General features: G+C 41.5%; 1 protein-coding gene across 6 annotated transcripts; it reads right to left on the bottom strand.

Moving 5' to 3' along the window:
• Nucleotides 1-25633: 25633 nt before the first annotated feature.
• Golgin84 (golgin A5) lies at nucleotides 25634-54780 on the bottom strand. Of its 6 annotated transcripts, none has more exons than XM_076204063.1 (15): nucleotides 54643-54659; nucleotides 54401-54514; nucleotides 51786-51962; nucleotides 44895-45120; nucleotides 44230-44347; nucleotides 42581-42835; nucleotides 42364-42455; nucleotides 39418-39536; nucleotides 38426-38566; nucleotides 37837-37942; nucleotides 36730-36908; nucleotides 35855-36059; nucleotides 34576-34674; nucleotides 29071-29220; nucleotides 25634-28824 (listed from the first exon to the last, which is right to left on the bottom strand). In XM_076204063.1, coding segments are annotated over exons 1-15 (2319 nt in total). In that variant the 5' UTR covers nucleotides 54645-54659; the 3' UTR covers nucleotides 25634-28488. The 6 variants fall into 6 exon arrangements, with proteins under 6 accessions (XP_076060178.1, XP_076060177.1, XP_076060179.1 ...); XM_076204062.1 differs by having other exon boundaries at nucleotides 25634-28830; XM_076204064.1 differs by lacking the exon at nucleotides 54401-54514 and having other exon boundaries at nucleotides 25634-28830; nucleotides 54643-54780.
• Nucleotides 54781-65000: the final 10220 nt, after the last annotated feature.

Here is a 65000-nt window from a genome sequence, read left to right on the forward strand (position 1 = left end):
AGTAAGCTGTCTACAAACACCTCGAACCTTACAATTATACACTCGAAGACGGGGACACGAACAGGTCATCCCGCTGGCTGTCTGAGGGTTCCCATTCCCGTACCAATTATATGCTTCCCAATTGTATGCTGGAATGGGAATCCCCACACAGCAAGCGGGATGACCTGTCCAAGTTTCCAACTTCGAGTGTATAATTGTAAAGTTCGAGCTGTTCGTAGACGGGTTCCTGAAGAAGACGGAGTCGGTCGAAACGTATAATAAGCAATAAAGGAGTTCCAGCCCATCTTGGCTTGTTCTTCCTCCACCCACATACTCGGTTATGAACTATGTTGGTAGGCCTTGATTGAGTATCACACAGCAGTCGTTGGTTCGATACGGAGCAATTTTGGTGAAAGCTCTCGATTCTCTGAGGGCACTTGGTACCAAAGAGGTAAAGAAACATCTTAAGTCGGCGTTCAGTGTCCATGTTCCATAGCCGAACAGAAAGACAGGGAGCACAAAAGACTTGATAACTCGAATCTTAGTCATCCTGCATGAACAACACCATATACTCTTGTTGGGTGAGTCCACAACACCATGGGCCATAGCATTCCTTTGAAGGTCTTCCTGAGATGAACCGCCACTGTTATTCACTACACAAAACCACGACATGTGAAACTTCTCAAGACCGTAGTGGTCTCACCACATGCATGGACAGGCCAAACTGTGACATCTAGTAAACCCCCAAAACCCCAGAATTTTGGTTTTGGCTTAAAAAAAAAAAAAAAAAAAAAAAAAAAAAAAAAAAAAAAAAAAAAAAAAAAAAAAAAAAAAAAAAAAAAAAAAAAAAAAAAAAAAAAAAAAAAAAAAAAAAAAAAAAAATGGGCTGGAGGAAGGGTGGAGAAGAACGAAATGGGGAGGGATTTGCCCTTGATTTGGAAGCCACTGTTGCACTCAATCCATCCTTCCCGTAAAGAGAAAGTAATCGAGATTTCCTCCCCCTTCCCTCCTCCCTACTTCCCTCTCCTTCCCCTTCCCTCCTCCCTTCTTCCCTCTCCTTCCCCTTCCCCTCTCCTCCTCCTCGTCCATTTTCTCCCTTCCATGCCAGCACCCTCGGCCGAAAAAACATCGGTTTTCGTAAGTTCACTAAAGGATCGAGGTGATTCCCTGTGGAGACTAAGAATGGGCCAATAAAGGAACACAGGAACTAACGATTGATACGAAGACCAAAGCTCCTTTTTCTCTGCTTAGGGCAGACTTTCTTAACCCCCTCCGACCCTAACACCCACGTAGTCCGGTCTGGGTAGTCTAGCACCTTCTAATTCTGGTTAACATCTGATTACCATAAGGATAAAGGAGAGTGAAGTGAAGCACTGACATGTATTTAGCATTTCCCAACACCCACTCAAATTTGTTTCAGCACCCCAGGATAAGAAACCCTGGTCTAGGAAGATTCCTACGGGTGAACAAATAACCAGGAATCAGGCAACAGCTGGAATAAATCCTCGGGTCGCTCAACGTGGAAACAGGAATGATGAAGATGAATGGATGGATGAATGGGCTTGAGCCTGGTGGTGGATGGGTTTCATTCAGCCGACTGGAAGAATTTGAAAGCAGCTTAAACAATAAGCTTAGTTGCTTATGGCGGTCTGTCTGTGATCGAACGACGAATGTGCTCCGGTGAAGTGTGATGTGTTGGTGTGAAGCTGGGTAGTGATGCTGATGTCTTTGGTTGGCGGCCTGTCTGTGATCGAACGACGACGGTGCTCCGGTGAAGTGTGATGTGATGGTTTGAAGCTGGGTAGTGATGCTGATGTCTTTGGTGGTGATACAAACGGAGGCGATTAAGGAGCCCAATTCTTGATAATGAGGACTGCAATTGTGAAAGGCATAAAGAGGCGGCCTCGGACAGTCTCGTAACCCCCCGCCCCCATCCCCCCCACCCCACAGGACGATGACACCTCGTGGGTTTTGTTCCTCTCTCTTCTCTCCAGACGCTGGAGACGAAATGGAAGTCTTTAACAGGTGAGATCTTGTTTCACCAAAGTCCACCTGTCAACTCCCTCTACCTCCCTTTCTACTTCCTCCCTCCTCCCTCCCTCCCTCCTCCCTCCCTCCCTTCCACGTAGGGGGCTGATCCGACCGAGTAAAGAAGGGAGGGAGAGGTGGGAGGGGAGGGGAGGGGACAGAAAAGACATCGAGTAAAGGAGAGTTAGCGAAGGAAGTAGAGGTGCAGAGGAAAGAGGTGTGGCAGAGGGAATGTCAAAGATATAACGAATGTCGAGAAAAACAATGGAAAGGAGGTATCGAGGTGCCGGGCGAGGGTCAGTATGTGTGTTAGAGGGGGTTTACACGGTTCGACAGACACGTGTTTAAAGTGATGTGTGTGAACGGGGTATTTGGGGTTTGACCAACGTGTTCGACAACCAAGTACCCCGTTCACACATCACTTTAAACACGTGTCTGTCGAACCGCGTTCGACGAACCGTTCGACCATGTAAAGCCCCTCTTAGACGAACACGAAGTGATAATAACTACAGGTGATGAACGGAAAAGGCGATTGGGGTGTTCAGCGAAGAGGAAGAGGCCAAGAGAGACAGATACAGATACAGAAACAGAGACATATAGACACAGAGACAGAGAGACAGAGACAATGACAGAAAGAGAGAGAAAAGGAGAAGGGGAGACAGACAGACCGACAGAAAGAAAGACAGACTTATTATTATTATTATTATTATAGGTTTATTCAACAATATTAAATACAATTAGACATACATATATACATTTTTTTTTTACAAAATTGGTAGTTGAAAAGGGAGAGCGAGAAGCAAAGCTTATGGGGAGTTGCTCTCCCTTAAGGAAAAAATTATTTTCATTTATTTATTTTTGTTACATGGTAGTATGGTACATACACATCTATACACATATATACACGATTGTAGGACAACTCGTCCACGGACACCCCGCCCACGGACAACCCGTCCACAAAACCGCAAAGCAGGACAACCCGTCCACAGACACCACCATGGGTGGTCAACTCGTCCACGGACAAGATTTCAAAAAACTTTTAGACAATTATTTTATTACCTTTTTTTAATGATATTTCATGTTATTTCATTAAAATTTGCTTTAGATGATATATTCTGGTAAGTAATAGATGTGTTTATAAATGTTATGGACATGCTTATTTTAACACCCTAGAATAGCTCCAACTATGATAAAAAAGAAATAATCACACCTGTATTCTGTATATATAAATATGTAAATAAAGTTTGATTGTTCTGCAAATTATGTTTATTATTATCAAAAAAAAGTCATTGGACGAGATGTCCATATTCCCGTGGACGAGCCGTCCCACCTCCCAGTCCCGCGGACGAGCCGTCCGCGAACTTAGAGGGAGAAAGACAGACACAGAAATAGACAGACAGAGACAATGACAGAGAGAGAGAGGGGGGAGAGACAGACAGAAAGACAGAGAGACTTAGAAAAACTTAGAGGGAGAAAGACAGACACAGAGATAGACAGACAGACAGACAGACATACAGACGGACAGACAGACGAACAGAAAGTCAGATATGAAAGGAAAAGGTGGGGAGGGTACAGAGAGCATATAAAAGAAGGCTATCGAGAAGGAACAAAAAAGGGCGTTGAAAGAAATACAGTACAGGCAAAGTAATGAAGGAAAATAATGAAAAAAATAGAGCGAAAAAGAGAGAGAGAGAGAGAAAGTAGTGATCGAAATCAACGGAGAAGCAGAATAAAGACGGAGAGACAACTTCGAAAAGGAAAGAACAATGGCAGTAGAGAAAGAATGAAACAGAGAATAAAATAAGAAAAAAGAGAGAAAGGTGAGGAGAGAGAGGAGAGAATGTAAATATAAGACGAGAGAGAAACCAGAGGAGTTGGAAGGAGATCTGTGAAAAGGGAAAGAGGACGACCAAACGAGACGAGAAACAAAGGGAAAAAACGAAGATAAAAAAGATAAGAAAAGTGAGAAGAGACAAGGAGAACGGAAATGGCGTTGTTCGGTCCTAGTTTCAGCCTCCTCCTTCTCCTCCTCCTCTTCTTCTTCTTCTTCTTCTTCTTTTTCTTCTCCTCATTTTCTTCTTCTTCTTCTTCTTCTTTTCCTCATTTTCTTCTTATTTTTCTTCTTCCTCTTCTTCTTCTTCTTCTTCTCCTTCTCCTTCTTCTTCTTCTTCTTCTTCTTCTTCCTCTTCTTCTTCTTTTCTTTTTTTCTTCTTCTTCTTCTTCTTCCTTTTCTTCTTCTTCTTCTTCTTCTTCTTCTTCATCTTCTTTTTCTTCTTCCTCTTCTTTTTCTTCTTCATTTTCTTCTTCTTCATCTTCTTTATCATCTTCTTCCTCCTCTTCTTCTTCGTCTTCTCCTTCCTCTTCTTTTTTTCTTCTTCTTCCTCCTCCTCTTCCTCGTCTTCTTCTTCTTACTCTTCTTCTTCATCTTCTTCTTTTCTTCTTCTTCTTCTTCTTCTTCCTCTTCTTCTTCTTCCTCTTCTTCTTCTTCTTCCTCTTCTTCTTCTTTTTCTCCTCCTCCTCTTCCTCCTCCTCCTCCTCCTCCTCCTCCTCCTCCTCCTCCTCCTCCTCCTTCTCCTCCTCCTCCTCCTCCTCCTACTACTCCATTTTTCTGTATCGATAAAGGGAGTCTCCCTTTGACCTCTCCCAGTAAGCCATGTGCCTTCTCCTAGCAACACCCTCCAGTGTTCGATGTACATGTACTCGCAATTTGTACTTTACCACTTATGATTTCCTGATGGCCAAGCTTTTTCCTTGAAATATTGGCTACAATACAATCAGCGTGTGTATATTATATATATATATATATATATATATATATATATATATATATATGCAAAAATTTCACAAGTCACACGTGATTCTCAAATATGCGGAGTCCACTAGGAAGAGGAAAAACACACGGAGTCCGAGCGCTTTAGTGATATATTCACATTACCAAGGAGTACAGAAAACTTTTCTGTACTCCTTGATAATGTGAATATATCACGAAAGCGCTCCGTGTGTGTTTTTCCTCTTCCTAGTGGACTCTGCACACACACACACACACACACACACACACACACATACACATATATATATATATATATATAATATATATATATATATATATATATGTATATAAGGAAGTATGTCGTATATGTAACCATGTATATTTTTTCTAACCTCATTGTCCATCTTCACTCCCAATCAGTTACATGCAGACCCACACGCATGCGTTTTGGGTAACGTCACCAAATCATTATTCCCGAAATAATATACAAAAACTTGAAGGTGGTTGGCGTCTTTTTTTCATAGACACAGCAATCCTCCGCGAGTAATCCAAGCACCAATAGAAGGCTCATCTTCACGTTCTGTGCTGTAGCGACAATGGTGGCAGCGATGGGAGAGTTGAAAGGGAAGGGAAAGGTTCGTGGCGTCGCTCCCATAAACTATCGAATAGCAATGGCGAAGGATCAAGGGCGCGTGAAAGGCGGTCAACTCCCGCATTTATCTAACTTTAAACATGAAATATTCAGCCGAGTCTGCCCTGAAGTGATATTGGTCAAGTCTGCCCGGGTGGCCTACCTCGTCGCCTTGATCCTTCATTCCTTCCTAGTGTACGTCGTTTTAATTTGTTTACTTTTTTTACTCAAAGGTTGATGATGATTCAGTTTAATGTCGTGAGATCCCCCCCCCCCCATCAATAGGCTAGGATGGTACCCCTTAGTGTTAGGGAATTCAGTTAACCATGCCCTCGGTCCAACTCGCTATCGATAGTGTTCGAACCGCCGTCAGTACATTCAGCAAGGACAGAGATCAAACTCCATAATACCGGTGATGTATTAAACATATTTTCTACAAATTCCTGAAGATATTAACTTAAGCTTATTCGTTTATATTCCTTATGCTAACAAGCTCTGGGAGAGATTGTGTTTGAATGTCATCAGAGAGAGCTAAAAAGCGTCTGACCTCGTGCGGGTTTTGAAGGTAAAGAGACCACGAAACTCTCGTGTTCATAAGAGAGAGACTTCTGTACCCTGATCCGCTTGGACTTCTAGTCATATACCTTTTTCATTGTAAAAGAGAGAGAAAAAGAAAGGAAAAAGAAATATATATATATATATATATACATTTATATATATATATATAGATATATATAGATATTATATCTATATATATATATGTATATATATATATATATATATATATATATATATATATATATATATATATATATATATACATAATTGAATACCAGCCCAATATAAACATTTCAAAGGGGCAATGGTCCCCGGATATAATGTCAGGACTTTTCAACACCAGCCTATTAAAAAGTCATTTGCCTCCTGTCCTCACATACGGAGTGAGTCGAGGGTAGAGACTTCTCCCAATGTTCCCCTTTGTCATGTCAAGGGTCCTACTTATGTAGCATTCACTTTTCCAATTTTGTACCTACTGAAGAGGATTGCAGTTTGCAATCGAATTATATAGATTCCCCGTCTCCAGTCTTTTTTATTCCAACAGTGGTTTTCACGTGGTATATATATATATATATATATATATATATATATATATATATATATATATATATATATATATATATATATACATACACATATATATATATATATACATACATAGAGAGAGAGAGAGAGAGAGAGGAGGGATTCCTGCAATATAATTCGCCTGGACTTGTATATGAGAAGGCTAAACACAGGACGCAACCGAAAGATTTGAACTTGTACCCAAAATGAAGACTCCGCATTGGTTCAGACACGACCCAGTCCCACCCACTGCCCCCCACCCCCCATCATTGCAGTGACGTCCCCTCACTGTGTAAATAAAATCGCCTGACGCCAGAGGAGAACAGTCCAAGTGTCTCCCTCCGTGTACCGAGGAAGGTAGAACAGAAACGGACACTTCAGATATTTCTCGTGCGTAAGCTTAATTCACCTCAAACAAGCGTTGTATAACTAAAGTTTCAATGATATATGCATCGGCGATGAAGCGCAAGGCAAAGTCAGTGCTAAACTACACCGAATGACTGGGAATTAAACTAATAATTGCTGCAGGCGTCGTCCCACACGCCACCGTGTCCTGAGAAAGCTCAGCACCCGCTCCAGGCATAACGCACAGCCACGCATACAAGCTGATCAATGTCTGTCTGTTTGTGCGCAGCCTATTTGAAGTTTCAACCCTTTCTGGGTTCTAAGACTGTCACTATGAGGGAGAACCTGTGGTGAACGCAGTTCCCCACATGTGCTTCTACGCAGTATTTCGGCTTATAATATCGCCGCTGCAGTAAGGGGCTAGACAATGATTGTAAATGTGGGGCACAGACAGCTGGCCTTCGGCCTCATATTACGTGTGTTTAGGTTAAGTCAATATTACGGCTGTACTACATGCATTTGTATCCGTAGGAAAGCACAATTCTGGGCTACGCCCGGCAACCCTGTCCCAGCCAGAGGGGCGCTACTTTTCGGTACGCCCCGCGGGTACTTAAGGCGTGTGTGAGGTCAGGTCACGGTCAGTATCCTTCTAAGATTCGGCCGGCCAACACGCGTGTGTAGTCGAGTGTCGTGTGAATAAAGTGCCAAACATAAACCGACTGTCATTCTCTCCACGGGGTAACTAGCCTAGTAACAGCCCCCTCTAGTTACAGACCCCTGTATGCATTCAGGTCGGGGCACAACACATGACTCACTGTCGAAATAAGGGTCCCGAGTAGAATAAGTAAATCGCGAGCCATTATTCCCCCCCAACACACCACACCCCACCCCACCCCTCTCCACCCCAACCCCTATTCCCCCCAACCCCACCCCAACCCCCTCCCCACCCCCGGCATTTGCCAGGGGACTGCACCAAAGCGAGATGGTCAGCGACTGTGTCCCTTCGCAACCTGAAGTTAATTAAGTATTCACGTTGCATGCCTGTGGGCACTGGAGCTCAATGAACAATGGCGGTGGCCTAAGATTTCGTGCTATTGTATGGGGTGCACTCTACCAATGAATTAATTTTTGACCGACCGCCTAGTGTGTATTTCTATGTAAGAAGACTTTACACACTCAAAACCAGGTATAAAAAAAGGAATGTATATATTCAATAACCAGTAACATGTATATTCGTTTTATAGTGAAAGCATTGACTGGCTGAAGACTACTGTCAACTGAAGGAGTGAATTATCGGAACCTTGGTTGCTTCCGGGTCACGTGACATTTGTTGGTGCGTTGTTACAGGTAACTGCGTTGGTCCTGGAGGTTCCTTAATGTATTCCTACTGACTGCTCTCTGAGAGGCACTGGTCTCTGCTTCCAGGGTCGTCAAGCCATTTGAATGAGTGGCTGAGGATTTATCCAATATTCCTATAAAAATGGGATCATAGTTAATACTACTGTAATAGAATACCTAAATCATCAATATCTGACCACAGCGTTAAAGAGATATAGACGATTTAAACTAGTTTTTTAGAAGCATGGATATTTTATATTTTAGATAAAACAGTGCTTATGTGGGTATGGGTCGCTATGGTTGATCTGGACCGGATTTTGTGTTGCTACAAAAAATAAATAAATAAATAAAAACAATAAAAGTTAAGCAGAGGGGGCCATCCCAGTACCCTCATCTCAATTCGGAGTAAACATATGGACTGTTAACCAGTCCCCCCTGAATCAGAAGTCTTGACTGGGAGAAGTATGGGGCCCTACAAGGTTTCCTATTAATAGGTCCTCAACACCATTTGTAAACACGACCACACGCTGGCATTTGTTTTTTCCGCTTTTGTAGGGAATACAAGCGCACCTATAGGGTGGTCGACGAATGGAATAAACTTAGTAACCATGTAGTAAGCGCTGAAACTATCAGTCGGTTTAAGAAACGATTAGACAACTTTATGGATGGGGATGACAGGTGGTGATGGATACGGAGCTGCCTAGTGTAGGCCTTATGGTCTCTTGCAGTCTCCTTCATTCTTATGTTCTTATGCACTATCCGTTCCACTGCTCAAAGTGGTGTCCCTTGGCTGAATATAATGTCTAGTATCAGCCAGGACGTATGCATGAGTCGTGAAATAGCAGCGAAAAAAAATGACAAATGCTTCTTCTTCTAACCGTGTGTGGGGAGTTGCTCATTCCAACACAACAAGAGAATGATAACCAGGATTGGAAGGATCAGTTGCAGTAATATATTGAGTGCTGTATTGCAAAGAAAGCATAGATGCATTAACAATAAATAATTTGAGCTAATTTTAGGATTAGACTAAATTTAATCAATAATCTGCACTGTGTACGAAGTTCTTGTACCGGTCAGTGATCAGGGCTCTTGATTTTTTTTTTTTTTTTTTTTTTTTTTTTAGCATGGCGTGTTGGAGGAACGTCATATTGGAGAAAGTGTCAATGACGAGGCTGAGTAGGTCTACCCAAACTCTCCTCATTGCCTCTGGATACCTCACAGATAGCCTTAGGAGATTCAGGATAGGACGATGTTATAACAATGTGTGTGTGTGTGTATGTGTATGTGTGTGTGTGTGTGTGTGTGTGTGTGTGTGTGTGTGTGTGTGTGTCTGTGTGTGTGTGTGTGTCTGTGTGTGTGTGTGTGTGTGTGTGTGTGTGTGTGTGTCTGTGTTTGTGTCTGTGCCTCTGTGTGTGTGTGTGTATGTATGTGTGTATGTGTGTGTGTGTGTGTGTGTGTGTGTGTGTGTGTGTGTGTGCACGTGTGCGTGTGCATGCATGTATGTGTATGTGCTCTTATATGTTTTCGTGAACGTGTGCTTGCTGTGTGTACGTGTGTTTGTGTACGATCGTGTGTGTGATTCTGAGTGTATACATCTGTGTATATTTGCTTGTAATGTGCCTGCAATTCGCTTGCCTTTGGCCATATATGTTAGTATGTTCATATACGTTCAGGACAATGCCTTTTCATATTATATTCTTCTGGAAATTTGAAAATATGTTTTAATGGTTCCTGTAGAGAGTTAAAAGTATTTGGGTCAACACGCCTCGCAAGCTCGCAATAAACATTTCAGGATATCATATTACATCAAATCGTACCCGAAGCTGAGGAACACAATAAAGACCATCAAGAATTACCATATTTATGGTTATAAGTCGACGATACAAATTCCCCTAATTGAGCTTGAAGGTCATTATTTCAAACATCAAAGTACGCTGCGTTACATTTCCTCTATGCAATCCACGAAGGATTAAAACTGTGGTAATGGGTCTATCAGACGTCTTTAGAACAGTAATTACTAGGCGCATTCACGCAGAAAGATTAAAGTACAATCCCGGCCCTTTATTAACGACACGAGCTTGGGCGCGGTCAAGTGGATGGTAGAATGTAAGAACGAGACCTGGAACTACCGCAGTCCTGTGAAATGAACGGCACGCACTGACAACGATTAAACACGGCGTTTAGTCGTTCTCCCGGACGTCAAGATCCACAAACCGAGAGTACCTTAGGGTTTTTATAATAGGTTAAGTTAGGTTAGGTTAGGTTAAATTATGTTAGGTTAGATTATGTTAGGTTAGATTATGTTAGGTTAGGCGAAATAATGATAGGCTAGGCTAGGTTGGGTTAGGTTAGGTTAGGTTAGGTTGGGTTACGTTAGGTTGGGTTACGTTAGGTTAGGTTAAATTAGGTTAGGTTAGGCTAGGTTAGGTTGGGTTAGTTTAGGTCAGGTTATTTTAGGTTGGGTTTGGTTAGGTTAGGTCGGGTTAGGTTAGGTTAGGTTGGTTAGGCTAGTTTATATTAGGTTTGGTTAGGTTAGCTTGGCTCAGCTTAGGTTGGGTTAGGTTAGGCCAAGTTAGATTAGATTAGGCTAGATTAAATTAGGTTAGCTTAGGTTAGTGTAGATTATGGTTAGATCAGGTTATGACAGGTTGCGTTACGCTACGTTAGGCTACGTTGCGTCGACATCTTCAAGGTGCAAAGATGCATATCATATATTACCCCTACAGTAACTATAAGTCAAATTAAACTGTATTGTTACATTTATAATGCATCAAATACATCCAATTAAATTATTCACAGTGTTCAAAACAAAGATTGGTGAATAAGAAAACTAAGGGATGACATAAATACAAATCTTATGTTAGGATATGATAGAAAATTCTTCTTAGCATAGAATGAAAAAGATTACCTTTGCAAGCTCGAAAATTTTATGTCTCATAAAAACTACGGTTACGAAAACTAAACATTGTATAGTATCTGCATAAGCAGAACTAAATCTATCATTGATGATAGATAGAGCTAATTCATCTGTATACTATGGATACGATCACTTCATATTTTTCTTTCATCCTACTTTGCAACCAGTCCCTGAACGCTCTCTTCTTCTCTTCTACTACCTTCTTCACTTCATCTCACCACTCACTACCCTTCTCTCTATTCCCTACTATCCTCCTTGTTTCACATGAAATATTTGGACACCTTGTCACTTCCTCCTTGAAACTCTACCATTCCTCTTCCACATCTACGCCCACTTAATCCTTCACCCCCTTCCACACTTCTTTCAGCCTCTCCTTGTGCTCATACTTCTTTTCCTTCTCATTTAAACAGTTTGCTCTAAAAATCTCTCTACCTTCTGTCCTTTTCCTCTTTCTCCACCTATCCTCCACTCTCAACTTATCTTCCACCAAAATATCTGATATCCCCCCCATTCTCTCCCTCAAAAACATGAACATCCAAAACTCTTCCTACTGTTTTCTTAGATACTACACAGTCTATTAATGCCTTATTAAACACCTTTCCACCCACCACCTTCTCCCATGTGTACTTATGCTTGGCTTTCTTCCTAAACACTGTGTTACTAGCTATCATCAACTCTCTTTTAAACACATCTCCACCATTAACTCTCCACAATAATTTTTACCAGGCACTCCACAATTCCCAACAACTCCATTGAGATTTCCCAATATCATTATATTGACATTCCTCCTAAAACTTTGTAAGCATTCATTTAAATTTGTCCAGAAAGGCTCCCTTTCCTCTACACTTTTCTCACTACCAGGCCGATATGCTCTTGCAAAGGCCCACATCTCGCTTCCCAGTTTCACCTTCATCCACATTAACCTTGAAGAAACCTCCTTCCACGCCACCACTTATCTTTCTCCTCACAAGTAGAGCCACCCCTTCTCTTCCTCTTCCTCACTCCCAACACCCTCTCCACTACACTCCCAAACTCAAAATCACCCCTCCTTTTCAACTTAGTTTCACTCAATACCAACACATCAATCTTCCTTCTCACAAACATTCTGCCTATCTCTTCCCTTTTACTTCCATCTGTACCACACCAATGAACAATAAAAGACCCAAACCTTAGGGCTCTGGGTAGAAAACTCCTCCTAAACCCTCTTATGCCTTGACCTATCACAGGAGTGTCCCCTTTGGGGCTACAGAGAGTAAGGTTTACACACACACACACACACACATACACACACACACACACACACACACACACACACACACACACACACACACATATATATGTATATATATATATATATATATATATATATATATATATATATACGGATGTATGCATGTATGTGTGCGTGTGTGTGTGTGTGTGCATGCGAGCTTGTGCCCGTGTGTATGTACGTACGTGTCTGCATGCATGTGTACGCACATGTATTTGTGAATATGTGTTTTTGTATGCGCGCCTGCGCATGGAAGTGTGTACATGAACATGCCTGTCTTCATTTCCTCGGAGTTGCGGATCCCCTTTGGCCTGTGCCGATGGGTTCATAAAGAAGTCCATTGGTACTTTCTTAGTGAAATTTCCTTGAGGATGTGTCCCTACGCGCCCGTGTAGTAGGAGTACCTGTCCCTTCTGGTGCCTCAAGACCGGGAAGGAGGTGACGGTCTTGTCTCTCCTGGCGTGCCGCTCGTGTGAGCGCCGATGTGGGCCCCAAAAGCACCTCTTTCCTCAGACGGGACCACCGGCTCCCCCTGAAGGTCTTGTGAGTCGTCTCAGCCGCCTCCAAAGCCCCGAAGAGCTCCGTCAGCTACTAGAGCGTCCGCTGTCGCTCTAACAACTGCAGCCTCTCTTTTCTACTGCCCCCTATCACCCTATCTGAATAGCTACACTATCCTACTTCCCCACTTCCTCTCCACAAGGTGTGTCTTACATAAACACCACCGCACGGGCTCGAACAAAGCCCGTGGGAGTGACACCTCATTCCCAAATCTAAAAAAAAAATACAAAAAACAAAAAAAAAAAAATGCGCCCCATCCCCCCCAGCCTCCGTGTGTCTGTCGCCAAACTTGAGCGGGAATTTCTTGTCGGTTCTCGCACCAACAAAACTCCAGCTCGACATTGAAGCTCCGCCCATTTTTCATGGAGGCTGCCAATGAGGAAGAACGTGGTAGAGAAAGAGAGAATCCACATGGGGGAAGACTAATCACATTCTTTTTTTCCTTTCCTTTTTATTCGCTGTTTATGCATGAAGGGGTCGAAAACGCTCCAACGGCCATTGCCGAGAGGCGATTGGTAAATCGTCTGTGATTTGGAAAAGTGAAAAAGCGGGATGCAACTTTGGATTTCAGAGAGTATTAAGAAAACGCGGAGTGCGTTCCAGAGAGGATTTTTGCTTCCAAAGAGCGAGGCAGAGTTTCCAAGGAGGTTAAAGAAAAAATTCTTGTAAAGCTTCGATGATCAAGAGAGCATTTTCTTTTTTACTCGAAAGTGTGAGAAATTTCATAAACTTTTTAAGTCAAGTTACATACACGACAAATTCTACTGCTGCCAAAAGGAAATGATTTTGCAGAAGTTATGTCAGAAACGGAAAACGTGTAAAACGAGTGGGTAATTGTGAAAAGAGTGTGATTCTGATTTTACGCCTTCACTTTTCTCAACTTCACCTTCATTGCATATTGTCCTTGATTTCAGTTTGACTTTATGACGAACCATGAGGGAGCAGAGGCCCAAACATTTGTGGACATAGCACATAAAGACATAAGAATGGGGGAGATTGCAAGAGACCATAAGGCCTACACTAGGCAGTTTCATGTCCATTACCTCCTGTCATCCCCATCTATAAAGTTACTTAATCTTCCAGCCTCCTTTGGTTTCACGTAAAGTGATTCAGCCAAGGGGATGTTTGTGAGTAAAACACTGTGAATGAACGCAGCGGAGGTAAATTTCTCTCTCTCTCTCTCTCTCTCTCTCTCTCTCTCTCTCTCTCTCTCTCTCTCTCTCTCTCTCTCTCTCTCTCTCTCTCCTCTCTCTCTCTCTTTTCTATACTTTTACAGGTACTAAATGACTCGTACAGTATCAAGGCAAATTTCACGCTCGAGGTAAAACCAGGCACTCGAGAACCTTTACACAAAGTGCTGAGATAACTCCATAGAATGGCCACAAAATGGCGGCATGTCCGGAGTTGTCCCAACTTCCTGTATAACGGGACTGTTGGTGCATCCGAATGCACAATAGCCCGATATATTTAGTGAACAATCACAAAAAGTTCCATAAATCAAGAGTAAGAACAAACAGCGCGAGCGAAAATAATTTGGCCACAAAATGGCTTCCGGGGGTCACGTAACTAATATCTATCGCATCGTCATGTCGCAACTCATTGCATAAAGGAACTTTGACAGGAATTATATATCCACTGAACTCCTCCCCAGTCCTCGTCAAGGAGGCAAACCCCGCCTGAACGAAATAGCGGGGCTTTGGCCCTAAAAGAAACTACAAAGCAAGCTGGACCAAGTGGAGAGATGATAAAGACACTCTAGCTCTCAGAGCGATAGAATTGAATTAGATTGAATTCTACAAAATAGATATGCGATCACACACGCGTGCACACACACACACATACACACACACACACACACACACACACACACGACTCGTGGAGCAGTGGTAGAGTTCCCGGCTGCCACTACGGCTGTCCGGATTCGAATCCCGCCCAGGGCTGAAATATTTTCAGTATCGTTACTCCAACTCTCGTTGGTGTTCGGAAGCATCGTAAATAATCTGAACATAGATCTATTGCTGATATATTCTATTGATGGAAATATATGCGTGGCGTCTTTAAACATTGGCGTTGTTTGTATTCTTGAGAGATAATTTTTTGAGGGGGAAGACGAAGGAATCGGCCACAGAATTCATGGCTGGGGGCAAGTCAGTAGAACCTTTCGAGGGTTGTTTTGGAGTGGAAAGAGGGACTGCATGGGCACTTGCCCGGGGCGAATGTCTTAGTGAAATAATGCGTCCCTGGCATACGCCCCAGTTAATAAAGATAATGGGGTGAGGAGGGAGGGGGATGGGGGAGGATTAGCAATCCTTCCGGCCCACAAGCATAAACCGCTTCGTATGGTCAATATTACCATTAACCCCTTTTGCTAACATTAAACTCTACACTTGTTCTGTCCGCCGCCAGACCATTGCGTTCGGTCAATGGCAAAACCCACAATCAACGAAACTGTCTGCAATATGCTACGGTACTCTTACTAATCGTAAAGCCGCGTTCACACTTGTTGCATTTCCACGTATCGTATCATCTTTGCGTACCACCTAGTGATACGATACGGTGCAACAGGGTATTGTACCCACTTGTTGCGTATCCGTATACAGCAGGCGGATACGCAACAAGTGTGGACCCGGCTTAAGAGGGTCACGTTGCCCACTGGCAGTTGTACGACCGAAGCTACAGATTATATTCCGAAACAAGAGATAAGAGAGATAGATAGATAGATAGATAGATAGAGAGAGAGAGAGAGAGAGGTAGAGGGAGAAGGAGAAGGAGAAAGAAAGAGAGAGAGGTGGGAGAGAGAGAGAAATATTTTTTGTTTATATAAATTTATTAAGTTCATAGAGCAACAAACTTAGTACAGTATGTACTTTCTATTGTACATAGTATGCGTGACGCGCAGGCCACGTTACTACATACAGTGAAGCCGTGGGGCAATAATAAGAACACAAGAAAAATGGAAACTGCAAGAAACGACTAGGCCCACATTAGGCAGTTCCATTACATCCTGTAATGGGAAATATATTGGTAATCAAGGTGAGGTAAGCTTTAGCATCCACCAAATTGCGGGTGTCAAATTAGGACAGTGCCTAGATTATTGTCAATTAAGAGAAAGTGACACACATGTATTAAGTTTTAGTTCTGGGACAATAGGTCTCTTACTGAGGTACATTCGTGGCAGTAATGGTGGGGACTGTTGGCGTTGGGACGGTCGTATAGCGTGCAGGTATAGTAGTGTGGTACGTCCCCCGCTTCAGAAACTTGCCACAGCGGTCTGTAACCCAGGTGAAGCTGTACAGTCACGATACTGTGTCTGCGAACGAAGAGTCCGTGTTTGCGTTACCTCGGGAGAGAGAGACAGAAGTGGTCGTAATGTTGTATTGATACGCTTTGTGCACGTTCTGCATTCATGCGGTGGAGAGTGGATAGAAGAGCGGCAGAGTGTATGATCTCCGTATAGCAGAGGGGAGAGAGAGTAAAAGTGAGTGTTAAGGGCCATTTACACGGTCGAACAGTTTGACAAGCCCGGTTTGTCAGGCAAGTGTTTGAAGTTATGTTTGACCGTGTGAATGGAGTATTTGGTCGTCAAACGCGTTTGTCGAACGTGTTTAACAACCAAATACCCTATTCACACGGTCAAACATCACTTCAAACACTTGTTTGTCAAACCGTTTGACCGTCTAAATGCCCCTTTAGAGAGTGTTAGTTTGTTTCAAAACAGTTGCAGCAGAGGGAGAAATGAAACAACGTTATTAAACTATATTCACTCCTGTACTCCATAGCCAAGGTCCCTGACTGACTCAGTAATGACCCCTTTGCTACCAAAGACGCCGACGGAGTAGTAGTCTGTGATGAGAGCCCAGAAGTACAATCAGGGATAAAGCTTGGGCCGCTCAGAGCACGGAAAGAATTTATTCAGGTAGGCTGAGATATAGATATGCGTGTATGTTTGTGTGCGTGTATGTTTGTGTGCGTGTGTGTGTGTGTGTGTGTGTGTGTGTGTGTGTGTGTGTGTGTGTGTGTGTTTCGTGATTCACCTTGGTCTTTGGATCACGTGTTGGACTCGTGATCGACCGCTCCCGGAAGAGAGCTCAGAGCTCGTATGACCGATCTATGGGTAATGCTGTGACCTTACACGCACACGCACCCCCAACTCCCCGCCCACGAGAGTTGGAGTAACGACTCGAAGCGCAGTGATACTGAAATAATTTCAGCCTTGGGCAGGATTCGAACCCGGACCGCCGTAGTAACAGTCAGGGACTCTACCAACCGCGCCACCAAGTGTGTGTGTGTGTGTGTGTGTGTGTGTGTGTGTGTGTGTGTGTGTGTGTGTGTGTGTGTGTGTGTGTGTGTGTGTGTGTGCATGCGTGCCTGTGTGTGGACAAGGGTGAGCAAATGGATGATAGCGTTGGGGAAATCAATTTCCCGGACGTCCAGCGAAAAGATTGACCGCAATGTCAATTTCCGCCCCCCCACCTCCCAACTCCCCCTGCCCTTCCCGTGTCCGGATGTTCCGTCCAGATACTGTCAATTCTTCGAGTGACAAAGTCAGCCTACTGTGGTGCACATTTCTCAAGAACTCCCTTGACAAGTTCCTCATAAGTGTCTTGGGTCTTGTATTGTAGGAATACATAAACAACGGAGACAGCAGTGTCTCCGAGAGGAACATGAATGACACACATCTTTGTGAGCTTAGGAGGAGCCGGGGCAAAAATTCCGGCCATCATCCAGAGGTCTGATCTCGCTAACAGTCGCGGAGACTGTACATTAGCTAAAGCAATAATGAGGTTGTCACTGTCTGGACCATTGTCATATATCACGAATAGTTGTAGTTCTGGTTCACCAACTGACGCCCATTCACCCGAGATAACAAGTTCCTGTAATGAAGCGGGGTCACGAAGTTGACAGGCGCGTTGGTGATGCCAAACGAGTCTTTTGCAATGTTCTTGGGATACGAAATGACTGAGTTCAAAATTAACCTGATTTATGATATAGAAAGTAAGCTGCACCATAGTCCTGATGGACAAAACACTTTAGCATGTTTAAGTACTTAAGCGACGGGTCACAGTGACTGAGTTCAAAATAAACCTGAATTACGATATAAAACGTAAGCTCTACCATTGTACTGGTGGGCGAGCACTTCAGCATGTTAAAGTATTGAGGTGACGGGTCACCCTGACTGAGTTCAAAATGAATCTGACTTACGATATAGAACTTAAGCTCCACAACATTTTTCATGGTCAAACACTTTCGCATGTTAAAGTACTGGGAATACGGGTCACCGTGACTGAGTTCAAAAAAGAACCTGACACGATATAGAACGTAAGCTCAACCACAGTCCTGGTAGGCAAAGCACTTTAGCGTATTAAATTAGTGAGTAGACGGGTCACCGTGACTGAATTCAAAATAAACCTTACGATATAGAACGTAAGCTTCATCACAGTCCTGGTGGGCAAAGCACTTTAGCATGCTAAAATACTGATATGACGGGTCACCGTGACTGAGTTCAAAATGAACCTGACATACGACATAGAACGTAAGCTCCGTCACAGTCTTGGTGGGCAAAGCACTTTAGCATGTTACCGTGACTGAGTTCAAAATGAACCTGACTTACGATATAGAACGTAAGCTGCACCACAGTCCTGGTGGGCAAAGCACTTTAGCATGTTAAATTACTGATATGACGGGTCACTGTGACTGAGTTCAAAATGAACCTGACTTACGATATAGAACATAAGCTGCACCACAGTCCTGGTGGGCAAAGCACTTTAGCATGTTAAAGTACTGAGACGACAGGTCACCGTGACTCGGTTCAAAATGAACCAGAACTATATCTTGTTAAAGTAGTGACTCGACGGTTCACCGTGACTGAGTTCTAAATGATCCTGACTTGGTTATAGAATGTAAGCTCGGCCACAGTCCCGGAAGGCAAAGCTTCTTAGGCTGCGTCTACACCAAGCGAATCGAATTGATTCATGAAAAATGAACACGATTCATGAATCGTGTTGATCCACCACACTAGTTCCAATGTAACCGTTTATTACGCCAGGCTAATCAATTGATTCGCCTGACGTAAACGGTTACATTGAAACTAGTGTGGCGAATCAACACTGAGTTCAAAATTAACCTGATTTACGATATAGAACGTTAGCTTCATCACTGTCCTGGTGAGCAAAGCACTTTAGCATGTTAAGGTAGTGAGGTTATGGGTCACTGTGACTGAGTTCAAAATGAACCTGATTTATAGTAAAGAACGTAAGTTCCACCACACTCCAGGGCTCCTGTGGTATCCAGTTGGACATCACTCAGGCCAATAGTACGGACGCCAGAGACCCAAAAGCGAAAAACAGGACAAAAAGCCTCCCCCCCCTCCCAACTTTGATGGATAAATCGGAGTAGGTGACCAAAATGACCCCCAAAAATCTACAAGTGGATTACCCATAGATTTTGCCCAAAATCGGAGGGTGACCAATTTTGTCCAAACTTAGCTCAGAAGTAGAGAGTAGGGCACAGTGCACGGCGAGGTAGACGTGAGTAACCTGGACCCAAGGTAAACTCAGTCATGGTGACTCGTCTACTCAGTACTTAATTATGCTAAAGTGCATTGGCTACCAGAACTGTACTGGAGCTTACGTTCTATATCGTAAATCAGGTTCAATTTGAACTCAGTAACGGTAACCCGTCATCTCAGTACTTGGCCACGAAAACTGTGGTGGAACTTAAATTCTGTATCGTATGTCAGGTTTATTTTGAACTCAGTCACGGTGACCCGTCACCTCAGTACTTTAGCATACTAAAGTGTTTGCCCACCAGTGTTGTTGTGGAGCTTACATGCTATATTGTAATTCATATCTATTTTCAACTCGGTCACCGTGACCTGTCTCACCTTAACATGCTAAAGTGCTTTCCCCACCAGGACTGTGGTACAGCTTACGTTCTACAACGTAAGTCCGGTTTATTTTGAGCTCAGTCATGGTGATCCGTCGATTCACTACTTTAACCTGCTAAAGTGCTTCGCCCACCAGGACTGGTGGACCATACTTTCTATATTGAAAGTCAGGTTCATTTTGATCTCAGTCACGGTGACCCATCGCTTCAGTACTTTGGCATGCTAAAGTACTTGGTCATCAGATCTGTGGTGGAGCTTACGTTTTATATCGTAAATCAAATTCATTTTGAACTCAGTCACAGTGACCCGTCGCCTTACTTCTTTAAAATGCTAAAGTACTTTGCCCACCATTACTGTTGAGGACTATTTTCTATATCGTAAGTCAAGTTCACTTTGATCTCAGTCACGATGACCAGTCGCACCACTATTTTAACATGCTAAAGTGTTTTGCCCACCATAACTGTGGTGCAGCTTACGTTCTATATTGTAAGTCAGGTTTATTTTGAACTCTGTCACGGTGAACCGTTGCGTTACTATTTTAACATGCTAAGGTGTTTTGCCCACCAAGACTGCGGTGGAACTTACGTTCTATATCTTAAGTAAGGTTTATTAAAACTCAGTCACGGTGACCCGTCAATTGGCTATTTTAACATTATAAAGTGCTTTGCCCACCAGGATTGTTGTGCAGCTTATTTTCTATATTGAAAGTCAGGTTTATTTTGAACTCAGTCACGATGACCCGTCAATTCACTACTTTAGCATGCTAAATTACTTTTCCCTCCAGGACTGTGGTGGAGCTTACGTTCTATATTGTATGTTAGGTTCATTTTGAACTCAGTCACGGTGACCCGTCGCCTCAATATTTTAACATGCTTAAGTGGTTTGCCCACCAGTACTATGGTAGCTTTCGTTCTATATCATGTCAGGTTCATTTTGAACTCAGTCATGGTGACCCGTTGACTCACTACTTTAACAAGCTAAAGTGCTTTGCCCACCAGGAGTGTGGTGCAGCATACGTTCTATATCTTAAGTCAAGGTCATTTTGAATTCAGTGACGGTGAGCCGTCGCCTCAATACTTTAACACGCTAAACTGCTTTGCCCACCCACCGGGTCTGAGGTAGAGCTTACATTCTATATCGTAATTCAGGTTCATTATGAACACAAAGGATTTACAAAGGATTACAAAGGCGGAGCATGCCGACAGGAGACCTTTTGATCCATATCTAGGTCGGATGCAAAAAAAAAAAAAAAAAAAAAAAAAATAAAAAAAAAAATCATATTAATAATAAATCAAAACTATAATAATGTAAAAATAACAAATAAAATACATAAATAAATGCATAGGTAACCCTTCTACTCAGTATTTTGACATGCTAAATTGCTTTGCCCACCAGGACTGTGGTGGAGATTAAGTTCTATATTGTAAGTCAAGTTAATTTAGAACTCAATCACGGTAACACGTCGCTTCATTATTTCAACATGCTAAGATGGACTGCCCATCGGGACTGTGGAGCTTGCATTCATGAATGAAATGGCCTTAAACTTTAGTCACCCCTTTAATTGTTTAATTTTCTGTATTAGTTTTCTATAACCAATGGAGCTACGACCCCATCGTTCGGCTTCACTTGTGGTTACTTCAGGACCATTTCCGGATACTTATCATCATCATTCTTATGTAATCCTGGGATCAAAGCACTTTAAACACTGAATAAGTGATTCTACCCCTGCAAACATCGATCCACGCCGCTACTGAATAGCCTAGTGGTGTCACTCTTAATCACTTCTGTCTTACTGCTTACACCTAACTAGTCCTATTTTTAATCCTAATTAGATTATGTCCTCCCTTTTTTAACACTTCACACCTTTCGCCCACCCAGAGTCACTTGTTACTGGTATTCGGGCCCCACGCTCCCTCGTGTGGTACCCTCCTTCGAATTCTTCCAGGTGACATTTGCCTTTAAACGGGGTGCAGACTTCAATCACATTCATCCCCATCCCCAAGCCCTAGCTTGATCTCAATATCAACCTATCCTTCGTTCCCCCTGCCTTCCATTTCACATACTTCAACCATTCCGGAGGACGTCTATTCCGCTGCGGACACTAAAGCGTCACTCTACTGTCTACCGCCGCGCCGCACCCTCTTCCTTGCCCTCTACCCGATGAAGGTTCAAGATATGTCGCGGCACTCCATTGACGGAAATATTGTTCCGCGAATTTACATCCGCCATAGCACCTTTAGCCTACTTACAGGTACATTTATTGTCTCGAGGTTTCACTCATATTTCCACACATGTACTGAAGCGGTTCCTTTTTTAACAGTAGGCGGTAGGGTCGGCTTTACCCTCGGATGTCGCCGCCATGTGTATCTAAATACGGCCATCATTGGAATCAGAATTGGAGGGGCGCCACCTCCAAGTCCTTGGGCCCAGTGTCATCGCGGTTACCTCGCCGTGCACTGTGGCCGACTTTCTTCTTGTTGGGTAAGTTTGGGCCAAATCGGTAACCTTCGTTTTTTCTATTTTGAGTCATTATGCTCACCTGCTTTGATTCACCCACCATCTCACCCACAGGTCGAGGGCGACCAGGGCTCATGTGTCTTCCATTTGAATTCCGCCCAGGCCAACAGTACGATCACCACAAGCCCAAAAGTGAAAAGTGGGTGAAAAGGCCCAAATTTGGAGGGGCGCCACCGTTACACCCTTGGGCCCAGGAGGCTCCTCGCATCTGCCAAGCCGTGAGCTGTGGCCGACCCTCCTCATGTGAGGTAAATTTGGGCCAAATCAGTGACCTTCGTTTTTTCGGGAAAATTAATTTATTTGTTCGATTTTGAGTCATTTTGGTCACCTGCTCAGATTCACCCACCATCTGACCCACAGGTCGAGGGCGTCTAGTGCCCCTGTACAGTCCACGTGGACACTGAGTCCAACAGTACGGGCGCCAAAGGCCCAAAAGTGAATTGTGGGTGAAAAGGCTCAAATTTGGAGGAGCGCCACTTCCACGCCCTTGGTCCAAGGCTTCTCGGGTCTATCTCGCCGTGCACTGTGTCCAGCTCTCTCACTGTAGGGTAAGTTTGGGTCAAATCGGACAACTTCGGATTTTCTGCAAAATTCATGAATTTTTTTCTATTATGAGTCATTTTGGTCACCTGCCCCACAAGTTGAGGGCATCCAGAGCTCCTGTGGAGTCCAGTTGGACACCACTGAGTCCAACAGTACGGGCGCCAAAGGCCCAAAAGTGAATAGTGGGTGAGAAGGCTCAAGTTTGGAGGAGCGCCACTTCCACGCCCTTGGTCCAAGGCTTCTCGCGTCTATCTCGCCGTGCACTGTGTCCAGCTCTCTCACTGTAGGGTAAGTTTGGGCCAAATCGGACAACTTCGGATTTTCTGCAAAATTCATGAGATTTCTATTACGAGTCATTTTGGTCACCTGCTCCTATTCATCCGCCATCTGCCCCACAAGTCGAGGGCATCCAGAACTCTTGTGGAGTCCAGTTGGACACCACTGAGGCCAACAGTATGGGCGCCAGAGGCCCAAAAGTGAATAGTGGATGAAAAGGTCCAAGTTTAAAGGGCGCCACCGCCACGCCCTTGGACCCAGGCTCCTCGCTTCTATTTCGCCATTCACTGTGTCCAACTCTTTCCCTGTGGTGTAAGTTTGGGCCAAATCGGACACCTGATTTCGGCAAAATTCATGGATTTACTCCTTTGAGATTTATGCGATTTTGAGTCAATATGGCCACCTGCACCAATTTGCCCACCATATGATGCACAGGTCTAGGGCGTCCATGGCCCCTTTGGAGTCCACTTGGACACACCTGAGGCCAATATTACGGGCACCAGAGGCCTAAAAGTGAATAGTGGGTGAAAAGGCCCAAGTTTAGAGGGGCGCCACCGCCACTTCCTTGGGACCAGGCTCTCGCGTCTATCTCGCCATGCGCTGAGTCCAACACTCTCCCTGAGGGGTAAATTTGGGCCAAATCGGATACCTTCCGATTTACGGCAAAATCCTTTGATTATTTTTTCGATTATGAGTCGTTTTCGTCACCTGCTCCGATTTACCCGCCATCTGACCCATAGGTCGAGGCGAGGATCTACCTATACGTGCACTGTGCCCGACTCTCTCCCTCTGGGCTAAGTTTGGGCTAAATCGGTCACCTGCCAATTTTGGCCAAAGTCCGTGTCATTTTGGTCACCTGCTAAGATTTACCAACCATTTCAGCCACGGGTGTAGAGGGGCCAGAGCTCCTGTGGGGTCCAGTTGGATACCGCTCAGGCCAACAATACGAGCGCCAGAGGTCCAAAAGCGAAGAACCGGAGAAAAGTCCCCCAAAATTGCAGGGGTGCCACAGCCACACCCTTGAGCACAGGCTCCTCGCATCTACCTCTACGTGCATTAAGCCCGACTCTCTCCCTCTGGGCTAGGTTTGGGCCAAATCGGTCACCTGCCGATTTTGACCCAAATCCGTGGGTATATCCCTTGGGTCTTTTTGTGTGTCATTATGGTCACCTGCTCAGATTTACCCACCATCTTAGCCACAGGTCGAGAGGGGCTAGGGCTCCTGTGGTGTCCAGTTGGATACCGCTCAGGCCAACAGTACGGGCGCCAGAGGTCCAAAAGCGAAGAACTGGAGAAAAGCCCCTCAAATTTGGAGGGGCGCCATCGCCACACCCTTGGGCCCAGGTTCCTGACATCTACCTCTACGTGCATTATGCCCGACTCTCTCCCTCTGGGCTAGGTTTGGGCCAAATCGGTCACCTGCCGATTTTGGCCCAAATCCGTGGGTATATCCCTTGGGTCTTTTTGTGTGTCATTATGGTCACCTGCTCAGATTTACCCACCATCTTAGCCACAGGTCGAGAGGGGCTAGGGCTCCTGTGGTGTCCAGTTGGATACCGCTCAGGCCAACAGTACGGGCGCCAGAGGTCCAAAAGCGAAGAACTGGAGAAAAGACCCTCAAATTTGGAGGGGCGCCATCGCCACACCCTTGGGCCCAGGTTCCTGACATCTACCTCTACGTGCATTATGCCCGACTCTCTCCCTCTGGGCTAGGTTTGGGCCAAATCGGTCACCTGCCGATTTTGGCCCAAATCCGTGGGTATATCCCTTGGGTCTTTTTGTGTGTCATTATGGTCACCTGCTCAGATTTACCCACCATCTTAGCCACAGGTCGAGAGGGGCTAGGGCTCCTGTGGTGTCCAGTTGGATACCGCTCAGGCCAACAGTACGGGCGCCAGAGGTCCAAAAGCGAAGAACTGGAGAAAAGCCCCTCAAATTTGGAGGGGCGCCATCGCCACACCCTTGGGCCCAGGTTCCTGACATCTACCTCTACGTGCATTATGCCCGACTCTCTCCCTCTGGGCTAGGTTTGGGCCAAATCGGTCACCTGCCGATTTTGGCCCAAATTTGGAGGTAGCCAACCAATGTATGCACCTTGGCTGGCTACCTGTTTGTGCACTGTAATAAATGTTCTTCTGCCAACTAAAACTTATGCTTGGTGCTGATCTTATGTATGTATTTTCTTGTTGATTTTCACAGTCAGATCTTTAATGTGTGGGCTGATGGACATGTTATATCACAAACATTACTTACTCTTACTCTGTTGGTGTTTGGGCCGCTTGCTGACCCCTCACCGTCGACACTATCTGCCTCCATTGATGTCGGTCTTGCGCACTTGTCATTCAGTTTTCCGTATTCTCCATCTCAGCACTTCTAAGGTCTTGTTTGATGTTATCCATCTGTCTTCTTATATCACAAACATTGGAATAGGAAAATAAAACACAATACATACCTGTACTTCAATTTTCTTTTATTTAAATGAAAGGTACTCTGTGTAATTTAAAATCTATCAGTGTCAAACATTCACTGCAGGCCTGTGATACTTTCTTCAACCTGCACAGTTTCCTGAAATGTGAAATAGGTAACCCTGGAAGAGAAAAATCCTCACCCCTTTCACACATTCCTTCCACTCCTTCCTGCTTTAACCACGAGAAAATTCCAACACATTACTTTTCTTAGCAAAATTATGTTATAAAAGGTGGGAAACCTGTGTGACAATGGACAGAAAGCGAGTTGTTTGAGATGGAAGTGTATAATTTCAGTGATTGTTTAATTTGAATGTGAATAAAGTACAGTGAAACCTCTCATTAACAGACGTTGAGTGACTGTGCTTGCGGTGTTTTTGCTGTGTTTTCGGTGTTTTGGAGTGGTTTTGGGTGGCATAGTGATTGCACGCACTAAACAACAGGACCAAAAACACCGAAAACACAGCAAAAACACCACAAACACAGCTAATTAACGTCCATTAATGTGAGGTCTCACTGTAATGACAGAAATTTGTCTCAAGTTTCAGTAAGTGGGAAACCAACAGCTTCACAGTGGCTGGTAATTGTCTTCAAGCCCCCCACAGATCTCTCTGGGAAGGTACTTTGTATCATCAGTTTTGTATTGGTGTGAGACTATCTCTATGACACTGGCTAATAGTAGTAGAAGGGGAGGGGAACAGTTGCTGGTTGTCAGCTTTTCCTGTGTGAAAAGGTGTAAGAAATACAACTGAAGTTCATAGTATCTTGGGACCAGTCAAGAGTATGAGTATCAGCCCCTTGAGGGGTTGATGGGTTTTGAAAATAGGTAGCCCTGCTATCCATCTACTGCAATTGTTACGAGTAGGGGAGTAACGTTAAAGAGGAATCATGAATGGGTGATAAAAAGCCTTGTATGTGGACAAAACTCTTCTAGTAGATTCAGGGAAATGCTTGCAGAGGATGGGGAGTTTAGCAAAGTATTCATATATTGGTTCCAATGACATTCTTTTATTTCTCCACACACTTCATAAGGCATCGCCTATCTTCTCCCCTTCCTTCACTGTGGTCATTTTCTTTATTTTCCACTTGCATACATCTTTTCCCATATATTTGCAGCTTTCCACATGCTCCATTCTCTAATGAACACTGAACATCCTTGTGCCCTCTATTCTTGGGTACTACTATAGTCTTACTTTTCTTCTTCAACAACTCTATATCTATTGGTACAGTATATTGATAGATGGGGCAAGTGAAGCTATAAAGGCTTGTAGTATAGATGATGAGTAAGTGAAAATGTGTCAGGGATATGGGGTAAGCTGGTGAAGAGTGTATAGATTACGTGATAATTTGTTCCAAAGAGGGTTGCACCAAAAATGAACTGGATAAGTACATACATACATATACCAAAGGCTTTTTTCCTCTTACATGGGAGGTAGCCAAAAAGACAAAAGCATAGAAACCACTCCCACCTATTCCATCCCCTACATACTCACTCCCCTCCCTCACATCTTGGCACCTCCTGAATGACAGGTCATGCCTGCATCCTGTCCACTGCCCTGGGTCAGAGGCAGTGTCACAAGACACAGCACATCCACAGCAAGGCCACTTCATTAATTTGGCGACCCCCCTCTCCGTCCCCTCATGCAGAAAAGGAGATGGGGAGAAATCCCTTTGGGCTGCGTCAATTTATTTCTCATACATACTCCCTCACCCCCCATCCCCCACCCCATCATGCATCACAGCATCATCCATACACAACCCTTCTCCATTCACCCCTATCTTCTGTCCTCTGTCCTTCCTCAACAGACATTCCTCTCATTCATAATGCCCCTTTTACACCATCCATCCATCTCATCCTAGGATGCCCCCTCATTTTCACTCCTTCCACTTCTGCCCTCCACACCTCTTTTACTAATCTTTCTTCACTCATTCTTTCCATGTGTCCAAACCATCCTAATACTCTTTCATCAACCCTATCTCCCAACTCCCTTTCCACCCCTGTTCTCCTCCTCACCTCCTCATTTCTCACTCTATCCAGCCTAGTAACCACTATCATACTTCTCAGACATTTCATCTCAAACACATTTAAACTCCTCTCTTCCTCTCTTATGTTCCATGTTTTTGCCCTGTAAAGTGCTGTTGGCACAATCACTCCTTCATATAACCTCCTCTTAGCATCCATTCCCAAATGTCTATTTCGCATTACACTTTTTAATCCACCAAGTCATTTACTCGCTTCTCTCAATCTACATTCTACCTCCACACCCACTCCTCCCTTTCCTGCCACATTCGCACCCAAGTATCTAAAATCATGTACTTCCTCCAGTCTCTCTCCTTTAATACTCAGTTCCAGCCTGCTGTCACTCTCTCCCTTTGTACATCTCATCACCTTTCTTTTCCCCACATTCATCTTCAGCTTTCTTCAGTTCTCTTTCATCCAAAACAGAACTGGGTAAGTAATGTAGATAAATTTTCTCATGATTAAAGTAGGAATGAGTAAAAAAAAGATGAGTGAGATGGGAGTTAAACATGTAAGGAGTTCTTACTCCCATATCTAAGCTACTTCACATTGAAGGAAATGGCATATGGCTTGGAACAACAAGTGCATTTTTGTAGCACCTTCAAAAATGTTTTCATCATAAAACCTCCACTATTCATTCATAAATAAATATATTTTCTCTTTTAATACATCAAATGAAGAAAAGGGATGATTAGGAATTAAAAAAGTCATAAAATATACATAGGAAATGGCTATAATCCAACACCACCAATTAAAAAGAAAAAATAGACATAATACTATACATGGGAAAGCACTGATAATTGAATATAAAAGTCTTTTATCACTATCCTTGATGTGGTGAATGAAGTTGAGTTCCTGAGGCTGCATGAAATTCTGATCCATGAATCTCTGGTGTATAAGTCAGAAGCACAATCATTACCCACAAATGTAACAAGCCCATGTACATAATAACAAATACTCGAGCAATAGGATATCTTCTCAAAAAGACACCCAAACGAATAGAGAATTTGTCCAAGGTTGTATAAGCCCTTTTGACTCGCAGAGAAATGCCTCCATCAAAGGGAGACTCAACAAGGAAGCTTGGGACACGATTACGAACTTCTTCTGTGTGGTAGGTAGGGCTGTGGTCTCTATTCAACATTTTCTGTGAATCTTGATACTGTTGCTGGAATGATAGAATGATTAACAGCTAGTGCAAATGGGTACAATATTCCTGATGTAGTTACTTGCAAACGTTTAAGTTACACAGCTAGAGCAAATGGGTACAATATTCCTGATGTAGTTACTTGCAAACATTGAAGTTACACTTTAGTTTTCATGTAACTAATTTTCTAAACTGACTTGCACCTTAATAATGCACAATCCGATTTACAATCTCAAATACTAAGGAGACAAAATTCATTACCTGTAGGCGTTCCATTTGTATTAGTAACGAGTTCTTTTCGGTGGTGATTGCTTCAATAGTAGTTTGCTTATGGACCAAAGATTCTGTTAAGGCATGAAGGCGAGTCTCCAGTTCATTCTGACTGCTGAAAGAACTTTGTTTATGTGCTATCTGCAAGAAAAATAAACAGTATCTACTGTAGTCTTCTTTAGTCCGTAAGTTCTACAATAGGAAAAATATAAATTTTATTTGCTGGTGCACAAAATGCGCTGGGACCAATGATAGGTACCTGCTTGTAGTGATCCTGCAAGAAGACCAAGGAGCTACCTATTTTCAAAACCCATGAACCACACTGAGGTGCTGACATTTACCATTCAGAATGTGCTCAGAATCTCTTTCTATCAACTTTAACTGTATTTCTTACAGCTTTCACATGGCTGGCAAGTGGCAACTGTTCCTCTCCTCCTACTACTTTCAGTCCCCCTCTGATACAACACAGACTAGAGTCCAAAGTTTCTTCATGGAGAGATCTGCGGGAAAGCCCAAGGACCATTGCCAGGCATTATGGGCTGCAGGTTTTCCACTAAGTGAAAGTTGGGGCAACAATCATTAAGATGAGTTTTTGGTGGCCCTACAAGATTGACAGCAAATTGTCCATTTTCAAAGACTGCCAACCTCCTCACCTCTATCAGGAGATACAACCTTGAGGGGCTGGCACTCAGTCTCTGGAGTGAGCCCATAATTTCTCTCTATCGATTTCAACTATATTTCTTGCATCTTTTCATGCATGGAGAGCATCAACTGATGACTGCTACTCTCCCCCTACCACTTTCAGGTGATGCTATAGAAACCATCCTACACTAACATAACACATACACTAATCCAAAGTCTGCTAACTTGTTTGCCCACCAGCTCGACTGCCATTGCTGCATGCCAGGTCTAATGAGTGCCAGGTTATCTGCCTACATTCTCGCCTACCACAGATATCTGTCTTCACATGTCTGCCAGATTGGCTGCCGCCATGACTGCCAGTTTGCCTACCAGGTCTGCCGTCTGCCATCGCTGACTGCCCGGTCTACTGACTGCCTATTCTCTAGCCTACCACAGGTATTAGTGGCCTACCACCACTACTAGATCATTTTGTGAACTAGAGCTGTGAGCGTCCCCACCTTGACCTACTCACACACTCAACAGAGATCACTAGGTCCTGCACCTCAATTTCCGTAAAGTTAGCGACTAGGAACATCAACTGTCAAGTCCATGACGCCCTGGATGGCCTAACATCCCATTAACCACAACCATTCTCAAGTGTCTATCTTTTCAGGAAATTTTGTAACCATGTTCCAATGCCACCGTACGACATGATCTCAGGATGCATTCCAGGGACGAGATCCCCTGAGCAGCTTCCTGAGATGCAACAACTTCTTTGACTTCATCCCGGTGGTAAACGAACCGCCACCTACTGGTACTCCTGTAGTCTGAGGGCCAGCACTACCCCCGCCTTCAAGTTCCGGCCCAGTCGTGAGGACAAATCTCTTGATGACTTCTTGTCGAGGCTACACACGACTTCACTTCCAGCCTCGACTTCCGTGGGAATGTGTTAGGAGTCATCCTCTTCCTTACTCACTCCTCACTTCTCTCCTCACCTTGTCTACCCACAACATTTGATCTCTGCCACTTGACTGCTGCCAGCTGCCACTTTATCTGCTAGATCATCTCCCACCACTGTCTGCCAACTGCCAGTTGAATGCCTACACTCTTGTTTATCATGGGTATCTGCCGTCACTGTCTGCCCAGCCATCTGCTGCCATTGTCTGCTAGATCTCCCTCCTGCCACTGTGACTGCCAGTTTGCCTACCAGGTCTGCTGTCACTGTCCGCCAGTTTGCCTACCAGGTCTGCCATCTGCCAGTTCACCTGCCCACCAACTCAACTGCCATCACTGACTGCCAGGTTATCTGCCTACATTCTCGCCTACCACAGGTATCTGCCATCACTGTCTGCTACCGTGACTGCCAGTTTGCCTACCAGGTCTGCCAGCTCGTCTGTTGTCGCTGACTGTCAGGTTGTCTGCTGACTGCCGATTTGACTCCCCACACTCGTGACTGCCACAGGTATCTGCCATCACTGTCTGCCAGGTCATCTGTTGATCACCTGCCAGTTCGCCTACCAGGTCTGCCATCTGCCATCGCTGACTGCCAGGTCTGCCGACAACCTAACACCCACTAACCACGACCATTCTCAAGTGTCTATCTTTTCAGGGAGATGTAACCACGCTCCAATGCCACCGTACGATGTCATCCATGATATACAGGAGAACTTCGGTCTCGCGGGGGTAGCCGAGCACCCTGAGGCTTGCATCCTGTGGCAATCAGACTGCGACATGCTACTATCCCTGCAGTCTCATGGCCAGCACTACTCTGCCTTCAAGTTCCAGGCCAGTTGTGAGGATAACTCCCTTGATGATTTCTCGTTAAGGCTCCACATGACTTCGCTTCCAGCCTCAACTTCCGTGGGGGCGTATTTTAGTCTGGTGGTCTATGTCTATGTTGGGCCATCAAATGTTAGGCTAAAAGTCTGCCCATGTTTGGGTAGCCAGTTAGGCTAGTTGAAGGCAAACTCTGGTGGAGATAGAGTTGGGTTTAACCATGAAAAGCTAGATTAACAATGAAATGTCAGGCACCAGTGGGGTGGGGGAGGAATGAGATGGGAGGTGATGACTGTGTTTCAAGTTGATCCCCCAGCGATCTACTTGAGGGGATCAGGGGGGGGGGAGGAGGCAAGAAAGCAAGAAGCAGCTAACTAGCTCGCGTATGATTCTCTGCATCTTTGGCATCTGTTCAGCTCCTTATATACACGGGCAGGTCATGACCTGTGCTCCTAATTGCCGTGAGGTCAAGTGTGCTGTAAGTCAAAAGCAAAACATTCTGACACCGGTGACTCACGAAGACAGAGGGTAGGTGTTCCTCAATGAACCAGTGTTCTGTCACGTACTGGCTGAGGTAGTCATTGCTGAGGCTGGTGACCTGCACGTGTCTCCTGAAGGAGGCTCTGTGTGATGATCATGCGGCAGACCCCAGGGCTGGTTAGTTATCCCAGGGCCCCACAAGCAAGTCCCTCAAGGAGGCTTTGTTCCATTTGTGAGCCTCAAGGAAGCTCCAGGTCGCGTTGCAGCTGGGCAAATGCGAGTGTGTCCCATGGGTCCACTTGGGGGTCAGAAGGTTCTGAGACACCAAGAAGAGGTGAGGTGAAGGGCTGAGGACTGGTGAGGAGGTGAGGACCGGTCGTGATGACTACTCCTAACAGTATACATCATCATCACTATTAATTACAATGAATGGGAATGAATTTTATACCTTTGTTTTTTGGCTAACTCCCTTGTAAAGAGGAAAAAAACATTGATATATGTATTATTATTACCATCATTATGGATTTGGAACAGGCTTATGACAGGAGTGTGTTGTGTTGCTGTGGCTATTCGGTATGTGCGTGGGTGGGGTGGTGTGGGAGGGGGGTGTTTGGAAGGTGGGTGTGGGGGTGGTGGTCAATGGACTGGAGGTGGTTGGGGAGTGTGGAGAGGGGTGGGAGATGGTCCGGCTGTTGTTTGCTGATGATGCTACACTTGTGGCAGGATCAAAGGAGGAATTGAGGAGGTTGGTGGCAGAACTTGGGAAGGTGTGCAAAAGGAGGGGGTTGAAGGTAAATGTGAATAAAATTAAGGTGATGACAGCAAATTGGAAGTGAGAACTAAGGGAGAGAAGCTGGAGGAAGTGGATAGCTCTAGATACTTGGGGGCACATGTGGTGGGAAAGGGAGGAGTGGAGGTGGAGGTAGCATGTAGACTGAGAGAAGCAAATAAATGTGTAATGAGAAACAAGACATTTAGGAATGGATGGGGTGATTGTACTGACAGCATTGTATGGGGCAGAAACAAGGAACACAGGAGAGGAAGAGTTTAAATGTGTTTAAGATGAAATGTCTGAGAAGTATGGTAGGGGTTACTAGGCTGGATAGAGTGAGAAACAAGGAGAGGAGGAGAGCGGGAGTGGAAAAGGAGTATGGAGATCGGGTTGAAGAAAGAGTACTGGGATGGTTTGGACACATGAAAAGAATGAGTGAAGAAAGATTAGTAAAAGAAGCGTGGAAGGCAGAGGTGGATGGAGTGAATAGGAGGGGGCAACCGAAGATGAGATGGATGGATGGATGGATGGGGTAAAGGACATGTTGAGACAGAGGAGGATGTCTGTTGAGGAAGGAAGGGAGAAGACATAAGATAGGGGTTAGTGGAGAACAGTCGAACATGGATGATGCTGTGACGCATGGAAGGGAGTGGATGGTGGATGGGGGGTTAGGGAGTGAATGATATTTTGATGCACCTCAAAGGGATTCCTCCCCATCTTCTCTTTTTCTGCAAGAGGGGACAGAAAGGGGAGGTCGCTGATTAAATGAAATGGCCTTACTATGGATGTGCTGTGTCTTGCTGCACTGTTTCTGACCTAGGGCAACGGGTGAGATGCAGGGATGACCTGTCATCCAGGAGGAGCCAAGAAAAGAGGGATGGAGGGAGAGGTGGTGAATGGGAGTGGAATAGGTGAGGATGAAATGGGTGGGAGTGGAAATGTGCCTTTTGACTTTGGCTACCTCCCTTGTAAGGGGTGTATGTGTATTTTTATCATCATTATTATTATTCTTTTTTTAGGACTGCAAAAATCCTATTATAGTTATATCACCAAATGGGCACAGAATGCAGAATTGCCATTGGTACATGGCTAAGGGAGTCTGAGGTGATTTGTACTGAGTAATAGTCTACCAAACAAAGACATTATTGTGTTGGTGGCAATGCTTTCATCTTAATTTACCAGGTAAATTAAGATGAGAGGGAAACAATGGGTGATGGATTCACCATGGTCTTGGATCACGTGTTGGACTCATGATCAACACCTGCTTCCCTCCCAGAAGAGAGCTCAGAACTCATATATGACCGATCTATGGGTAATGCTGTGACCTTACATGCACACACACCCAACTCCCTGCCCATGAGAGTTGGAATAACATCCTGCATTGCAGCGATACTGAAATTATTTCAGCCCTGGGCAGGATTTGAACCCAGAGCGCAGTAGTGGCAGCCAGGAACTCTACCAATTGCACAATGAGTTAGATGGGAGTGGATGTATGCCTTGGTTGGCTACCTCCTTTATAAGGAGGAAGAGGCACTTGGTATATATATACAGGAATACCTCACTACACAACTGAGTTGTGTTCCCAGCTGACAGGTTGCAATGCGAAAATTCGTATATCAAGGTGGGTTTGACATGTAAATAGGGGGCTGTGTTCATGGACCCTGTCAACCCCCCCCCCTCAATTTTTGCCTCCTCATGGGGACTTTCACATACACCCAACATTTGCTTTACCTACTTTATAGCACTCGGTCGTATTGTGGGGGTATTTCTGTATAGTAAATAAAAGTCTGCACTATTATCAAATAACATTTCCATCAACAGTATCACAAGAAAGTTATTGTCTTTACCTGTTTTCTAAGTCTTTCAATTTCATCATCTCTCTGTTGTAGTCTTGTTGCTATATTTACTTTATGTCTTGTAATTTCTTCATGTGCACACCTTAACTCCTGAAAAATATGACATAAAACAACTCAGGACCAAGCATAGATTAATCAAATGACTGTACAGGTAGGTATGGGAAGGCTAGTGGGATATATATCCCCGTTTTAGTGTGTTGGGGTTATATTTGTATTTTAGCTCACCTTTTTGTAAATTAGGGTTTTTTCTTAATTATTTTTAATGGTGGGCATTTTAACTTTCTCCACCACTTGTTGTTTTGGGGTTTTAATGTCTAAACAAGTGATTTTATGCTATGGAAATAAATTTTAGGTAAATTTCAAAATTGTGTAAATAAATGATATAGTAACAGAATTCTTTATGAGCCAATCTTTTGCATACCGAGAATAAAAAACCTAAAATTCTAAAGATATTTTGCAAACGTCTGTGGAAATGGAAATATATAACCCAAAGAATTCGGTTTATGGAAAGCCATTAAATAATATAAGAAATATTGTCTCAAGATTCATTGACTAAAAACTAATTGCCAATAATAGTTCTCATGTAGTGAAGAATGACATGTTCCAAGTCTTTGGTGTGGTATGAGACATATGGTGTCTGTTACCAGGCCAATTATGTGTTGGCACTACCTTCCTCATAAGAAGTAAGAAGCCTTTGGTATATAGATAGTGTATAGATGATGTTGTGTATAGATGATGCTGTGATGCATGAGAGGGAGTGGGTGGAGGATGGAGGGTGAGGAAGTATGTATGTGAAGAAATTTGACTCAGCCCGAGGGGGTTTCTCTCCGTCTTCTCCTTTTCTGCATGAGAGGATGGAGAGGGGGGTCGCCGAATTTATGAAGCGGCCTTGCTGTGGATGTGCTGTGTCTTGCGACACTGCTTCTGACCCAGGGCAGTGGACAGGATACAGGGATGACCCGTCATCCAGGAGGTGCCAAGATGAGAGGGAGGGAGAAGGGTGGAGGGGAGTGGAGTATGTAGGGGATGGAATGGGTGGGAGTGGTTTCTATGCCTTTTTCTTTTTGGCTACCCCCCGTCTGAGGGGGAAAAAGCCTTTGGTATATATATGTATGTATGTATATAGATAGTGTTGGGTGGTGACCTCCTGAACTGGGTGGATTGGTGGAGTTTGTACGAGTCTTAGAATTAAGGTTAATATTGGTACCACTTGAATCTCTCTTCTTCTCAACACTAGTGCTGCAAATAACTTTTTCTTTTTATCTCATACCTCTCTGGCTTGCCTCCATTCTGTTTCGGCTTCAAGCCTGAGTTTCTTTTCTTGTCCCAACTCTTCTTCTTTAGAACCTAAATTCTGAGCAGCAATTCTGGCTTCCTCTTGGGCCATCGCCTCCATATCCGACAATTCAGCCCTTAACTGTTGAACGTGTGAAGCTGATTGGTCAAGCTCTTCATGGATCAAATCTCGCTCTTGTCTGTAAAGGAGAGTATAAGTGATTTATGAATATAATCCCTAAACCAGATGAGAACATCACTTCAATTATGTAATCCTTTCATCATTTGCAATCATTCACAGCTTTAACATACATACATACATATACCCAAGGCTTTTCCCCCCTTATACAGGAGGTAACCAAAAAACAAAGGCATAGAAACCACTCCCACCCATTCCATTCCCTACATACTTCACTCCCCTCCCTCTTATCTTGGCACCTCCTGGATGACGGATCATCCCTGCATCTCACCCACTGCCCTGGGTTCAGAAGCAGTGTCACAAGACACAGCTCATCCACAGCAAGGCCACTTCATTAAATCAGTGACCCCCCTCTCCGTCCCCTCATGCAGAAAAGGAGAAGACCGGGAGAAATCCCTTCGGGCTACGTCAAATTATTTCTCACACATACTACCTCACCCCCCATCCCCCACCCATTCCACCTCATGCATCACAGCATCATCCATACACAACCATTCTCCATTCACCCCTATCTTCTGTCCTCTCCCATCCTTCCTCAACAGGATGGGTGGGAGAGGACCAGATGAGAACATCAATTATGTAATCCTTTCATCATTCGCAATCATTCATAGCTTCAAAAATTCAAATAAATGGTTGACTTTTCACTACCCCATATTCATGACATACTTTACCTAAGCTGATCTAATTCTGCAATGTGTATTTCCTCCCTCCCTGCTTCCATGTCTTCATTAGTTCCCTCCTTCAGAGAGGCAATGAGCTTCTCTTTACTCTGAAGAATGCGACTAGCCTTAGCCTTGTACTCAAGTAGATCATCACGAGCAGCTGTCAGGTCCGTCTTCAGGGTGATCATCTATACAAAGTAGTTGTGAAATATATATATATATATATATAAAAGATATATTCAAAACTTAATAAATGATGATGATGATATGGTTAACATCACAAACTTCCCCCTATAGGAAGGCTACAACAGTGCCCCTCACAGAGGACTTTGTAATGTGGAATTTAATGAACCATGCCCTTGGTTCAACTTCACTGGTGGCAGGGTTCAAACCACCATCCCCTCGACCTTTGCCGCAAGTAACAAAGCCCTAACTCACTCAGCCAGCGCTCTTCCTTAATAAATAACAATAATAATTGTTGCCCCAATTGGGAAACACACAGCCTCACATCAGCTGGCACCAGTTCCCGAGTCTACCCACAAATATCTCTATCAAGAAATTTTAGACTGTTTCTATGTTATTGCCTGAAAGTAGAAGAAGAGGACCAGTTGCCAGCTGTCAGCTCTCCATGTGTCAAAAGGTGTAAGAAAGGACTACCAAGAAAAAAATCACCCTAACATAGATGCTGGCTGGCTGAGCGGGTTAGAGCATCACTACTTGTGGCAGAGGTGATGGCAGTTCAAACCCTACTGCCAGCAAATTGAACCAAAGGTATGGTTAATTTAATTCCATACTACAAAGTCTTCAGTAAGGGGCACTGTCCTAGCCTCCTGATAGGGGGGAGTTTGAGACATTAAACAGAATCATCATCTTCATCACATGTTGAACTATTTAATGCTCTCAAATGTCAATCAAAAGTGTATACTGGAACAAAATTTGCTACCAAATAGGGAAAAATATTTTATACATAGGTTACACAGGTTCAAAGCAGCACCAATGCTTCAAACTTGGCAGTTTTAACTGCCTCTGAGGGTAGATATCTACTAATTGGGTACATTGAAAGAGGTTCAAGGCTCAAGGCTACAAATTCAAAGTAAGTTTACATAAATGCCTTACCTGGGTTGATATCTGGCTTGATTTCCGTTTTTCATCGTCGAGTTTCTTCTGCAAGTCAGCCACTGAATTCAAAAACCCTTTCTGTTCTTCCTCTGTTTGTGATATTCTGCAGATGAGAATTTAAAGCTACAGTTCTCATAAATGCTTGCATGTAAAATGTAGAAGTAAACTGACAGTAACGATAAACAATGAAAAACTATATGTATAATGGGCTCAAAGAGAGTACTGTACATAATGATATGTCATTAAATGGTAACACTTTTCTGATTAAAGCAACCATTATATTTTCCTCAGCTTAAAAGTTTTGTAGATCACAGCTTCCAACAGCTACTGTGACTCTACTATAAACATTTCAAGGTTACATGAAATATATCTTTTTTTTTTCATCTTTAAAAGCTATGAGAGCAACAATTTAGAATCACAAAAGAAAACTGATATGAGAAAGAGTAAATGGAGTGACTGATGAATTACCTAAAACATACAAGACATAATAAAAACTTCAAATAATCCATGGATAAAAAATGAAATGTTTAATCCAAGCTACAATTAGAAAAAGATTCTACTTTAGTGATACAATAAACATCCAAACCTTCCAGCTAGTTCAGCTCGTGTAGCAGCATGATCTCTCTTCTCACAATCGAGTGCATTCTGTACATCAGCTAGGTAGTCCTGAGCTGACTGGAGAGCCTGACTTTGTAGGCCACTGCTCTCGTGCACTCCAACAAGCAACCTAAGTATAAGAGTTGAAAGAAAGAAAAAGAAGAAGAATTTTTTTTATATATGTATATATATACCCCACACACACACACACACATGAGGTGCAGGCCACAGTAAGGTCATAAAAGCCCTTTACAAAAACCCAAGAAAAAATCAATTAAAGTTTTCGACAAGATATTCATAAACCATATGAATTTCATCTAATTTACACCACTTTAAACAGTATCTATCTCTCTAACATTTATCCCAAAATTATTTCATCATTTTGTCTTCTGCCTTTGGTGTAGCATAAAACATTGATGGTGTATAAAGCGGAAAACTCACTGCTGTTTCAGGGTTCACAAGACAATAAGAAAATATGCAGAAGGGCATATACAACCTAATATTGGATAGAGTAAGATACAAAGAAAATGCATAACTGCTAACTCTGATCTTGGCAAGGTGGTGCTTATGACCTTACTATAACATGTGCCTCATATATATTATCAAATATCCAGACTATTAAAAGTGTATACACTGTGTATCCACAAAGTCCTTTCTCTTATGTTATACACTGTGTATCCACAGCGGGCTCCTTTCTCTTATGATGGCAAAGTCAAAATACACATTCCACATCAGGAAAAAATAAAAACTTATTCAACTATCCTTCCCATCACAGCATCTTAGGGATGGATCACCCTGTTTCCTGCCACACTACTTGTGTATTTTGCATGTATATGCTTTGGAACAGATGGATTATAAGGGACTGGGTAAGTACTGGTTTATGAGAGTAGTAAGTGACATTATCCCTCATTATAAACATTTACAGAGATAGCCTATTGGTTTTCAAACCCACTTACAGAACTGATTAAGTAAAAGGATTACCTTTCTTTTTCATCATTAAGTTCATCAATCACAGTTTTTTTGCCAGCTATTTCCTGGTCAGCTTCTTGGAGTCGGACATGAAGAACAGCTAATTGGGTGTCCTTTGCATGAAGTGCTTCCTAAAGGAGAAAACAAAAACAATACAGACTTCAATTACATCATCCAATACTTCCTTTATCTCATTTTCAGTCTTCCATTTACATTCACTCCATCCACTTCTGCTTTCCATACTATCTTTCCTAGTCTTTCCTCATTCATTCTGTAAGCCCAAATCAGCTATGTACTCCACCTTGTTACAACTTCCTTGAGTTATAAGATATACAGTTCGTTAATCTATACATGAATATGAATGTCTACCTCAATTTCACATTGTACATGGATTGGAAAAGGCTTATGACAGGGTAGACAGGAAGGCACTGTGGGGGAAAGCTGTTAAGGATAGTCAAGAGTTTTTACGAGAGTAGTTGAGCCTGTGTTAGAATGGGGAATGAGAGAGCGAGTGGTACAAGGTAAAGGTGGGACTGCATCAGAGATGTGTCATGTCACCATAGGTCTTCAATGTGTACATGGATGGGGCAGTGCAGGAGGTAAAGGTGAGAGTAATGGGCAAGGTACTAGAGATGGTTAAAGAAAATGGGAGGTGAGCCAGTTGTTGTTTGCTGATGACACTGTGCTTGTGGGAAGATCAAAGGAAGGATTGAGGGAGTTAGTCAGAGTTTGGGAAGGTATGTGATAGGAGAAAGTTGATGGTAAATGTGGGTAAAAGTAAGGTGATGAGATTTACAAGGGTAGAGGGTGGCAAAGAGTTGGAAGTCTAAAAGGAGAGAGGAAATGGATAGCTTTAGGTATTTGGGGTCACATGTGGTAGGAAAGGGAGGAGTGGAGGTGGAGGTAAACTGTAGATTGAGAGGAAGTAAATGCCTTGTGGGATTAAAAAGTGTTATGAGAAATAGGTTACTGGGAATGGATGCAAAGAGGAGATTGTATGAAGGAGTGATTGTGCCGACAGCATTGCATGGAGCAGAGACTTGGAATTTAAGAGAGGCAGAAAAGTTTAAATGTGATTGAGATGAAATGTCTGAGAAGTACATACATATACCAATGGCTTTTTCCCCCTTACAAGGGAGGTAGCCAAAGTCAAACACATAAATCCATTCCCACCCATTTCATCACCACAGACTCCACTCCCATTCACCACCCCTCCCTCCCTCTTTTCTTAGTTCCTTCTGGATGACTGGTCACCCTGTATCTCGCCCACTGCCCCTTGGTCAGGAGCAATGTAGCAAAACACAGCACATCCACAGCAAGGCCACTTCATTAAACCGGCGACATCCCTCTCTGTCCCGTCATGCAGAAAAAGAGAAGGCAGGAAGAAATCCTTTTGGGCAGCATCAAAATATCATTCACACATATTCCCTCACCCCCCCATCCCCACCCACTCCCTTCCATGCATCATAACATTGTCCATACACAACTACTCTCCATTCACCTCTATATTCTGTCTTCTCCCTTTGTTCCTCAACATTCCCCTCTTTCCCAATGTCCCTTTTACCCCATACATCCATCTCATCTTTGGTCAATCCCTCATATTCACTCCCCACACCTTTGCCTTCCACACCTCTTTTACTAATCTTTCCTCACTCACTTTTTCCATGTGTCCAAACCATCCCAATAGTTTTTCATCAACCCTATCTCTCAACTTCTTCTTTTCCACCCCCACTCTCTTCCTCACCTCTGAGAAATATGGTCAGGGTTACTTGGTTGGACAGGGTGAGATATGAGGAGGTGAGGAGGAAAGTGGGACTGGAAAAGGAGATGGCAGATAGAGCTGATGAAAGATTATTGAGATGGTTTGGACATGTGGAAAGAATTAATGATGAAAGATTGGTAAATGAGGTGTGGAAGGCAGAGGTGAGGGGAGTGAACTTGCAGGGATGACCAAGGATGAGATGAATGGATGGGGTGAAGGGGGTGCTGAGGAAGAGGAGAATGTCTGCTGAGCAAGGAAGGGAGGAGGTAGGAGATAGGGATGAGTGGAGAATGACTGTGTATGGATGATAATGTTATGCAAGGAAGGGAAGGATGGAGGATGGAGAGTAAGAGGTGCTTATGTGTGAATGATATTTTGATGTAGCCCAAAGGGATCTCTCCCCATCTTCTCTTTTTCTGCATGAGAGGACAGAGAGGGGGGTCATTGATAAAGTGAAATGGCCTTGCCATGGATGTACTATGTCTTCCTGTATTGTGTTTGACTTAGGGCAGTTGATGGATGCATGGATGACCTGTCATCCATGAGCTGAGATTGGAGGGGTGGTGAAGGGTGGGAATAGGTACGTGCCTATGACTTGGATACCTCCCTTGTAAGGAGGTAAAAGCTGTATGTAGATAAACAAGCATGAATGCATTAACACAATGACTATTAGATCTTCTTCCAGTCAGTTTATGTAAAATGTATATGTAATTGTAAAAGGGGCATTGTGAAAGTGGGTAATGTCTGTTGAGGAAGGATGGGAGAGGACAGATGATAGGGGTGAATGGAAAATGGTTGTGTATGGATGATGCTGTGATACATGAAAGGGAGTGGGTGGGGGATGGGGGGTGAGGGAGTATGTATGAAAAATAAATTGACACAGCCCGAAGGGATTTCTCCCTGTCTTTTCCATTTCTGCATGAGGGGACAGAGAGGGGGGTTGCCAATTTAATGAAGCAGCCTTGCTGTGTCTTGTGACATTGCTTCTGACCCAGGGCAGTGGGCGAGATGCAAGGATGACCTGTCATCCAGGAGGAGCCAAGATAAGAGGGAGGTAGGGGGGTGAATGGGAGTGGAGTATGTTGGGATGGAATGGGTGGAAGTGGATTTTATGCCTTTGTTTTTTGGCTACTTCCCTTGTAAGGGGGAAAAGCCTTTGGTATATGTATGTACATATATGTAGTAGTTATTGTTACCTGGAGGTCCATTTCTCTTTGCTGAAGTTCTCTTATAAGTCTATCTGAACTAATTTGGTGTGAAGTAACCTGGTGTTTAAAATACTGTGCCTCTGGAAAAGACAATAAAATCAATGGTAATAATTTCCCCCATCAATGCTAACCAAATAAAATTCAATAACCAATGATCTTTCAAGCTCATTCTTTGTTCAATATATAATTTCTTAGTGAGTTGCACCTTTTTCGGCTTCCTTGGCCCGTCTAAGAACTTGCGCCATTTCCTGCGTTAAACTAGCTACTTCTTTACGCAACATTACAGTTTCACTTTCCAAAGACCCGCTCATAAGAGAAGTATGTCCTGTATTGCTGCTACCGTTGCTGCTCATCTCGGCACTGGTTGGGGGAGTGATACTTATATCTACTGGTGTTTCAACGGTGACGTAAGCATCTGTGTTTGTAGAACTGCCACTTGCTGATCCAATGCTTCCTGTTTCTGTGCAAAAAGTTGAAAGATTTATGTAAATCAATCTACAAATGAAAATAATCTATAACAATGAAACATCACAATGATGAATATCGGAAACTTCTGTTCCACATTGAACAATGAGGAAAAAAAGGTCTTCCGCAATTTTGAGTGATCAGCTACACAGATCGTCAGAATGTCAGCGGCTATCCAATTTAACAAAAATTGTATCAGAGAGAAGATTACTCCAAGAAAATCACAATGGATAATTTTGATTGAACCCCAGTGATATGGAAATATTTCATCAGCTTAAAATTGTCACGCATAGGCAGATCAATACGTAGATAATGTCACCATGAAGAGGCTCCTCACATGGTCTTAATCTTTCACATATGGAGATACCTCCTCACTAGACTAAAATCATTTAATGATCACCAAAAAGAAGCTCACAGTGGCTTTACTGTATTTAAGTGGCTCAAATAATTCAATTAATAACTTCAATCTGGTCTCTTTTATATACATATATCAAAGACTTTTCCCTCCTTACAAGGGAGGTAACCTGACAACAAAAAGCATAAAATCCACTCCCACCTGTTCCATCCCCACATACTCCACTCCCATCCCCCACCCCTCTTATCTTGGCACCTCCTGGATGACGGGTCATCCCTGCATCTTGCCCACTGCCCTGGGTTAGAAGCAGTGTCGCAAGACACAGCACATCCACAGCAAGGCTGCTTACTAAAGGTTTTTTCTCCCTTACAAGGGAGGTAGCCAAAAAACAAAGGCATAAAATCAACTCCCACCCATTCCATCCCACATTCTCCACTCCTATCCACCCACTTCCCTCTCTCTTATCTTGGCTTCTCCTGGATGACAGGTCATCCCTGCATCCTTGTCTCTTTTGGAATAAGATAATATCATATGAGCTGTGGTGCCAATGAGGGATATTTGCAGGTGGTGGACCTGCAAGAACATCAGAAAGAATCATCTCCTTACTGCCCATCTTCAAAACCAGCCAACATTATCACTGCCAGGTAGAGTACTGCCACAAAGAGCTGGTATTTGGTCTTCACAATGAACCCAAGATACTTCTCAATTTCAACTATATCTCCTCCATCTTTCCACATAAGGACAGCTGACAGCTGGCGACTCCTCCCTTCCTCCTACTACTGTAAGCCACTGATGCAAAAACTGACCCACACCGATACAACAAATAGAAGAGTCTGGACTTTCCTCTCAGAGGGATCTATGAGAGGTCCTGAGGACCACTGCTAATTACTGTGGGACACCAAGTTTCCAGTCAGTAAAACTTGAAACAAGACAAGAATTATTACCATACAAGCTGTAAAGGAAGAAAAATATACACACATATTCATATGCGCACATATCACAAAGACTGCAAGACAGAAGGACAAGTATCTTACCAATATCTACGGCTGTGGACATGGGAGTCTCTTGATCACTTAGACCTGTGAAGGATGACACTGAGGACACTGAAGACTGACGGGAATGACCTTGACTGCTGTTGAAGGATGAGCTCATCTGAAAACCAAATACAAGCATGAAGATTTTTCTTATTCATTCCAGTAAAGAAAGTAGGACAAGATGCTTCTCCTATTATTATTAGTTGTATTTTTTCCAATTCCCTTTCAATCTTCCCAACAGCTATGTCTGTATATAGATGACTGATATATATTATGCATATTCATGTAGGCTAACCATATATAGTATAATACATAAGAATGAAGGAGACTGCAAGAGATCATAAGGCCAACACTAGGCAGCTCCATATCCATCACCACCTGTCATCCCCATCCCTAAAGTTGTCTAACCATTTCTTAAAACACCTGATGCATTTACAAAATAAAGAAAAATGAGGATGTGATGATATCTTGCTGCATTGCTTCTGACCTGGGCAGTGGGAAGGAGACAGGGGATGACCCTTTATCCACAAGAAGCATGATGGGAGGGAAAGAATGGATGGGAGTGGGTGCATATCTTGGCTGGCTACCTCACTTATATGGGGAGAAAGAGGCCCTCGGTATATAGACATGTAGATAGATGTTTTTATTTAAAAAATCCAACTTACAATATCAGCTTTGATTTTATGAGGAACTGTACTGGAAGGCGCTTGTGGTCTGCTGAAGGCCATGAGCTCGGCATCCTGACTTTCCTTTTTATTTGGTAGACTGCGGGCTTTAGGCGAGGATGTGAGACTACCACCATTGCCATGGGAACTACTTTTACTGCCACTGCTGCTTAAACCATAACTACTCAAATTGTTGGGAACACTGGAAGAGCTCTGTAGACTTGCTCTACAAAGAAAAGGAAAACATATATTAGAATGAGAAATTAATTGCATAGTAAATCTACAAAACTACTGAAATAAATCTAAAGAATATATGGTGGTTTTGGCTGCTTAGTAACCATACAGGTTAACATGACAATGAACAAATAACAAACCTTCAATGTCAGGATAATGATATAATCAATCAATCCACTGCTCCAGGTCTCTCTTGCAGAAGACTCACAGCTTCCATATAACTGGCAACAGTCACTTGATTGGGCCATAAGTCATTAAAAAAAAAATATTGCATTGTTGTTTGGGAATGGCTAAGGTGGGGCAGTGTAAGATATGGTGTTCAGTGTCTTCTGAACATAGAGTAATTTGCCTATGTGTTCACACAAATTCTGTGTAGGTAATGTCTTAATGCTGGATGATGAGCTGAGCCCCTTGAATATGATGACACCTACGTAGTCGTCATGAGGCACAAGTGGGTACGTGAGAATGCCAGTGTCGGCTTCCTGATTATTTTGTAGTTGTAGCTGAATGACCCTCTTATTCTGTAAACAGGCTTGATCACTTTTTCAGTGGCTACAAACATTCTGGGCGGAAGAGAATGAGTATAACAGCTGTAAATTTATATTTCATAATATGCATATTGTGATGCATCATTGTACGTCATGCAGCTAATGCGTGCGCGAATATTTGACTTGTATTGAAGAGGTTAATGTAGTTATGCTAGTAAGGTTCTTGCTTCTCTTGGGAGGGTGTTTCTGTGGAGCTGATGTCTGGAGAGGTCTGATGGAGAAAGGAGTTTGATGGTTGGTCTTGAAGTGCTTGTTTTGTGATCTGGGTGAAAATGTGTTTTTGTATGTGTTGTGTGGTGCCAGTGGAAGGTTATGGTAGACATTTGAAAAGTATACTGTTGTAGTTCCTTTTTGTTGCATTCATTTGGTTGTGTTTGTGTGATGTAAAGAGAGTGAGCATGGTTGAGAGGTCTTGTATAGAATTCTATACCTATCATTTTCATGCAATTTTCTACAGAGAGAATTTTGGTTTGTGTGTGTTTGTGTTCTATTGGGATGGCTTTGGTGCATCCTGTTATCATTCTCAGTGCCTTATTTTGTATAGTTTGCAAGGTGTATATGTTTGTTTTCCTAATTGTTGGAAATCATACTGAAGAAGCATAGTCAAGTATGGTTCTCAAGAACTGTTTGTCATTTGTATTGATCATGAAGAGAGTTTCCTTCTGGTGTCCAAAGCCTGTGCTTGCAAATGATTTCAGTATGCTTATTGCTTTGTTAATTTTCGCAGTCAAATTTTCATGTTCTTGGTTAAGAAAAACTTAAATGTGACAAAAGTTACACATGGAGAGAACAGGGTAGAGATGACCACATTAAGTTGAAGATAGTGCCATGAAAAGCAGAAAGTTTGCAGTGATTTATGTGCCACCAAAAACAGGGTCTTGGAGAGAGATTATTCTAAAATGTCAGATAATACAAGATTCATTAAATGAGATACTGAAGGATGGAGGTAATACAGTACTTATGAGGGATTTCAACTGCAAAGAAATCTATTGAAAAGAGATGACAGTGAAAGGTGGGGAAATGTATTACTCGATATGACTATACAACATACAATGACACAATGAGTAAAAGAAAACCCTAGATATAAAAATAACATAAGATAAGATAAGAGGAAAGAGGGAGGGTGGAGGGGTGTGGAGTGTATTTAGGGATGGAATGGGTGGGAATGATTTTATGCCTTTTCTTTTTTGGCTACCTCCCTTGTAAGGGGTGAAAAGCCTTGGTATATGTATGTATGTATGTATATCAAAATAATTAAGAACAGTCAAGACTAGATTTATTATTTATGTCAGAACCCGAAATTGTGGACAAAATTGAATACAAGACATCAATTGCAAAGAGTGACCACATGTTACTTGAGTTAGAACTAAAGGAGGAAATATATATAGAAAGAAATGAGAAATACAGGAAAGGAAGACTGATGTATAATAAAACAGAGCTTGAGAAACTTAGAATTTTTTTTCTTAAAGCAAGCTGGGAAAAATTCTACAATGAAGAAACACAAGTGGAAGAAAAATGGATGATTCTGATGAAAATCTATAAAGAAGGAATGGATAAACATATCCCAAAGCAAAAACAGGAAAAGGTGTATATTAAGTGCTAGTTTAACAGAAGGTGCAGCGAAGCGAAAGATGGAAGAGATAAAGCTTGGAAAAGATGGAGAAAAGACAAAAAACCTAGAAAGTGGCAAATATATATTAACCCCTTCGTTACCGACCCGTCAACCTTACGTAAACAAACGTTTCAAACCATCCCACGAATGGCTGGAGCCTTATGTTTGTAAACACAGACACTTACGACCACGTGGGTAGAAATAACCCAGGAAACCGAGGCCTTGAGAGCCCTTAATACACACAACTTATAACTGTGACACGTGTGTGTCACGGGGAGCATGCTCGGTTCCTGGCGGGTGCACTCAGCCGTGACACGCAGGAGTCACAAAACACACATCCAGTGCTCAAGGGGTTAATCAAAGGAATGAATACGTAAAAATATGCGGGAAAGAAAAAAGAAACTATGAAAAAGACATAATAGAAAAATATAAGGATCCGCCAAAACTATTCTATAGCTATGTGAATGGTAAACTAAAAACAAAGAGGAAATAGTGAAACTACACCAAGGGGAATATGGAATACACAGAATATATAGAAATGGCTGAAGTCATGAGCAAACACTTCAAGTTGGTTTTCACCAGAAAAAATGACATCGGGATGAAGGGAGAGAAGTGAAATCTCCCATGAGGGAAATAATAGTAAAAAAGAAAAAAAAAAGAGAGAGAAAAAAAAATAGTGGACCAAATACTGAACCTTGATGTCAGGAAATCGCACAGCCCAGATAGAATTGTAAACTGGATATTAAGAGAATGCAAAAAAGAACTAACAGACACAATATATGACATAATAAATTGTTCACTCAATGAAGGAAAAGTACCAGAAGACTGGAAAGATGCTGATATTGTACCAATTTACAAAGGAGGAAATAAGGAAGACCCAACAAATTACAGATTGGTTTCCCTTCAAGCATGGTAGCCAAAATTTGCGAAAAATTTATAAAAAAAAAAATTAGGTGGATAAAGCATCTGGAGAACAATATACTAAATCTAAAACAATTTGATTTTTGACGGGAAAGATCATGCACCACAAATTTGATCTGTTTTTACTCAAGACTACTAGATATAATACAAGAAAGGGATGGATGGGCTGATTGTGCTTTCCTAGATCTACAAAAAGCTTTTGACAAAGTCCTACACAAAAAACAACTACAGTAAAAGCCCTCGTATCCGGCCTTCTAATATACGGCACCTTCAAATAACTGGCATATTTTTCATGAAAATAAAAAAATTGTGATATAGATGTATGTGAAAAATATATATACATATATATAAATAAATAGATAAATTCCCGTGCATGTTTAAAATTCCTGCACATGGTTGTAGTTGCTCCCATTGCCACCAGGGCTTCTCAGTCCCATTCACTTCACCCACCACGTGTTAGCCACCTCTGTGCATGTGTTAGCCAACTCTATTTCATCATGTCTAAGGTTAAGAAGAGGACGTGTGGTGCTTTCACTCAAGCAAAAGGTGGACATATGCAGAAGATTGGAGAAATGCGAAAATAGAAAATGGAGGAATGCGGCATTAGGTCATTTACCATTTATGATATCGAGGCCCAATCCAAGAAGCTAATAGAGTTTATGAAGTTGAGTGACACGCCACACTCTACAACATAAACATGCGGAAATGCTGGACAAAGTGTTGTACAAGTGGTTTTATCTTAAAAGGTCTGGAAGGTGCAGCTATATCAGGTCCAATGCTGCGAGAAAAAGCCAAAGATTTTGCTGAAAAGATGTTAATTAGAGAATCGTGTCAGTTTTCAGATGGATGGCTTCACAGATTCAAGAATCACCATGGAATATGTTGTCTTGATGTGTCTGGGAAAGCAAAATCTACTGATTTACCTTCTGCAGAGGAGTTTATAGACAGGTATGTTAAGCTATGCCTTCATGGTAAAGGATCGCACCTCATATCTTAATTTTTCACTTACATACACGGATGCATAGCACACATTTTTTTTTTTTACTTTTCTTTCCTCCTTTCTTTTTGTCATAAGTTTGCAAAATTGGTTACCAAGTATGATCTGAAACTGGAATAGATCTACAACAATGACGAGGCTAGCCTGTTCTACCACTGTCTACCGACATCTACACTAGCCAGTGAAGCAGAGGAAGCCGTCAAAGGATTTAAACAAAGCAAGGATAGACTGACTGTGTTACTGTGTGTGAACATGGCAGGGACCCATAACATCAAATTGAGTGTCAGTGGAAAATACCGGAAGCCACATTGTTTTAAAAATCTAACATACTTGCCAGTGGATCATCATGCACAAAATAATGCATGGATGGACTCAGAAACATACATGAACTGGTTCCAGCATATGTTTGTCCCATCAGTGAAAGAAAACTTGAAAAAGAAAGGACTTCCAGAGGACACCAAAGTTACTCTCTTACTCAACAACTATAAAGCACATCTACCAGCTGAGGAACTGAGCACTGGAAACATTTATGTTGTGTATTTACCACTGAACTTAACGAGTGTGATCCAGCCCATGGATCAAGGAGTGATTCAAAACTTTAAAATGAATTATTGGAAAAGTTTTATACACAAACTATTTTATTTAGAGGACAGTAGCATTTCCGAATTCCAATGTGGGTTGAATGTTAAGGATGCTATTTTTATGGCTTCGCTAGCTTGGGAGGATGTAAAACAACAAACTTTAATGTGATGTTGGGGAAAATTATATCTGAAAACAATGTTTGAAAATCAAGAAGGGGATGAGAATCTTGAGGGTTTTCCATTGGCAAGAAAGAAGTCGGTGGTGAAAGAAATGAAAGAGATAGGTGGTTGTGCTAAACTTAGCATTAGTGACGAAGCAATACAAGCATGGGTGGATGTGGATAGTGACCAAACAGTAACATTCTCACTTAGTGATGATGAAATCATACAATCAGTTCTCAATGAACACCATGCAAAAAACGACAGAGGCAGATAGTGAAGAGGAAGATGAAAGTGTCATGGAAGGATGCAGCAAAGGGTCTAGCAGTGTTTGTGAAATTTGCAGAACAGTATACATACACGAGTACGCATGATATGATATCACTTCACTGTATTCAAAATGAGTTCTTGTTGCAAAGAGGGAAAAATTCTAAGCAAGGAGACATCAGAGATTTTATGAAAGTTGGTACAAAAAAGTTCAGTGAAAAAAATCAAGCCACCAACACTGAACGCAGCCACTCACAACTCTGTTGTAACGTTATCAGATGATGAATTAGACAACTGGTGATGCTGTGATGATTGTAACTGATGTATATTAATTGGATTTACTCTATATTGATTGAGTTTACTGTATATAAATATGAGGATGAATTTATCATTAAAGTGAATTAAGGTTTATCAATAAAGTGAATGAATAATGTAAATGAATGTATTTCTTTATGCATCCCTTACCGTATCCGGTATTTTCTCATATCTGCATTAATCAAACTGGAAACCATAGGAGGGATACAAGGTAAACTACTGAAATGGATGGAGGACTTTTTGCATGGAAGAAAAATGAGGGTAGTATTCAGAGATAAGAGTTCTACTTGGGAAGCGGTGTTTAGTGGAGTTCCACAAGGATCAGTATTGGCTCCAATTATGTTTGCTATTTATGTGAATGACATGGACAAAGATGTGGAATGTTATATGAACTTCTTTGTAGATGATGGTAAACTGTTAAAGAAAGTGAGTGCTGAAACGGACTGTGACTCACTGCAGAGAGATCTGAACAGGGTATGGGAATGGAGTCAGAAGTGAGAAGTGGACTTCAACATTAAGAAATGCAGCATAATGGAATTTGGAAAAAGTAAAAAAAAAAAAAAGGATATCAGGACAATACAAAATTGGCGCAAAGGAAGTAAAAAAAGTGGGACATGAAAAAGACTTGGAAGTAATCATCACAAAGGATATGTCCCCTGACAAACAGATAAACAAAACTGTTGGTGAAACCTATAACTTGCTAAGATCAATTAAAGTGGCTTTTATTCACTTGAAGAAATGGTAAAGAAAATATTAGTCACACCGAGAGAATCCAGAGAGCAACTACGAAGATGGCCCCAACACTATCAAAACTGTCATATGAAAACAGATTGTCAAAACTAGAATGACTAACTCTGGAACAAAGGAGAGAAAGAGGTGACTTATTGACCTTCTACAGAATTATGAGAGGTATAGAAGTCCTTGATAGAGAAGACTTACTAAATTGGGATAAGAGAAACACAATAGGACATGAGAGGAAGCTCAAGAAAGACAATTATAAAAGAGACCTGAAAAAGAATAGTTTTCTCCACATTGGTGGATGTATGGAACATACTAGATGAAACAATGGTGTGTGCAAAAACAATACATGAATTTAAGAACAAATTAGATATGGTGAGATACAGAGACAGGCCACCATGAGCATAACTCCCCTTCCTGTAAGATACAACTAGGTAAAAATACATGAAAAAAGGAAAAAAAAAATCAGTGAAATCAACTTCTCAAAAAAGAATATCTTTGTATGATTTCTGAACTTACAATGGAGGTTGTGGTGGTCCAGGTACAGCACTGGCCATATTATATTTATATGTAGTCTTGGAACTTCCAGATTTTGTGTTCTCTTTGCTCAGTACAACTCCAGCTTGAGAGTCTATTTGGTTTAGTAAGTTCTCTGCCTTCCCTGCCATTTCTGCGAACCAGGACATTGTGGACTTTCTGTAGGATATACACAAAACTTGTTATATCTCTTTTCTCAGGCAAAATAATCCATAACTTCCCTTTGATTTATTTTTTCTAAACATCCAGGTTAACCTTGTCTTGTAATCTTCTAAAATTAGATAATAAACTATAAAGCATGTTACAAATAAAAAGGAATCAATAGGATTCTAACACCCCATTCTGAAGGGGCCTCCCATAAGCTCAATGATATAGGTTTATTCTAGGCAAAACAAAAGCTGGGTACAGGGCTAAAGTAAACCATTATATTAAAGGGTTGAACATTATTTCTTTGTGGATTCATTCAAGGAGGGACAAGAGCTTGGTTGGGAAAGTGGAAGGCTGCTAAGCTGAAGACCACCTGTTCAAAGCCAGCTTGACACAAATGAGCTTCCAGATATAGGTTGTTTACAAATACCTGCATGCTGTTCATACACTGGAAATTCCTTTGTGGCTTCATGCCTGTAGAAGTGCAGTGAGCTTCACAGCCCCAACAGGGTGCAAATATTGACAAATGTACTCTGGTTTATACAACTCCATAATGGATTCCATTAAAGTTTCTTGTTATCATTCATTCCTATTGAAAACTACTGTATGCCACCCACTTAATAACAATGCTTTTCAACAAATATATACATATACCAAAAGGCCTATGGATGAGCCAGAGCATATGGTACAACAACCTTATATCCATTCCACACTCGTTCAAAAACACATTTGCTGTCCCTCCCATCTTTGTATCTTCTGTATGGTCATTTACGTCCCCAGCCACACTGCTTAGGTCAGGAGCAATGCAGCAAGACACAACACTTCCACAGCAGATTCCAATAGCTATATCTGGTTTATTAGCTCTGGCTGTCAGGACACAGCTGGTACTGACCAAATTAAATGTTCTATAATAGACACCCTATCAAGACCATTACACATGGTAATTAATGTAAGGTAACCACTATGAAAAGAAATTACCAAGCAGAGCGCTTTCATGTATTACATCTCTGCACTGAAGATGTACCACACGAAAGCGCTCTGCTCCAGTCAATTCTTTTCATAGTGGTTACCTTGCATCTGTAGTACACACGTCTCTTAGTGTTTTATTCATTGGTAACAAATATATATTTGTAAATACATTATCAACTGTGCATAAGTATAGGGCTAGGAAGTGGGACATGCACTTGTCATAACCTTATCAGGAAAAGAAGCAGCCAGATACAAATCTGATCACAACAATTATATAAAATGGGTATGATGATATGAATTCTGTTGAACTATAGAGTGCATGCATGGTGATTCTCTTGGTCCATGGTGCATACATGTCAGTGCCATATCAACACAATCTACTCTATTACATAATAGTTCTACAACAAAGTTTGTACGTGTATGTGTCACATTATACTTCATGAGTCAATACATTTCCTAAAATGGATACATTTATCTACATATAAGTGCCATATCAACATATTCTACTTTATTACATAATAAAGGGAAAAGGATTTACATTCAGTTCTACAACAAAGTTTGTACGTGCATGTGTCACATCATACTTCATGAGTCAATACATTTCCTAAAATGGATACATTTATCTACATGCAGTGCTTGTTGTACTAGATACTGCTTTAAGCCTGAAAGGTGTGGTATTAGGTATATAATGGTTCAGTTTGGTAGGTAAGGTTTAGGAATGATTGAAAACTCACTTAGACACTGCAACAAGCTCATAATTCCAGTGTGCTGGATTAGAGTAGGAAAAACGTGAAAATGTGTATTCTCTAGTGGTATTTGATGTTTGAAGGATTCTGAAATTACAGATATACCCCATTACTGTACCAGCAGTCTTATATAAAACTCTGGTTTCTAAACTAATTCTCTACCACTGACTAGTAATAGAGAGAAAGTTATATTATTTTACTTTCTCTCAAGAAAAAATATTCACTTCTTTTTAGATGTACTTCTTCTCATAAAATTACTTTCTCCTGAGAAATGATGTAAACATATAATAACAGCACCAATATTTATGGCAAAAAAATATAGCACTTGACAAGAAGTAGAGAAAAAAGGCATCTAAAGGACACCAGAAGAGCGGATAAAAGGGGCATGCGCGCCAAAATATTAGAAAGAACTTGCCAAGAACATAGTAGTCAGGAAAGCACTGGAACCCTAATATATATACACTTTCGTTAATTTGTGGCTTTGTAATTATGAACAGTATTTGCATGCCTTGTAAGTAAGTAAAAATTTTACTTATGGACGCAATATTAACTGTATCTCATAATCATTGATATCAGAATAATTAGACATACATCAAGTGCCATAGTATACACATTTTCACTTCCTAGACATTGGCTGGCACATTGCAATATATTTTCACTTGCCATATTATGATATTGTCAATATTAAATATAAAATATTATTTATCTCACTCGCCCCTCAATTTAAGTGCATACCTCCCCTTAGCCCTATTATTCAGGGCTGGATCCACCAATGAGCACAGATGACAGCCAGTTTCCAGTTTATAAGGTACTATTTCTGCAGCCAGCGAACTACGGGTACCTACTCTCCTGTACAAAATAATCCTCCATACCTTAGTCTAGTACAATACTCTTTGAAGTCAAGCCATTTCACTATTCATTGTGAATAGTATTTAATTAGTTTGCAAAGAACTGCAGTATGTGATGAGAATTCTTACATTTACCAACTGTTTCAAGTGAAAATTGTTTTCCATTAGCTGGAGTACTCAGTGACACTGTTATTGTTATGCCACAAAGCTGTCAGCTGAGATGTTTTGACGTGGATTACTTGTTCGTATCCATTCCCTCGATCCAACTTTTAATGTGAAAGTATTAACCAGCAGTGAGATTTAGCCCTCCAAACGGAAATAATTATGTTAAATATATTTAGAGTAGTTGATAATTATAAACTGAAGATTAATAGCAGAACACTGCAACAGGTTACAGTAATCTAAGTAACCTTTCAATGACTATTACAACCTATTCGGACTATTTGTATACGTTTCAAAAGAATATATGTACAAAATATATTTTCACTTGTATTTCTTGATTAAACTAAACTGTACATCGGACGTTCAACCATTACAATGATTCAACTGATTTGACGTAGACTTGTTTTGGATATTGCAGAAAGTTTCGGACTATGTGATTCTGTGACGTAGTTCACAGCCTCCCACTGTAACCTATCCTGCCCCCAAGGATACGAAGCATACGTAGACAGAATTATCTATTTCTCAATATGTTCGTGACTTGGCATTTTCTTCTCTTCGTGCGGTGGAATCGACACAATCATGACAGAGAAGGATTTCCTACTACTGATAATGCTTACGAAGAGTGCATGAACTATGGGCGCTGAAGATATTTAATAAAACAAGGAAATGATTATGGTGCGAAAATCACGAAACGGGCAACTACTGTATCAACATATCTAAATCAATAATATTTACTTGTGTAAATCCAGGATCCCTAACTTATACAGTGCAGGGCTGAAGGTGGAAAAACTGAAATTTTAGCTGACCAATTTTCAAAAGTCTCTGTAATGGAGCTAGATGTCGAGGTACAGGAAAGTGTGGTGAAGAATGTACCAATACTGCATCACCAGGGTATCCCTAAGGCAGCAATTAAGAGAAAATATCGAAAATATGAAGAGGCTTAAATCTGGACCAGATGAAATTCACCCTATCATCCTGAAGGAAGCTATGGAACAATTACTAGTACTTAGAAATACTTCCACATAGGAAACTTTCATTTGATTGGCTAATTGTTCATATTACTCGTATATATAAAAAGGGTGATAGGTTTAATCCGTAAAATTATAGACTAGTCAGCTGTCGCCTGTAAAAAAAAATGAAATAAAATAGAAAAAATAAAAATAAATAAATAAATAGAATAAACAAATAAATAGATGAAATAAATAAACTATGTTTTACTTACCAAATGTCCAATTCACGTCAGTGCGGCTGTTTACTTCCGCCGTTATCAACTAATTTCTACTCAACCTATTCACGAAACGCCTAATCCCTCTCTTTGTCACACATCGTTCCACTCACATTCCACACACGTCTTCACCTTCTGCACCTGACCAGAGCACTGTCGCACTGGGGCCGATTTTATAAAAGATCCTAACCCTTAAGTCTAGACATAAATCTTCAAAATGGCCGAGATTACCTTAATCCCTATGTCGGCGACCTAAATGCGAGGTCAGCAAGATTGGAGGTCTTGGTAAAGACGAGTACCATCTTGCATGTATGTGGATTACGTGTCATGGCGCGTGATCTAATATTATATTAATGTTTACACTAGTACTCCAGTACTAGTACACTAGTACTAGAATTTCTTTGTATTTAAATGTTATTACACAAGTACTAGTACGCTAGTTGCAGTACACTAGTACAATGATATTCATGCACTAGTACACTAGTACTAGTACACTAATATACTGGTACTAGTGCAAAAGTACACTAGTAAACTAGTGCTAGTACAATAGATCTAGTACACTAGTAGTTGTACACTAGTACTAATACACTAGTTCACTAGTACTAGTACACTAATACACCACTACCAATACACAATAGTATTAGTACACTAGCACTAATCAACTAGTACGCAAATATTAGTACACTAGCACTAGTACAACAGTACACTAGTTCTTGTACAAAAGCACACTAGTGCACTGATACACTAGTAAAAATACACTAGTATTAATACACTAGTAAAATACGCTAGTACTAATACACTAGTATTAGTACGCTAGTAGACTAGAATTACTACACTAGTTCACTAGTATTAGTACACTAGTGTACAAATCTAGTGTACTAGTGCTAGTGTTCTTGTGTACTATTACTAATGTGATAATACTTGTGTACTAATACTAGTATACTAGTGTATTAGTCTACTAGTACTAGTGTCTTAGTACTAGTACACTAGTACTAGCAAACTAATAATAGTACACTATTACTAGTACGAGTGTAATGTAATAGTATTATTGCACTAGTATACAGCTATTCTACTAGTAGAATTGTATAAGTGTTCTAGTACTAATATATTAGTGTAATTAAACTAGTATAATGTGTTTTAGACTAGTGTACTAGTGAACTAATATTAGTGTACTAATGTACAAGTGCTAGTGTACTTGCATTAGTATTAGTGTACTAGTATGTTAGTGCTAGTTTACTAGCGTACTAGTATTAGTACACTAGTTCACTAGTGCTAGTACTAGTACACTACTATTAGTACACAAGTAGTATTATACTTGTACTTAAATAATATTATACTAGTACTAGTACGCTAGTATATTTCTACTAATACACTAGTGTATTAGTACTAGTATACAATAGTGCACTATAGCATCAGTACACTAGTACGTACAAGTACACTAGTACTTGTGCAATAGTACTAATTCACAAGTATATAAGTAGTAGTACATTAGTAATAATACACTGGTTCACTGTTACTAGTAAACTAGTATACTATCACTAATACACTAGTAATAATACACTATAATATATTAGTACACTAGTGAACAAATATTAGTATACCCGTAGTAGTACACTAGTAGTAATACACTAGTACACAAGTATTAGTACATTAGTTCTAGTATTCTAGTACTAGCACAATAGTACTCTAGTACTATTACACAAGTACTAATACAATAGATCTAATACACTAGTATCAGTGCACTAATACACAAGTAGGCTACTACTACACTAGAAAAAATCATAATAAACTAGTACTAGTACACTAGTATACAAATACTGGTGTACTAGTGTTTTTGTTCTTGTATACTAGTAATAGTGTAAACTAATACTAGTGAACTAATGTATGAGTCCTATTGTACATATATATATATATATATATATATATATATATATATATATATATATATATATATATATATATATATATATATATATTCATATAATTACATTCATATTCATATAAATATACATACATATACAGTTGAGATTATAAGGCATTTAGAGCATTTTGAGGTCTACGCTGTGTTACCACGATAAACAGAAAAATACTAATTGTAAAGGTACCATATTATTAAGATGCATATTTGTTTGTTTGGTTTTACATGAAATTTCTATTCATATACCAAGACTATACTGTTATGGTTACTCATTAATATTTACTCAAGTTTTCTATATGATATTAGCAAAAAATAATAAAAGAAAAGAAAATTTTAAGGAGTGACTATAGTTTTTAAACCTTCTATTGGCAGGAATAAACCAATAACTATATACATACATATACCAAAGGTTCATACCACCTTACAAGGGAGGTGGCTCAAGTCAAATGCATAATCCATTCCCACCCATTTCATCCCCACATATAGACTATAGTTGTGCCCACTTAGTATACCAGTGATGGTTTTCATGGCTCTACTTTTGACGATTGATGCTTGTAATTTCTTTATTCGCCACTGAAACACTAGACACGAGCGGTAAAGTTGAACATATTTAATTTTATGGCAGTGTCAAACAGATGCTTTAGATTATTTTTTTAATCGCTAGGAAATAAAGGCACTTGTTCAAAGCGAGTAAATGCAGCTCCGTGTAAACAATATGCTTAACTGTTCAAGTAATATAAGTTACTAAGAGAGATTTAGAAAGCAGTAAACAAAAAGAATTATTCAGTACTCACTAATTACCTATGCATGTTGAACAGATGGCCAATTAAGGATGGGTTCTACAGCAAAAATTATGAGAAAACCTCTGATGTCCAGCGTGGAACACACCCGAATAACACTCTGGGTAAATATTTATAGGTGCACACCAACACGATATAGTATTAGAAAATCAATATTAATTTTATAAACTATAATACATCAACGTAGTATACGTTGTTTGTGGAGGCTGCGATAAATGTCAAGGTGATCCTTGATTTTGAGGACTTTCATTTTATGTTGTAAATGGTCTGTATGTGCTGCATTTGTGCAGCCTTTGTCTAGAACTTTGTTTTGTAATATCTGTAGGGTGTTGTGCTGTGTCTTAGTGAGATTAGGGGCCCATGCAGGGCTTGCATAATTCATTACTGAACATATGCATCATTTGTATATTGTAGTAATAGTTTTTGTCTAAATGTTGCTCCTACAATTAATTTAAGTGCATTAAGTCTAGGTGTGTATTTAGTCCTTATTTTTGTGATGTGTTGTTTGAATGACATGAATGTATCGTATGTTATGCCAAGAATCTTGGGTGCATGTGTGTGTGGTATGACTGTTGTTGATAAAAAGGCATGGTATGCATTTATATTCCTCTGTCCAATTGGTGAGAAGTGTAGCTGTAGATTTGGTTAGATGGGTGTCATGCGGAGTGTCTAAAAAAAAGGGTGGTACAATGATGGTGGACTGGCTGGTGAGGTTGTTTAGTGTTTGTCTAAAAGAGGGTAGAGTGCCAGAGGACTGGAGGAGTGCCTGTATAGTTCCACTTTACAAGGGAAAAGGGGACAAGTGTGAGTGTAGTAGTTTCAGAGGGATCAGTTTGTTAAGTGTAGTATGGAGGATTTTGATTGAAAGGATTAGGAGAGGAACAGAGGGAGTAATTGATGAGGAACAGTGTGGGTTTAGGACAGGGAGGGGCTGTGTGGATCAGATTTTTGTGGTAAGGCAGATATGTGAGAAAGCTTTAGAAAAGGTAAGGATATTTTTGGGTCTTTATGGATTTGGAAAAGGCTTATGACAGGGTAGACAGGAAGGCACTGTGGGAGGTTTTGCAGATATATGGGATAGGATGAAAGCTGTTAAGAGCAGTCAAGAGTTTTTATGAGAGTAGTAGATCCTGTGTTAGAATTAGAAATGGAGAGTGGTTTTAGGTAAAGGTGGGACTTCACCAGGTATGTGTCATGTCACCATGGCTGTTCAGTTTATACATGGGTGGGGTGGTGCGAGAGGTAAATGCAAGGGTATTGGGTTGGGTATTGAAGATGTTTAAAGAAAATTGAGAAAATGGGAAATAAGACTTGTTATTTGCTGACGACAATGCACTTGTAGCAGGATCAAAGGAAGGATTAAGGAAATTAGTGACGACCAAGGATGAGATGGATGGATGGGGTAAAAGGGGAATTGTGAAAGAGGGAAATATCTGTTGAGCAAGGAAGGGAGAAGACAGAAGATAGGGTTGAGTGGAGAATGGTTGTGTATAGATGATGTTGTGATGCATGGAAGGGAGTGGGTTGGGGGATGGGGGTGGGGGTAGGGGAGTATGTGTGAATGATATTTTGACACAGCCCGAAAGGATTTCTTCCCGTCTTCTCTTTTTCTGTATAAGGGGACGGAGAGAGGGAGTCACCAATTAAGTGATGCGGCCTTGCTATGGGTGTGCTCTGTCTTGCTGCATTGCTTCTGACCCAGGGCAGTGGGTGTGATACATGGATGACTTTTTATCCATGAGGAGCTAAGATGTGAAGGAGGAAAGGGTGGTGGATGGGACTGGAATGGATGGGAGGAGGTATTTTCCTTTTGACTTGGATAGCTCTTGTATATGGAGGAAAAAGCCCTTGGTATATAGTTCCATGGTTAGATAGATCCCCAAACCCAACAAAGACACAATAGCTCCAGCATCACACTGCCCTATCACACCTCTCTGTCCCCCTCCCCCACAAAGTCATAGAGCGCCTCATACCACAAGTTGACACTCTGCATACCCCTCTTTCTGAATGACAAACACTTTTCTGATAAAAACCTCACACAAAGAGTTTTTGATGGAATCATTTCAGATAAGCCCCTACACAGAACGCTTCTTATAACACTGGACATTGCTAAAAATTTCAATGCCATCCCCCATCACAATCTCATAAACAAAATATATAACATATATGTGTTATGCAATGGCCAATCATCGCCCATCAGAAACTTTAAGAACAGAATACCACAGGGCTCAGTTCTATCTCCCACACTCATTACTGTATATATCACAATATACCTTCACCCGACACCTCAGAAATACAATTTTCTTCTTGCACCTTTTTCTTCAGCACCTACAGACCATTTATACCATGAAACAAAAGTCCCCAAAGTCAAGGATCTCCTTGACATGAGAGGCACACAAACACTTACCACAGCCACCACAAATACAGCATATCCTCTGCACTGCATGACGGAACAACCACACATGCCAAGAAACATCAAAACAACACCCAAATACCTATATCACATACAAATACTCTCTTCTCTTCCTCCACAACCAAAAGACATCAGCCTTCAGAAACATATTCATAATCATATCGCTCACGTATAGTGTCTGAAGAAGAGAGGCACAGTAATAGTGGACTGGCTAGTGAGGTTGTTTAATGTCTCTAAGTGAGGGTAGAGTGCCAGAGGACTGGAGTGCATATATATTTTTGCTTTACAAGAGAAAAGGGGACACATGTAAGTGTAGTAGTTTCAGAGGGATCAGTTTGTTGAGTGTAGTTGGGAAGACGTATGGGAGGGTTTTGAGAGGCTTAGGAGAGGAACAGAGGGAGTAATTTTTGGGTAACGGTGTGGGTTTAGGAAAGGTAGGGATTTTTTTCTTTAAGGTTATGGAAATGGTTTATGACAAGACAGAGAGGCACTATAGGAGATTATGCAGATATATAGGATTGGGGTAAAGGTGTTAAGGGCAGTCATTTGTTTTTACGAGAGTAGTAGAGCTTGTGTTAGAACTGGAAATGGAGAGAACAAATGGTTAGAGGTAAAGGTGGGACTGTGACAGAGATGTGTCATGGTGGCATAGGGTGTTGTGGGAGGTAAATGTGAGGGTAATGGGCAGGGGACTGAAGATAATCAAAGAAAATGGAGAAAAGTGAGAGGGGAGCCAGTTGCCCTTTGGATATAGATTCATTATTTAATAACGTGAACAAATTCAATTGAAATTGTCTCAAATTATAGCAGTATGTCTAGAATTCAACACCTTTTTAAAGTATTAATATTTGTTATGTTTCTCATTTCAGGATTAGATATGCTGATTACTGCAACAGAAAAGGCGTTTTTGTATGTTGAAGTACGCCCAAAGTTAGTGAAATGTGAGTCGTAATATGCATTTGTTACAAAAGTCACAAACAACCCCCAACAGGGAAGCAAACTTGCACATGGCATAAGAAGTTTCAAGAGGAAGGCCGTTTGTGTTGGGGAAAAGGATCTGGACGCCCAACAGTTCCATAAGGGATGGTGAATCAAGTTCGGGAAACGTTTAGTCGGCGTCCAAGGAAATCTGTGGGAAGAGTAAGCCTGGAAACTCGGATCCTCAAGTCAACTGTTTGGTGTGTCAGAAGAAAACGCTTGCGACTGATCCTACAGAACAGTATCGGCGTCCAAGGAAATATGTGAGAAGAGTAAGCCTGGAAACTCGGATCCCCAAGTCAACTGCTTGGTGTGTTACAAGAAAACGCTTGCGACGTATCCTACAGAACAGTATCGGCGTCCAAGGAAATATGTGAGAAGAGTAAGCCTGGAAACTCGGATCCCCAAGTCAACTGTTTGGTGTGTTACAAGAAAACGCTTGCGACTGATCCCATAGAATAGTGTTTCCCAACTTTTTTTTTTATTTTCAGGCGATCCCAATATGATCCTCATGATATAACTGCGACTCCACTAATCTATTGTAAGGTTATAAAATACAAAGTTAATATAATTGAATTATATCATAGCAATATGAATTTAAAGATTTAGCATACAAGATCTCTTGGCGACCCTAGGAAGAACGCTTGGCGACCCAACTTGGAGTCGCGACCCCAGAGTTGGGAAACAGTACCCTAGAAGCTTCAGCTTATGCAGACTTTAAAACCGGGTGACAAGCAAAAATCGTAAAATGTTCTGTGAAAGTATGCCAAAGAAATTTTAAGATGATGACTTTGAAAACCGTCTCATTTTCAAGACGAGGCTGCATTTCATACGGATGGCCAAGTGAAGAAGCAAAATGTTCGCACTTGGAGTGAAGAAAATCCATATGTCACAATTGAACATGAAAGGGACTCACCAAAAGTGAATGTGTTTGGCACCATCTCGAAGAACCATGGCTCATTTTTCTTCAAGGAAAACGTGACCGGCGCCGACTATCTGGAGATGCTTCAGAACTGGCTACTTAACGAACTTGAGGCGAGTGAACATGACCAATTCACTTTTCAACAATATGGGGCACCACCACCCTGGAAACTCACATCGCGAGCAAATCTCAACGAGAATCTGCCAGGAAGATGGATCGGAGGTACTGTTGATGGAGACAACGTGCTATTGGAATGGCCCCCACGTTCACTTGATTCAATACCATGTAACTGAAAATCCACGTGAACAGGTTGCATAAGCACGGCAAAGGAAACATGAACTGGAAGTGAAGCGTTTATTCCTGACGTTTTGTCTGTTGACTTTCTCAAAGGAATGAGCAGACTGGATACGTGAAACGTCAGGAATAAACGCTTCACTTCCAGTCCATATTTCCTTTGCCGTGTTTATGCACCGTGTAACTTCTTTCTGTGGCGTTATGTGAAGTGATTAGTCCATGTCCCACCACTTGCTACATGTGTAGAGGAACTCAAGGAGAGAATCACTTAGGTTCTGAAGACTGTTGCACAAGATATTCTGAAGCGAGTGTATCAGGAACTCGACTACCTACTTGACGTGTGGCGCGTCACAAGCGGCACACACATTGAACATTTGTAATAACTTTTGAACTTTATAAAAATAATCCATGGAAACTTGGAGAATAGAATTTGTGATGTTCACAATTAAGCCTACTAAGTTTCGTTTCTTTTGACTACATAGGCAATCCAATAAGGAAAACTCAAAGGATGTCAAATTTTTAGGGACACCCTCTATATCAGTGGAGGATCCACTAGGGCGGGGCTGAGGGAACTGAAGCCTCTCCCAATTTTGTACTTTCATTACCTCATCATAAAGGTCGAGAAACCCGCCACGTGTACACAGGTACATGGCAGAAAGCAATATTACAGTGGCAGAAATATATTCATCACATCATTGAGGGTAAATCTTTAAAATGTAAGATTAAGTATTACTTTGGCCCAATATTCTGAAAAAATAGAGAATATATACATCAATTTATATTCAAAATCATCAATTTATATTCAAAATCATCTCTTTAAAAACGAGATCTATACGAGTATTCACAAAATTCAGGTTGACGCCCCAAATTTTGATTCTGGATAAGCTACTGCGACATGTACAGTATATGCATATGTATATGTATATCCGGACTTTTTATCACCAACCTATTAAAAACACATTTGCCTCCTGACCTCACATACGGAGTGAGCCGAGGGTAGAGACCTCTTCCCATGTTCCCCTTTCTCATGTAAAGGGTGCTACTTAAGCAGCACGCTCTCTCTTAATTGTATATACTGAAGAGGATTGCAGTTTGCAATCGAAATATATAGATTCCCCGTTTCCAGTCTTTTCTACTCCAACAGTGGTTTTACCGTGATTGACAAATGTGTGATTACATTTTTCACCTGTAATATGTATATGTATATATATATATATATATATATATATATATATATATATATATTATATATATATATATTACAAAGGCGGAGCATGTCGACAGGAGACCTTTTGGTCCATAACTAGGTCGGATGCGATTTTTTTTTTATAATGATAAAAGTAAAATAGGATAAATAAAAATTATAATACAAATAATAGTAAATCAAAAAATCAAGCAAATAATAAACAGACAAATAATAACAAACAAATAATATAAAATAAATGGCAGTCATTACAGCATCTTGCTTAGATGCTTATCTAAACGAATCTTAAAGCTTCGAACTGAACTACATTGCACTGCCTCTGCAGGAAGTTTATTCCATTCATTAACTACACGGTTGGCGAAGTTGTTTCTACCCACTTCTAAATTAAATCTATTTCCTGACAGTTTGAGACCATTATTTCTTGTCGGATTCTCATTCAGTGTAAAAATTTTGTCATTTTTGGTGTCAATCCCCTTTAGAATCTTAAAAACCTGTATCAAGTCACCTCTGAGTCTACGTTTTTTAGGGAAAACAGATTCATATGTTTTAGTCGATTTTCGTATGATTTATT

The sequence above is a fragment of the Oratosquilla oratoria genome, chromosome 20 (genome assembly GCF_046742065.1).
Source record: "Oratosquilla oratoria isolate Oo_2021 chromosome 20, ASM4674206v1, whole genome shotgun sequence".
NCBI classification, from domain to species: Eukaryota; Metazoa; Arthropoda; class Malacostraca; order Stomatopoda; family Squillidae; genus Oratosquilla; species Oratosquilla oratoria.

What these genes read in the sequence shown, in the direction of transcription:
- Golgin84 (XM_076204062.1), bottom strand. An exon ending in GTCCACAGCCGTAGATATTG is followed by an intron (nt 42,836 to 44,229) that starts GTAAGATACTTG and finishes CTTTTTGCACAG; the next exon opens with AAACAGGAAGCATTGGATCA. An exon ending in CAAGCCAGATATCAACCCAG is followed by an intron (nt 36,909 to 37,836) that starts GTAAGGCATTTA and finishes TACTTTGTATAG; the next exon opens with ATGATCACCCTGAAGACGGA.